Source organism: Stomoxys calcitrans, chromosome 3, assembly GCF_963082655.1.
Source record: "Stomoxys calcitrans chromosome 3, idStoCalc2.1, whole genome shotgun sequence".
NCBI lineage: Eukaryota > Metazoa > Arthropoda > Insecta > Diptera > Muscidae > Stomoxys > Stomoxys calcitrans.
Genome location: NC_081554.1, coordinates 166,151,953 through 166,224,041, shown reverse-complemented (window position 1 = coordinate 166,224,041; position 72,089 = coordinate 166,151,953). Strand labels below are relative to the sequence as shown.

Below are 72,089 nucleotides of genomic sequence, written 5' to 3'. Positions count from 1 at the left end.
AATTTTCTCTAAAGACAAAATTTCAATGAAATTTTCTCTAAAGACAAAATTTCAATGAAATTTTCTCTAAAGACAAAATTTCAATGAAATTTTCTCTAAAGACAAAATTTCAATGAAATTTTCTCTAATGACAAAAAGTCAGGGTTCTTAGGGTTACAAACAAATGCGCAAAGTTATAAAACCCTGTTCCACAGTAGTGGACTACCACTGCCTATGAACATTCCATTAAGGAACAGGGCCAAACATCTCACATATCAATGTGTGCTGCCCTATTCAATTTTTTAGCACAATGAAAAGGTGCCTCCTTTTTATAGCCGAGTCCGAAGGGCGCGCCGCTGTGCGACACTTCTTTGGGAAGAAATTTTTGCATGGCTTGTAACTCAAGGTGGGGATAACCACCGCTAAGAATTTTCCAATTGTTTAGCGTCATAGTTGGACACGCTAACCCTGCGCTACGGAACCTCAAAGGGGACACTTCTTACTTTTCTTTTAGTGGCCACTACAGAAAATTTATTCCTCTTGCCGAATGTTGAATAGATGTGCAAGCGCCTCGATCTTCTGCACTTCTTCTCCAATATCTGACACCTAGTTTCGAGATGTCGCTCTCTATTTCTTCACTCCATTGAAGTTTCGGTTGTTGTTGCTGTAGCAGTGTGTTGCGTTGTATCTTTAGTCTGCTTGATTCTCTTGAGTATCTAGATCCAGAAACTCTGCGGCTAAAAGCACTCCACGCGTTTACAGGGATCTGATCGTGAGATGAGTGCGTCTGACTGGGCAGCTAAACAGGGAAGTGTATCATGTTGTGCCTGATCACGTGTTCGGAGTTTTGGTCCTCTCCTTTTGCGTTTCTTTTATGGTCGTCTTTAAAAGACTTCTTTGTTGGAGCTTCTTCATCCATTCTAACAACATGACCTAGCCGACGCAACCGTTGTATCTTGAAGCGTTTAACAATGATTTCGTTATCATACAGCTAGTGGTTCATACGACGTCTATATTCTCAATTAACGCAGACTGGAACATATATTTTACGAAGGATTTTTCTCGCAAACACTCCAAGTACTGCCTATCTCAAAGTTGTAGTTTTCAAATTTTTCCATTTTCTTTATCAGCTTGGATTTAGAAGGTTTTGTGGGAACTGATATAATCCACTTTGTTATTCTCCACCATAGGATGGGGGTATACTAATTTCGTCATTCCGTTTATCCTACTCGAAATATTCATCTGAGACCCCATAAATCGTCTCGATTTTCTTAGTCAATCTTGTCGTCCGTCCGTCTGTCTGTACAAAGCACGCTAACTTTCGTAGGAGTAAAGCTATGCGCTCGAAATTTTGCATAAATACTTCTTATTAGTGTAGGTCGGTTGGGATGTAAATGGACCTTATGGGTCCAGGTTTTGATATATCTGCCATATAAACTGATCTGGGATCTTGACTTTTTGAGCCACTCGAGGGCGCAATTCTTATCCGATTTGGTTAAAATTTGGCATAAGGCATTTTGTTAAGACTTCCAACAACTGTGTTCAGTATAGCTCAAATCGGTCTATAATCTGATATATAGCTGTCATATAAACCGAGCTTGAATCTTGACTTCTTAAGCCTCCAAAGGGCGCAATTTTTATCCAAATCGGATAAAAATTGCGCCCTCTGGAGGCTGGAATTTTGTCCATTGTCTTCTGCCATCACCATAAACATACGTATCATATATGGTTTGAATCGGTCTATAATCCGATATAACTCCCATATAAACCGACCTCCAGATTTTACCCTTTGAATTCTTAGCGCGTAATTCTAATCCGAATTTGCTCAACTTTTGCACAACGACTTCTACTATGGTCTCCAACATTCAATTTATTTATGGTCCGAATTGGCCATAAGTAAAGCCTTTCTTGTCCATTATCCTTTATTTGACTAATTAGAGATACCGGGCAAAAAACTCGACAAAATCGATCCATGGTGGAGGGTATATAGGATTCGGCCCGGCCGAACTTAGCACAATTTCACTTGTTTTATCTCCATTTACTGCCAAATCCATTTTCATCCCATCCCTTGATGAAGACCTTCACCTTTGCGAGCTGGGGCATGTCCACCTTTCTCACCATGACGAGCTTTGCGCCCATGGGAATGTGGATACCTCTGACGAGCTTTTTGACGATATCAATACATTCTGCTGACGAAAAGGGCAGCGTTAAAATGTCCCCTCTTTACTCGCAGCTCGTCATCTTTGTGCAACCCTCTTCAGAATTCAACACATTTTCAAAAATCCGCTCATTAACCAGATCCTCCACTTGGGACCAATGATCTGCTGGAATCATACCGCACTGCACTGCCAATATCGATGACTGCATAAGTCAGCTCATCTCTACTGTGCTTCCTTGCCAATCTGGCGAAATAGGGTGGCTTTTTACCTTTTCCAGCGACCATCCTACCCTTCCAAGATGGCTGTGGTTTCCTTTTAGAAATCACAGTCCTCCATGAAGACTCAGAGGTCGTGCGCGCTTCCTTCGTTCCTGTTCCGATTTTGTCTGCCTCTGCAGGCCACTTTCTGAAGTCTCCATTGTGGGAAGGCTGGCTGGGTCTTCCCAGAGTACTTGAAAGCGGGCAGCTCTTTTTCTTCTTCCGCGTTTTAGCAGTGTTATGCTCTTCGGAAGATCTGATTCTCTCTCCACGTTGTGCAGAATTTTAATTTCTCGGTCTCTTTGTGAGTTTAGCAAAGCCCTCGCTCACTGCTTTCCTCATCTCTCGATTCAACACTGCCGCTGTCTGAATCTGAATCAGAAACACCACCTTTACTTAAAGTCTGGAATAGGCAGAGACTGAGATTTGTTTTAGACTGCCTGACCATAATACGGTCCTGCAGGCGGAAATCCCGGCGATCATGGAATGCGTGAAGTGGTGTGATGTTAATGCGAGGACGTCGAGTATAACAACCAGGACAATAAGATCACGAGCAGTCTTGGAATGTAAGAAGGAGACAAACGCCTTCTCTGAGGATGGCACGGTCCGCATTGTCTGCATGTCAGGCCATAGCGGAGTAACTGGAAATGAGAAAGCAGACGATTTGACTGTGAAGGCCAGAGGTTTGCGGTCAATAAACTTGGTTAACCCGAATATGAAGATGACGTGGCAATTGCGTTTAGGGAAAAGTTTCCCAACACTCTAAGAGATATACTTCAAGAAACTCTACGTGCAACAGCAAAGTGGGCTACGGAAAGTGGTCTAGGTATAAATCCGTGCAAGACAAAAGTATTGGTCTGTAAAGGAAACGGTTGTTCAATTCATCTTCTTCTAACTCTCTTTGACTACCAATTGTCATAGATTATAATAATTTTCTATTTTAAATGTTGAAAATATAATTTTTTTTTTCATTTTGTTGGCATATTTTTTCTCTATTTTCAAAAGAAATTCATCTCATTGCCATTTGCCGACGGTAAAATGCAAATGAGAGAACGTAAAGGCAACTCAACACAAATGTAGCCCATACAAAATATCAGCATCCACACACATGTAGGCAATGGCAACAACAAAAACAATTATAACCATAAATCACTAATAACCAAAACAATTGAATTTTAAGAATACAGCAACAACAAAACCCAAGACGAAATATTGAATTCTGCAGTTCGCGAACCGACAGAGCCACATCGCCATAACAGGCAGATTTGCATGCACACATTATTAACAAAGGCAACCTCATAATTAAAGGAGAGCAAAAACAAAAACAAAACAACAACAAAAATTAAGGTGTGTAATGCATTTTAACACCTCACACATTAATACTCACTCACCCCGCAAAAAAAAAGTACGCCAATGGCAACAATGCCATTTGAGAAATTTCAAAGAAACGAAAAATCATCATTGCCAAACCAATGGTTTATAGTGGTTGGGGAGGGTTTGGCGAGGATATCAAGCGAACAAAACGAACAAAAACAATAAATTACAAAATGAATGATTACTTTTTGCATGGTGTGTGAAAAAAATGAAGGCAAAAAAACAAACTTGAAAAAAAACGAAGACAAGCCATTGCTAATGACAGACAGAGTTTAAGACTGATGGCGGCAAAACTTACTCATAAAGGGGGTAAGAACCACCACTGAGTGTAGTAAAAAAAAAAAAAGTTAAATGAATTGCAAGAAATGATATTATTTATATGTAACCCCCCTTTAAAATTATCGTCAACAGCAAACTAAATTGCAAAAGTATTAAAGAAAACAACAGCAAAAAGAAAACCATCAACCACCATCTACTCCTACCACCATTTCTACACTACTCAGTGAGAAATAATGACGTTCTAAAGTAGCAACAACAAAACAAACGAACCACTATGAAAAACAACAAAAACTATAACAGCAACAGCCAGCCAGCCAGCAATCCAGTACCACACTGAAAGCAAAACCTCACATTCATGCAAACGCACTCATTCACTCAACACACAACAACAACAGCAGGCAAGCAGCCAGCCAGCCAGCCAAGCACTTGGAAACTCGCTCTCCTTCGTAGAGTGTTTTGTGCTACCCCGATTCAAAGAGAGCGAGAGCCAAACACCAAATGACACAATGATTTATTATGAATGAATGAAAATTTCAACAAAAGCGCCTGAGAAATAAACGTCAAACTAAATAAGACGGACAGCTTTATGTCAGCCAGCCATAAACACAACTCACACACACACAAATAAATAAGCCAAAGCCTTATAAACAAGCCCAAGTTGGAAAGAGAAGGATATACGGTTAATGCAATTAAATAGAAAACTAAAAGAGATAACTATAGTGTTGATTTAATAAATGGAAAGGAGAGTATTTGGTTTGAGAGATGATGGCAATTGTGTGTTGCTGTTCCATATGCCATATCATTTCGTTCGCTTAGTAGTGTATGGCTTGAGGAATAAATGGCAAATTGAATTGAATTGAAAACACGTGAGATATTTTTTTGTGTGAAGACCTGTCATATTTGATGGATATCCATTTTCTTGAATGAGATAATATTTTAAAAGGGGAAATGGAATATGGAACATTCGAAAAGCATAATAAGGAGAGCGAAACAGGGGAAATATTGTGAAAAAGAGAACAACGATTATATGGAAAAATTAAATGAAAAGTAGAAAAAAATTAGACAATATAAATTAAAATGAAAGAAACCAAAAAATATTAATAAGAAATTTATAAAAAAATATATTAATCTTAAACATAATACAAGAAAATTACATATACAATAAAATTAATAATTTGACTGGCATGTTGGATCACGATTTCTGATACGTCATGTATCATCAGGGAATAACTGTTTTTTTATACCCACCACCTATGGATGGGGGTAAATTCATTTTGTCGTTCCGTTTGCAACACATCGAAATATCCATTTCCGACCCTATAAAGTATATATATTCTTGATCAGCGTAAAAATCTAAGACGATCTAGACATGTCCGTCCGTCTTTCCGTCTGTCTGTTGAAATCAAGCTACAGTCTTTAAAAATAGAGATATTGAGCTGAATTTTAAACCGATCAAATTTAAACCGATCTGAACAATATTAAGATCAGATATTGGGCGGGTAAAAAATAAAGCTTTTATGAGCTTCAGACCCTTAATCGACACATCGGTCTATATGACAGGTATATCAAAACACAGTCCGATCTTTATCATATTTCGGTCGGTTATTGGGAGGTCTTAACCTATTCACTGCTTTAAATTTCAGCAAAATCGATTCATAAATAAAACTTTTTTTTTTGGCTTCAGACCCCTTATCGGCAGATCGGTCTATATGGTAGCTATATCTTAATATAGTCCGATCTGAACCATATTTAGGTCGGGTGCCAGGAGGCTAAAAATAGTTCACTTTTTTAAATTTTAACGAAATCGGTTAAAAAATAAAGCTTTTATGGGCTTCAGACCGCTTATCGACAGATCGGTCTATATGGTAGCTATATCTAAATATAGTCCTATCTGAACCATATTTAGGTCGGATATTAGAAGGCTTAAAACTGCGCACATTTCCGAATTTCAGCGAAACCGGATAAAAAGTAAAGCTATTGCGATCTTCAGAGCCTTTATAGGGAGATCGGTCTATATGGCAGCTATATCCAAATATAGTCCGATCTGAACCATATCTACATCCGAGGTTGGGAGGCTTAAAATAACCCACTGTTTTAAATTTCAGCGAAATCGTGTAATAAATAAAGCTTCTATGGGTCTCAGACCCTTTATCGGGAGATCGGTCTATATGGCAGCTATATCCTAATATAGTCCGATCTGAACCATATCTACGTCAGATGTCGGGAGGCTTAAAATAATCCAATGTTTTAAATTTCAGCGAAATCGGGTAATAAATAAAGCTTTTATGGGCTTCAGACCCTTTATCGGGAGATCGGTCTATATGGCAGCTATATCTAAATACGGACTGATCTAAACCATATTTAGGTCAGATATCGGGAGGCTTAAAATAACCCACTGTTTTAAATTTCAGCGAAATCGGATAAAAAGTAAAGCTTTACGGCCTCCAGACCCTTTATCGGGTCTATATGGTCTATATGGCAGCTATATCCAAATATAGTCCGATCTGAACAATGTTTGGATCAGACATCGGGATGCCTTAAACTACTCACTGTTTCAAATTTCAGCAAAATCGGATGAAAAATTAGGTTTTTATGGGCATTAGATCCTTTATCGGCGGATCGATCTATATAGCAGCTATATCCAAATATAGTCCGATCCGAACCATGTTTAGATCAGTCGTCCGGATGCCTTAAACTACTCACTGTTTCAAATGTCAGCAAAATCGGATGAAAAATTAAGTTTTTATGGGCATTAGATCCTTTATCGGAAAATCGGTCTATATAGCAGCTATATCCAAATATGGTCCTATTTGGCCGGTTCAAGAACTTAACCAGCGTGCATCAAAAAGAAGTATCCGTGCCAAATTTCAGCTGAATATCTTAATTTTCGAAGGCTCAAGAGTGATTTCAACAGACGGACGGATAGACGAACAGATAGACGGACAGACACACGGACATCTTTAAATCGTTTTAGAATTTTACGACGATCCGAAATATACATACTTTGTAGGGTCGAAAATTGATATATCGATGTGTTGCAAACGGAAAGACTTTTTGGGTTGCCCAAAAAGTAATTGCGGATTTTTCATATAGTCGGCGTTGACAAATTTTTTTACAGCTTGTGACTCTGTAATTGCATTCTTTCTTCTGTCAGTTATCAGCTGTTAATTTTAGCTTGCTTTAGAAAAAAGTGTAAAAAAGTATATTTGATTAAAGTTCATTCTGTTTTATTAAAAATGAATTAACTTTCTTTTAAAAAAATTTTTGGGCAACCCAATATAATAAACAAAAAGATTAAAAGCATTTTTTTGTTTAAACAACAGAACATTTGAAATTAACTTGCCGAAATGAAGAGTAAGGATTGCCTTTTCCCAGTTCTGCTGCTGCTTAGTTAATTTTATTCTCTTATTATTTATATTTTTCTATGCTCTTCGTATACTGCTATTGGAGTTTGTGTAAATTGTTTTCATAAAACATAGCGGTCTTCAAAGAGCACCACACGAGAAAGCTTCGCTAGTCTATCCAAAAGAAAATAGTAAAGAGTCAATTTTGAGAACAACATTTATATTCCGCATACCATGTTTGTATTGAAGCGCCAGGTATTTGTCATTTTCTCTTTTAAAAGTTTAGAAGCAAGAGAGTAATCTTAAGTTACAAAGAAGAGAGTTTTAACTCTTGGTCATATGCTCTCAAGTTGTACGCTCTTCTTCGTTTAAACGAGTAAGTGGAAGAGAGCAAATGGTTTTTTTTTTGTTTTTGTTGAAGAGTACCATGCATTATGAGATGAATAACCATAAGAGAAAATACTCAATGAGTTGTATTAATCTCTTTAACTAGTTTTGACAGCATGGCCAGTTGCGGCAATTTAAATCTCTTGGAAATTTCAAATGGAAACTCTTATAATTAGGGAAACAACAGAGAGAACAACTGCAAAGGAAAATTCTCTTCGTACTGCAAACTTTGGTTCAAATGATTCAATATTAAGAGTCAACATGCTTACATTATCGTACATTCATATCAAGCACTTAGGAACATTGACTTCTACTCTTTGAAAGCAGCTGTAGTAATGTTTCAGGGTAGTTGAAGGAAATAAATGATTTGAGAAGAGAAAGACACTTGAATGCATTGAAAAGCTGCTAAAACTAAGGGATTACTTAACAAATTAAATAAATTTGATATAAATTTGTATTGTATTTCGTTAAGTATTTATATCAAATAAAATTTTTAAAAAATTACAATAAAATCAATTAAATTAATTTTTTTAACTTAACTTCTGAGAAAAAAATTTTAAGCATAATTTGATTTTACCAAAATGGGAACTGTGATATTAACATGGAAAAAGAAAAATTTAATATAATGAAACAATACAATCACTGATGATATTTGGCATAAAATTTTAATTCACAACAATAAAAAAAAGTGGAAAAATTCATTGGAATAAAAAGCTCTCCTTGAATTATGTGAGACAACAAGATGTTTAAAATTTGATTAAAACAAGTAAAAGCGTGCTAAGTTCGGCCGGGCCGAATCTTATATACCCTCCACCATGGATCGCATTTGCCGAGTTCTTTTCCCGGCATCTCTTCTTAGGCAAAACAGGATATAAGAAAAGATTTGCTCTGCTATTAGAGCGATATCGAGATATGCTCCGGTTTGGACCACAATTAAATTATATGTTGGAGACCTGTGTAAAATGTCAGCCAATTCGAATAAGAATTGCGCTCTTTGTGAGCTCAAAAAGCAAAATAAAGAGATCGATTTATATGGGAGCTGTATCGGACTATGGACCGATTCAGACCATAATAAACACGTATATTGATGGTCATGAAAGAATCCGTCGTACAAAATTTCAGGCAAATCGGATAATAATTGCGACCTCTAGAGGCTCAAGAAGTCAAGATCCCAGATCGGTTTATATGGCAGCTATATCAGGTTATGAAACGACTTGTATTTTATTTGACATAGTGGTTGAAAGTACCAATAAAAAACGTCTTGCGAAATTTCAGCCAAATCGGATAGGAATTGCGCCCTCTAGAGGCTCAAGAAGTCAAGACCCAAGATCGGTTTATATGGCAGCTATATCAGGTTATGGACCGATTTGAACCATACTTGGCACTGTTGTTGGATATAATAACAAAACACGTCGTGCAAAATTTCATTCCAATCGGATAAGAATTGCGCACTCTAGAGGCTCAAGAAGTCAAGACCCAAGATCGGTTTATATGGCAGCTATATCAGGTTATGAACCGATTTGAACCATACTTGGCACTGTTGTTGGATATAATAACAAAACACGTCGTGCAAAATTTCATTCCAATCGGATAAGAATTGCGCACTCTAGAGGCTCAAGAAGTCAAGACCCAAGATCGGTTTATATGGCAGCTATATCAGGTTATGAACCGATGTGAACCATACTTGGCAAAGTTGTTGGATATCATAACAAAACACGTTGTGCAAAATTTCATTCTGATCGGATAAGAATTTCGCACGCCAGAGGCTCAAGAAGTCAAGACCCAAGATCGGTTTATATGGCAGCTATATCAGGTTATGGACCGATTTGAACCATACTTGGCAAAGTTGTTGGATATCATAGCAAAACACGTCATGCAAAATTTCATTCCAATCGGATAAGAATTGCGCACTCTAGAGGCTCAAGAAGTCAAGACCCAAGATCGGTTTATATGGCAGCTATATCAAAACATGGACCGATATGGCCCATTTACAATACCAACCGACCTACACTAATAAGAAGTATTTGTGCAAAATTTCAAGCGGCTAGCTTTACTCCTTCGAAAGTTAGCGTGCTTTCGACAGACAGACGGACGGACGGACGGACGGACGGACGGACGGACAGACGGACGGACATGGCTAGATCGACATAAAATGTCACGACGATCAAGAATATATATACTTTATGGGGTCTCAGACGAATATTTCGAGTAGTTACAAACAGAATGACGAAATTAGTATACCCCCCATCTTATGGTGGAGGGTATAAAAATAGAAATTTAACCTCATTTGGAGGCCACCGTAGCACAGAGGTTACCATGTCCACCTATGACGCTGAACGCCTGGGTTCGAATCTTGGCGAGACCATCAGAAAAAAATTTTCAGCGGTAGTTTTCCCCTCCTAATGCGGGCAATATTTGTGAGGTACTATGCCATGTTAAACTTCTCTTCAAAGAGGTGTCGCACTGCGGTACGCCGTTCGGACTCGGCTATAAAAAGGAGGCTCCTTATCATTGAGCTTAAAACTTGAATCGGACTGCACTCATTGATATGTGAGAAGTTTGCAACTGTTCCTTAGTGGAATGTTCAGCTATTCTAAAATTATGTAGGATTATAAAATGTTTAAAGTTTTCATGAAAAACTTAAAATTAATTTGCAATTTCCATGATAAAATGAGATTGAGACAACAATTGCTACAAAAGCCATGGTTCATAAGAAGTCAAACTATGACAAAAATTTCTCTGAATCAATAATTAATGTTAAAGAATCTGTATAAACAAAATTTTGAAAGAAATTATACAAATAAATACTAAAACTAAATTTCCAATGAACATTCCACTAAGGAACAGGGGACACATCTCTCATATCAATGAGTGCAGTCCGATTAAAGTTTAAGCTCAATGATAAGGGGCCTCATTTTTTATGCCGAGTACGAACGGCGTGCCGCATAGCGACATCACTAAGTAGAGAAGTTTTAACATGGTAGGATATCTCAGAAATGTAGCCAGCATTAGAAAGGGGATAACCACTGACGAAAATTTTTTTCTGATGTTCATGCCGAGATTTGAACCCAGGCGTTCAGCGCCACAGGACAAAAAATAATATGGTTGAAAAGTCTTCTAACCAAAGATGAAACGCGTCCCATAGTGGTTGATGAGTATTGCTATCTCAGGCTTTCCTATTCCATTTGCAAAGAATATCTCCGATCATTGAGTTCGTCTCGAAAGATACAAAAAACAATAAAAATGCGTTAAGTTCGGCCGGGCCGAACTTTGGATACCCACCACCTCGGGTATATATGTAAACCACCTTTCGTCAAAATCCGGTGAAAAATGCATACCTTATGCCCCAAACCAGCTATATCGAAATATTACCATATCAAAACCTTAAATCAAGAGATCGGTCTATATGGCAGCTATATCCAATACTGGACCGATATAGGCCAAATTGCTGAAAGATGTTGAATGGCCAAACACAACTCACTGTCCGACATTTTGGCGACATCAGACAATAAATGCGCCTTTTATGGACCCAAAACTTTAAATCGAGAGATCGGTCTATATGGCAGCTATATTCAAATCTAAAACGATATGGGCCCTATCAAACAAGGATGTTAAATGGCCTAACACAACTCACTTTCTAAAATTTCAGCAAAAGCGGATGATAAATGTGGCGTTTATGGGCCTAAGACCCTAAATCGGGGGATCGGTCTGTATGGCAGCTATATACAAATCTTGACCGACCTGGGGCTAATTGAAGAAGGATGTTCAAGGGCTTAACACAACTCACTGTCACAAATTTCAGCAAAATCGGATAATAAATGTGGCTTTTATGGGCCTAAAACCCTTAATCGGCGGATCAGTCTATATGACAGCTATAACCAAATCTGGACCGATCTGGACCAAATGGAAGAACGATGTCGAAGCGCCTAACACGACTCACTGTCCCAAATTTCTGCAAAATCGGATAATATATATGGCTTTTATGGGCCTAAGACCATAAATCGGAGGATCGGTCTATATGGCAGCTATATCCAAATCTGGACCGATCTGGACCAAATTGACGAAGGATGTTGAAGGGCCTCACGCGACTCACTGTCCCAAATTTCAGCAAAATCAGGTAATAAATGTGGCTTTTATGAACCCAAAACTTTAAATCGAGAGATCGGTCTATATGGCAGCTAGCTACCAAATCTAGACCGATCTGTGCCCTATTGCAGAAGTATGTCGAGGGGCTTAACTTAACTCACTGTTCCAAATTTCGGCGACATCGGACAATAAATGGGCATTTTATGGGCCCAAAACTTTAAGTCGAGAAATCGGCCTATATGGCAGCTATATCCAAATCTAGACCCATATGGGCCAAATTGAAGATAAATGTTGAAGGGCCTAACACAACTCACTATCCCAAATTTCAGCGAAAGCGGATAATAAATGTGGCTTTCATGAGCCTAAGACCCTAAATCGGCGGATCGGTCTATATGGGGGCTATATCCAAATCTGTACCGATCTCGGCCATACTGAAGAAAAATGTCGAAGAGCCTAACACAACTCACTTTCACAAATTTCAGTAAGATCGCATAATAAATGTGGCTTTTATGGGCCTAAGAACCTAAACCGGCGGATCGGTCTATATGGCAGCTATATCCAAATCTGGACCGATTTCGGCCATACTGAATAAAGATGTCGAAGGGCCTAACACGACTCACTCTCCCAAATTTCAGCAAAATCGGATAATAAATGTGGTTTTTAAGGGCCTAAGACCATAAATCGGCGGATCGGTCTATATGGGGGCTATATCAAGATATACTCCGATATAGCCCATCTTCAAACTTAACCTGCTTATGGATAAAAAAAGAATCTGTGCAAAGTTTCAGCTCAATATCTCTATTTTTAAAGACTGCAGCGTGATTTCAACAGACAGACGGACGGACATGTCTAGATCGTCTTAGATTTTTACGCTGATCAAGAATATATATACCTTATAGGACCGGAAATGGATGTTTCGATGTGTTGCTAACGGAATGACAAAATGAATAAACCCCCATTCTTCGGTGGTGGTTATAAAAAAGTATATTTTCAAATATATTTATTTACATACGTCTTCATATATTCGAAAAAACAGATATAAAACCATTTTTTTTAAAAAATATTTATTTTTCAAAGCATCACATTATTAAAGAGAAACAACTGTTCCATTCCCCCTTCATTCTCAAATAAAACTCGCTTTCATGCAATAAATCCAAAGAGAAATAAATGTTGTGTTTTAAAAGGGGAAATATATGGCAATTACTACCTGTCCTAGGAAGAGAGTCTGAAGAGGGGAAATGCGAAACACTCAAATAGAGCATATATCTACAAAGCACTGCAGGAGAAATCTCTTTTTTCATTCTCTTAGTTAATCTACAGGTGGACTGCCTACCCCAAAGTAAGTATGTGGCATACCATATGAGAAAAAGAGAAAGAAAGAGCTACAGCGCTACTTTGACACAGACCATATTGAAGAGAGTAAAAAAGAGTATATTCTTCTTTAACGGAGGAGACAATTCGTTATGTTGACAAGAATTCCGAATGTGAAAATTTTGAGTTTAAATTTAAATTTAAATTTTTCTTATATGAATTTACTTAGCTCATCGAAATTTAAAAAAAAAATATTTACAAAAAACAAGTAAATTCATGCTAAGTTCGGCAGGATAGTACCTGGCACAGTTGTTGGATGTCATAACAAAACACTACATGCAAAATTTCAGCCAAATCATATAAAATTTGTGGCTTCTAAGGGTTCAAGAAGTCAAATTGGGCTGTCGGTTTATATGGCAGCTATATCAGGTTATAGACCGATTTGGACCGTACTTCGCACAGTTGTTGGAAGTCATAACAGAACACTTCGTTCAAAATTTCAGCCAAATTGGATAAAAATTGCGCCTTCCAGGGGCTCAAGAAATAAAATTAGGAAATCGGTTCATATGGGGGCTATATGAGGTTATAAACCGATTTGAACCGTACAAGGCACAGTTGTTGGAAGTCATTTTAGAATACCGCATGCAAAATTTTAAGCCATTCACACCCAAAATTGCAAAAAACAAATAAAAGGCCGTAAAGAAAAGGCAAAAGTCGGGCGGAGCCGACTATATAATACCGTACACCACCGAGTATACGTAATACTTTTAATAGATAGCACTTATATACAAATTTAGTCAGACTTTAATTTTGCATACCTATTAAAATATCGAATAGAACCTTCCTCATACGATTTTCTTACGATGGTATGAAAATTATGGCTTCTACAGTCTTAAAAGTCGAAACGCATAAAAGATATATAGGGGAGTTTTATCTAAATCGATTTTGATGAAATTTTGCACACGTATTGGGATGTTAATTAAACCATCTCATGCCATATTTTGTAAAGATCGGGTCAAAATTGTGCCTGCTACAGCCTTAAAAGGCCATATCGTATGAAAGATATATATGGGAGCTATATCTAAATCTGGACCGATTGTTATGAAACTTTGCACACATATGAGGACGTTGAAAAAAACGCTCCATGCCGAATTTTGTCAAGATCGGACCAAAATTGTGGCTTCTACAGCCTTAAAAGGCCAAATCGGATGAAAAATATATATGGCAGCTATATCTAAATCTGGACCAAAATTGTGGCTTCTATAGCCTTAAAAGTCCATATCGGATGAAAGATATATATGGGAGATATATCTAAATCTGAACCGATTTTTATGAAATTTTGCACACATATGTAGACCTCAAATAAAACACCCAGTGCCAAATTTTGTAAGGATCGGACAAAAATTTTGGCTTCTACAACCTTAAAAGGCCAAATCGGATGCAAGATATATATGGGAGCTATATCTAAACCTAGACCGATTTTTTTCAAAATCTGTAGCATTCGTCTTTGGACAAAGAAGGACATTTATGCAAAGTTTTGTGAAAATCGGAAAACAAATCCGACTTGTACCTTGATTACAAAAATACGTGGACAGACGGACAGACAGACATAACTAAATCGAATCAGGAAGTGATTCTAAGCCGATCCGTATACTTATCGATGGGTCTAGCTCTTCTCTTTCTTAGCGTAGCAAACAAATACACAAATCTATTATACCCTGTACCACAGTGGTGTAGGTGCCATATAAACCGATCTTGGGTCTTGACTTCTTGAGCCTCAAGGGTGCGCAATTCTTATCCGATTGGAACGAAATTTTGCACGACGTGTTTTGTTATGACATCCAACAACTGTGCCAAGTATGGTTTAAATCGGTTCATAATCTGATATAGCTGTCATATAAACCGATTTTGGGTCTTGACTTCTTGAGCACCTAGAGGGCGCAATTCTCATCCGCTTTGACTGAAATTTTGCGTATAGTGTTTTGATATCACTTCCAATAACTATGCGAAGTATGGTTCAAATCGATCCATAACCTGATATAGCTGTCATATAAACCGTTCTGGGGTCTTGACTTCTTCAGCCTCTAGAGGGCGCAATCCTTTTCCGATTGGAATGAAATTTTGCACAACGTGTTTTGTCATGATATCCAATAACTGTGCCAAGTATGGTTCAGTTCGGTCCATAACCTGATATAGCTGTCATATAAACCGATCTGGGGTCTTGACTGCTTGAGCCTCTAGATGGCACAATTCCTATCCGATTTGGCTGAAATTTTGCATGAAGTGTTTTGTTATGATTTCCAACAACTGTGCCCAGTATGGTTTAAATCGGTTTATAACCTGATATAGCTGTCATACAAACAGATCGGGGGACTTGACTTCTTGAGCTTCTAGAGGGCGCAATTCCTATCCGATTTGGCTGAGATTTTGTACAACGGCTTCTCCCATTCAATTCAATTAGCATGTCAATTACTTGCTTTTATCCCTTGTTTGTTTAAAAAGAGATAACGGGAAAGAATTCAACAAATGCGATCCATGGTGGATGGTATATAAGATTCGGCCCAGCCGAACTTAGCACGCTTTACTTGTTTTCTTTCCATACTTCCTTCGCCTAAAGTCTCAAAACCCCAGCGACTGTCTCATACCTTATCTGAATACCTATGTGTCGGATACCTAGAATAGTATCCCATGTCCTGGTAGGTGTGGTTCTCATCGGATTGGTCTATATGGCAGCCATATCTAAATCTGGACCGATCTGGGTCAAATGAACGGTCGAAGTCGAAGGGCCTAACACAACTCTCTGTCCCAAATTTCAGCAAAAGCGGATTATAAATGTGGCTTTTATCGGCCTAAAACCCTAAATCGGCGGATCGGTATTTATGGGGGCTATATGAAAATATAGTCCGATATAGCCCATCTTCGAACTTAACCTGCTTATGGACAAAAAGAAATCTGAGTAAAGTTTCAGCTCAATATCTGTATTTTTAAAGACTGTAGCGTGATTTCAACAGACAGACAGACGGACGGACAGACTCACGGACGGACGGACAGACGGGCGGACAGACAGACGGACGGACATACAGGCGGACAGACGGACGGACGGACAGTATAAAAAATCATAAACTCTCAATAAAAACCAAATTTTGACAAAATATTATCAAAAGAAAAAATTTTTTGCAAAATTTCTCTCAAATTTTTTCCAAATTTCTCCTAAACTAACATTTTGAAAAATTTCTCAAAAATTCCAAATTTTTTTTCAAATTTTAATGACATGTTTTCTTAAAATCCTAAAAATGTTCCATGTTGTCATTAAGCTTGTGGTTCTATTTTATGCCAAACTAGTAGCCCAAAAGAAGTTTCTCTGTCGATGCATGAGTCTGACAAAAAGGATATGACATCTGCATTTTTTCTTAAAGGGATTCCCTTATGTATGACTTAGACAAAAGAGGATATGTACTTTGCTTAAGAGGTCCTTTTGGTCCTTCTTAAGCATGACCAAAGACTCTTGCCATAGAAAAGCTTTTGTCGTCTTGCAGCCAAAATATTAAGAGGACTGCAGTTTCAAAGAGACATTGAAGTCCAGCACGTTGCAACCGGCATTTTAGGCCTTGGGGGTTATGGGGGTCAAACTCATACATAATGCCAAATGTTAAGACTGCAGGTGGGAGTGCAGCAAATGTGGGTGGAAAAATAAGGAAGGACATAACTGGGAGTTATCTAAAACACTTGGGAGGTACTCGCTGCACATATCTCGTTAAAATACTGCTCTTACGTTCCCATGTAACAAAGAGCACCAAATCGAATTATTTCTGTGCAGTTGAGATTCCAAGAAGTTCTATGGCTTCTCGCCGCCACTCAAGTTATAGGTATGATAAGTTTAAGGAAGTTAAAACTGCCAATACATGCAACTAATGTTTGATGATTGAAGACAAGGGGGGCAAAATGGGGAAGCACAAGTAAAACCTGGGATAACAATGAACCATGTCTGTCTGTCTGTCTGTTTGTCTGTCTATCCTTCTTGGGGTCCTTTTGAAAGTTTTAGTTGTTGTAAATCCATACACACACACACACCCATACCCATACATTTATAGTTCTTGGGGAAAATATACATATTTTAACAGCACACACAAAAATTTAATGTGGTCGTTAAGAGTCTGTCTGTGGCGGAGTCAGTTGACTTATGTGTTAGTAAGGTGCAACAGCCATAAAATTTAAAAACCGTCGTTAAGACATCGATAAAAATACGTAGCGCATAATTTCGCATAGTAAGATTAAAAACTCAAAACCGAAAAAAACCGCGCGGTAAAAAAACAAACTAGGAAAACGGAAATGTAAACAAAACAAATGAATGAAGTCTAAAGACAAAGGATATGAATTCTGGTATTTACTCATGCCAACCATATGCGTGTACACTCATTCGTGGAAATAGTGCTTCGACATATAACAGAGTTTGCTATCTAAAAATTATACGAAAAACAAAAACAACAACAGTTTCAAAGGATACATTTAGTGGCTGTCAGTTACAAATATTTCTCTCAGTGCATTTTGTGTCTAGAGTGTTGACGCCTGTCAATCAATCATCTTTTGTTGTGAAATGTCTGTGTCAAAAAATTTAGGTTAGAAATGTCTCAACACAGAAAAATGAAGAGAAAAAGAAATTTTTCACACCAAAAGCGAAGAAGTTATTAAAAATAATGTTAAAGCTTATAAAAATTTATAATTTTTTAGATTTTTTTAAAACTTTTCCTTGGAATTTTCTTTAAAAATGTCTTATTTATTTAAACTCTCTCTATCTCCCCGCTTAATACCTCTTGGTCCTATCACAGTTTTATTTGTTTTAGTTCAGCACCACCCCACTGGCATCAAAAGTTTGAGCACATTTTTGTTTTGTTTTGTTTGCGTGAGAGAGGGTGACATAGAGAGAGAGAGAGATAGAGAGCATACAACCAACATTTCATTGACTGCAACAAATGATAGGAAAATCTCTCGGGCGCATTTAAAACTCTCAGGCATTGTCATGGAAATGTCAAGCGAATACCTTCTAGTCTCACATGTTAAGGATATTGCTCTCATTTGCCCTTACTTTCACTCTCTCTCACTCTCAATCTTTTCGTTTAACATATTTGCGTTTTTAACAGCAATGTTATTTTTCTTAGCTTACTTTACAGTCGATGTTAATTAAAATTCTGCTATTGTAAAATTTTTAACATTAAGTTAACATTTGTTGTTCTTGTCATATCCTTTAGAGTCCTTTGGCATTTATGTTAAGATTTTATTTTCGTTTAATTATATTTCGAAATTTAATTAAACAAGTAAAAGCGTGCTAAGTTCTGCCGGGCCGAATCTTATATACCCTCCACCATGGATCGCATTTGTCGAGTTCTTTTCCTGGCATCTCTTCTTAGGCAACAAAGGATATAAGAATAGATTTGCTCTGCTATTAGAGCGATATCAAGATATGGTCCGAATTGGACCACAATTAAATTATATGTTGGAGACCTGTGTCAGCCAATTCGAATAACAATTGCGCCCTTTGGGGGCTCAAGAAGTAAAATAGAGATATCGATTTATATGGAAGCTGTATCGGGCTATAGACCGATTCAGACCATAATAAACACGTATGTTAATGGTCATGAGAGAATCCGTCGTACAAAATTTCAGGCAAATCGGATAATAATTGCGACCTCTAGGGGCTCAAGAAGTCAAGATCCCAGATCGGTTTATATGGCAGCTACATCAGGTTATGAACCGATTTGAACCTTATTTGACATAGTAGTTGAAATTAAGAATAAAATACGTCTTGCAAAATTTCAGCAAAATCGGATAGGAATTGCGCCCTCTAGAAGATCAAGAAGTCAAGTCTCCAGATCTGTTTATATGACAGCTATATAAGGTTATGAACCGATTTGAATCTAACTAAGCACAGTTGTTGGAAGTCATAACAAAACACGTTGTGCAAAATTTCATTCCAATCGGATAAAATTGCGCACTCTAGAGGCTCAAGAAGTCAAGTCCCCAGATCTGTTTATATGACAGCTATATAAGGTTATTAACCAATTTAAACCATACTTGGCACAGTTGTTGGATATCATAACAAAACACGCCGTGCAAAATTTCATCCAAATCGAATAAGAATTGCGCACTCTAGAGGCTCAAGAAGTCAAGACCCAAGATAGGTTTATATGGAAGCTATATCAGGTTATAGACCGATTTGAACCATACTTGGCACAGTTGTTGGATATCATAACAAAACACGTCGTACCAAATTTCATCCGAATCGGATAAGAATTGCGCACTCTAGAGGCTCAAGAAGTCAAGACCCAAGATCGGTTTATATGGCAGCTATATCAGGTTATGGACCGATTTCAACCATACTTGGCACAGTTGTTGAATATCATAACAAAACACGCTGTGCAAAATTTCATCCCATTCGAATACGAATTGCGCACTTTAGAGGCTCAAGAAGTCAAGACCCAAGATCGGTTTATATGGCAGCTATATCAGGTTATGGACCGATTTCAACCATACTTGGCACAGTTGTTTAATATCATAACAAAACACGCTGTGCAAAATTTCATCCCATTCGAATAAGAATTGCGCACTTTAGAGGCTCAAGAAGTCGAGACCCAAGATCTGTTTATATGGCAGCTATATCAGGTTATGAAACGATTTGAACCATACTGAGCACAGTTGTTGGATATCATAGCTAAACACGTCGTGCAAAATTTCATTCCAATCGGATAAGAATTGCGCACTCTAGAGGCTCAAGAAGTCAAGACCCAAGATCTGTATATATGGCAGCTATATCAGGTTATGAACCGATTTGAACCGTACTGGGCACAGTTGTTGGATATCATAATAAAACACGTCGTGCAAAATTTCATTCCAATCGGATAAAAATTGCGCACTCTAGAGGCTCAAGAAGTCAAGACCCAAGATCGGTTTATATGGCAGCTATATCAAAACATGGACCGATATGGCCCATTTACAATACCAACCGACCTACACCAATAAGAAGTATTTGTGCAAAATTTCAAGCGACTAGCTTTATTCTTTCGGAAGTTAGCATGCTTTCGACAGACAGACGGACGGACGGACAGACGGACGGACATGGCTAGATCGACTTTATATACTTTATGGGGTCTGAGACGAATATTTCGAGTAGTTACAAACAGAACGACGAAATTAGTATACCCCCCATCCTATGGTGGAGGGTATAAAAAGATTTTTTTAGAATTTTAATTATTAATAATTTTATTTATTGTTTTCAACTTGATGATACCCTATGTCCACACTAAACATTTTACTATTCCTCATACTCCAATTGTAAATAAAGGACGTATGTATAATAAACTATCAAAGGGAAATTTTTTCTTGAGATTTTAGGACCATTGTGACTCTTAAAGTGACTTTAAATGGAAATTCGGAAAAAAAATCCAATAAGAAACACCATCACAGGTAAGTAGAGAACACATTTCAATTTAGCAAAGACATAAACCTTTATAACTTATCAACTGACTGGATCTGATTAGTAAATTCCATATTGAAAGCTGGAAATTAGGAAATTATGGGATGTCTGCTACATATGGTTTTGCAATGAGGCAACGAATATGGAAAATGCTTATTAGAATCTTTAACGAATTACTAACAACTAAAAGTGAACACTTGCTTAAGATTTAGTTAGAATCGATGGTAAAATACTGCCACGTGAGGATTAAATTCAGAATCTGACTAAAAGATATTTGCCCATTCAATGTTTTTGTCGCCTTAAGTGCCCTTGTCTTCTTCAATGTCTCGGTCGCTGTGAGCGTTTTTGTTGCCTTCGCCGTCTTCCTTGCCTTCAGCGTCTTTGCAGCCTTCGCTGTGTTTATCTCCTTCACCATCTTCATCACAATCAGCGTCTGCGTCAACGGTTTTTTCACCTTCGGTGTCTTCGATGTCTTAAGCATCTTTGTTGTTTAAGTGTCTTTTTCATCTTCAACGTCTTTTTTGCCTTTAGCGTCTTTGCTGCATTTGCCTTAAGGATCTTCGTTGTTCTAAAGTGCATTTGTCATCATCAGCGTCTCTTTTGCATTTTGCTTGTTTGCGGCATTAATTGTCTTCAGTGAATTTTTCTCCTTCAGTGTCATCGTCTTAGTCGCCTTCGGTGAATTTGTCGTACTCTGCGTTTTTTTCGCCTTCAGCGGCTTTGTCGTCTTCAGCATCCTCATCACAATCAGCATATTCGTCAAAATGTTTTTCACCGTCCGTTGCCTCAAGAATTTTTTGTTGCTTTAAGTATCTTTGTCTTCAGCGTCTTTTTTGACTTTAGCGTATTTTCTTCAGCGATTTTTTCTCCTTCAGTGTCGCCCCCAGAGTCTTTGTTGCCTTCAGCGTTTTAGTCCTCTACAGCCGATTTGTCGCCTTCCGCGTTTTTGTCGCTTTCAGCGTCTTTGTCGCCTTCAGCGTCTTTGTCGCCTTCAGCGTCTTTGTCGCCTTCAGCGTCTTTGTCGCCTTCAGCGTCTTTGTCGCCTTCAGCGTCTTTGTCGCCTCCAGCGTCTTTGTCGCCTTTAGCGTCTTTGTCGCCTTCAGCGACTTTGTCGCCTTCAGCGTCTTTGTCGCCTTCAGCGTCTTTGTCGCCTTCAGCGTCTTTCTTACCTTTAGTGTCTTGTCGCTTTCAGTGTTTTTGTTATGTTCAGTGGCAGTTTCGACATCAACGCCCTTGTCGCGCTCAGTGTCTTTGACGCCTTTAGAGTTGATGTTGCCCTTAGTGTCTTTGTTGTCTTTAGCGTCTTTGTAGTCTTCAGTGCCTTTTCGATGTCGCGTTCAGTGTCTTTTCGACTTCAACGTTTTTATCGCCTCAGAGTTTTTATCGCGTTCAGTGCTTTTTCGGCAAGGTCTTTGTCGCCTCTTTGTTTCTTTCAGCATCTTTGACGCCTTCAATGTCTTTGTTGCCTTCAACATCTTTGCGATTCAACGTCTTTTTCGCCTTCAATGGATTGTCGTCATTAGCGCCTTCAGAGTCTTTGTTGCATTTTGCGTCCTTGTCGCCTGCAGCGTCTTTGTCATCACCAGCAACAAATATGCTTAAGGCAACGAAAACACCGAAGGACGAAAAAAATGTTGACGAAGACGCCGATTGTGATGAAGATGTTGAAGGAGATAAACACAGCGAAGGCGGCGTTTTAGTCATCATCAATATATTTTTTGCTTTCAGCGTCTTTGTTGACTTCAGTGCCTTTGCAGCCTTCACCTTTACCATCTTTATTGCCTTCACCGTTTTCGTCGCCTTCAGCTTCCTTATCTCTTTCAAAGTCTTCATCACTATCAGCGTCTTCGTCACTCGGCATAAAAAAGGGGCTCCTTATCTTTAAGTTTAAACTTTAATTGGACTGCATTCGTTGATATGAGTGAAATATCTCCTGTTCCTCAATGGAATGCTCATGGGAAATTTTTACGGTGTCTTCGTTGCCCTAAGCATATTCAGCGTCTATTTGTCTTGTGCGCCATTGCCGTATTTGTCAGCTTTGGTGGCTTTGTCGTCTTCAGCGAATTTTTCTCTTTCAGTGTCGCCTTAATAGGCTTTGCATACTTCAGCGTCTTTGTCACCTTCAATGTGGCCTTTAGCAATATTGTTTCCTTCAGCGTTCTTGATCCCTACTCTCTTTGTCGACTTTTCGCGTCTTTGTCGCCTTCATTGCATTTTTCACTTTGAGCGTCTTTGTCGCCTTCAGCGTCTTTGTCGCCTTCAGCGTCTTTGTCGCCTTCAGCGTCTTTGTCGCCTTCAGCGTCTTTGTCGCCTTCAGCGTCTTTGTCGCCTTCAGCGTCTTTGTCGCCTTCAGCGTCTTTGTCGCCTTCAGCGTCTTTGTCGCCTCCAGCGTCTTTGTCGCCTTCAGCGTCTTTGTCGCCTCCAGTGTATATGTTCTCTTCTGCGTCTTTGTCGGTTTTAACTTCTTTGTAGCCACAAGCGTCTTTTCACCTTTAGCATCTTTGTCGCCTCCAGTGCTCTTGTTGCTTTCAGTGGCATTTTCGACGTCAGCGTTCAGCGCCTTTTTGACCTTAACGTCTTTGTCGTCTCAGTGTCTTTGCAAACATCAGCATTGTTGTTGTTGTAGCCATTTTGGTATGTGGAGGTAGCAATCCTCATTAAACTCACATAGGTGAACAATATCGTTTCGGTCCATAGGACCATGACCATTGGCTATTTAAAGGGGGCCAATAACCCGCCTTTTCATACAGACCTTTTTCGACGTTAGCGTCCCTGTTACCTTTCAGTGCTTTTTCGAATTCAACGTTTTTGTTGCCTCGGTGTTCAAAGCCTTTTTGGGCTCAACATCTTTGTCGCCTTCATTATCTTAGTACACCTCAGCGTCTTTATTGCCTTCAGCGTCTATGTCAACTTAAGCTTCTCTGACGCCTTCATTGTATTTGTCGCAGTTAGCGATTTTGTTGCCATCGGCGCCCTTTAATGCGTTTGCAGTATTTGTCAACTATAGGGTTTTTGTCGCCTTCAGTGACTTTGTCGCCTCCAGCGTCTTTGTCGCTTTCAGCAGCCTTGTTGTCAGTGTCTTGGTCGTGTTCAGCGCCTTCAGCGTCTTTGTCGCCTTTAACGTATACGTCGTCTTTAGCGTCTTTGTCATTGCCTTCAGCGTCTTTGTCGCCTCCAGTGTATATGTTCTCTTCTGCGTCTTTGTCGGTTTTAACTTCTTTGTAGCCACAAGCGTCTTTTCACCTTTAGCATCTTTGTCGCCACCAGTGCTCTTGTTGCTTTCAGTGGCATTTTCGACGTCAGCGTTCAGCGCCTTTTTGACCTTAACGTCTTTGTCGTCTCAGTGTCTTTGCAAACATCAGCATTGTTGTTGTTGTAGCCATTTTGGTATGTGGAGGTAGCAATCCTCATTAAACTCACATAGGTGAACAATATCGTTTCGGTCCATAGGACCATGACCATTGGCTATTTAAAGGGGGCCAATAACCCGCCTTTTCATACAGACCTTTTTCGACGTTAGCGTCCCTGTTACCTTTCAGTGCTTTTTCGAATTCAACGTTTTTGTTGCCTCGGTGTTCAAAGCCTTTTTGGGCTCAACATCTTTGTCGCCTTCATTATCTTAGTACACCTCAGCGTCTTTATTGCCTTCAGCGTCTATGTCAACTTAAGCTTCTCTGACGCCTTCATTGTATTTGTCGCAGTTAGCGATTTTGTTGCCATCGGCGCCCTTTAATGCGTTTGCAGTATTTGTCAACTATAGGGTTTTTGTCGCCTTCAGTGACTTTGTCGCCTCCAGCGTCTTTGTCGCTTTCAGCAGCCTTGTTGTCAGTGTCTTGGTCGTGTTCAGCGCCTTCAGCGTCTTTGTCGCCTTTAACGTATACGTCGTCTTTAGCGTCTTTGTCATTGCCGTTTAGTGTCTTTGCCACCTTAAGAGATTTTTTAGCCTTTAGTGTCTTTGCCGCCTTTAGTGTCTTTGTCCCCTTATCGTCTTTGTCGATTTCAGCGCAGTTGTTGCTTAAAGACTCTGTGTCGCCATCAGTGTCTTTGTTGCCTTCAACGTCTTTGTCGCTTCAGCATATTCAATGTGTTTGTCGCCATTATCACCTTGAGCGTCTTTGGTGCCGTCAGCGTTTTTGTCGCCTTTAGCGTTTTTTTCATTTGCAGCGTCTTTTTTCTTTCAGTGTCTTTGTTGATTTCAGTGTCTTTGCAATATTTGGCGTCTTTATTACCTTCAGAGTCTTTGTCACCATCAGCGTCTTCAACGCCTGCTGTGTCTTTGTCGCCTTCAGCAGCCTTGTATTCAGCGCCTTGGTCGTGTTCAGTGTCTTTTACGCCTTCAGCGTCTTTGTATATGTATATTCAACGTATATGCCGTCTTTAGCGTCTTTGTCATTATCGTGTATACCAACAGCGTCTTTGTCACCTTCAACCTTTTTGTCGCCGTTAGAATCCTAGTTGCCTTTAGAGTATATATTGCTTTAGCGTTTTAATTGCATTTAGCGTATTCTCTCCATATTGCATACCATTGTCCGATTTTTCATCATTTCAATGTAATTGCAGTGCTCGAATTAGCAGGCTTGAAGAGGTCATAGCCAATATGAATGAAAACAAAATTATGGTCGTGCCGATCCAGTAGTCACATATACAGCATGCCTTGTATGGCTCATAAGGCCTTGTAAGGCTCTTAAGGCCTTACAAGGCACGTTGAGTTGCCTGGTCTCGAATTCCAAATAAAATTTCAGAACTTGCACCGTACCATTTAAAGCATTCTTTGGTTATTCGGATTTCCGCCTGCAAGACTTATTTTGGTTAGTCAGCCGACTGCACTCGAGAACGTCGAGTCTGAACATCCTTTCGACTGTAGCAAGTAAAGTAAAGAAAAGTGTAAGAAGGAGATGGCACTTGGAGTATGGCACCATCCAGATTCCTTTGGTGCCGGACCAAAGCGGAACATGCGAGGAAAGTGAGCATAGACGAACTGTCATTAATAAATGCCAAGCCTTTCAAAGTCACGCTGTCTGAGTTAAGGGCATCGGTGACGAGCGCGCGTCACCAGAGTATGGTGAATGACCACTGCGAAATAGTCGGACGCGTTCGAGGGAGGAAGGAGGTCAGTATGTCCTTCGGTATCATTACGGGACATATAGGATTACGGACGCACTTATGCAGAGTAGGTGCTGTAATTGAGCGAGTTCGTAGGGCATGTCGGAAAATAATGAGACGTTGAAACCTTTCCTATATTAATACCCGAATTTCGCGGTGAAAAGCCTCCTACATAAAGACGAGGTTGCGATATAGGCTTGGACCACATTAGTGACATATAATGGAGATCGTTTAAGGATTTTAGGGTTACCCTTTAAAAATAGAGATATTGAGCCGAAACTTTGCACAGATTCTTTTTTGGTCCGTTTTAGCCGATTTAGTGTCTTAGGTCCATAAAAATCACATTATCCGATTTTGCTGAAATTTGGAACGGTGAGTTGCGATAAGCCACTCAACGTCCTTCTTCAATTTGGCCCAGATCGGTCCAGATTTGGGTCCATAGTTGTTTCAGGCTCTTAGGCCAACAGTTGTTTCAGGCTCTTCGACTTCCTTCTTCAGTTTGGCTCAGATAGGTCCAGATTTGGATATAGCTGCCATATAGACCGATCTCTCGATTTATGGTTTGGGCCTACAAAAGGCGCAATTATTGTTCGATGTCACCGAAATTTGGGACAGTGAGTTACGTAAAGCCCCTCGACATACTTCTGCAAACGGCACAGATTGGTCTAGATTTGGATATAGCTGCCATATAGACCGATCTCACGATGTAAGGTTTTGGGCCCATAAAATATGCATTTGTTGTCCGATTTTGCCAAATTTTGGGACAATGAGTTGTGTTAGGCTCTTCGACTTCCTTCTTCAACTTGGCCCAGACCGGTCCATATTTGGATATAGCTGCCATATAGGTTGTAAGGTTTTGGGCACATAAAAGGCGCATTTATTGTCCGAAGTTGCTGAACTTTGGGATAGTGAGTTAAGTTAAGCCCCTCGATATGTTTCTGCAATGTGGCCTAGATCGATTAAGATTTGCATATAGCTGCTATATGGACCGATCTCTCGATGTAAGGTTTTGGACCCATAAAAGGCGCATTTATTGTCCGATGTCGTCGAAATTTGGGACAGTGAGTTGTGTTTGACCTTACGACATTCATCTTCAATTTGGCCCAGGTTCATCCAGATTTGCATATAGCTGCCATATAGACCGATCTCTTGATTAAGGTTTTGGACACGTAAAAGGCGCATTTATTGTCCGCTGTCGTCGAAATTTGGGACAGTGAGTTGTGTTCGGCCTTTCGACATTCTGTTTTAATTTGGATCAGGTTCATCCAGATTTGGATATAAAGGGTGATTTTTTTGAGGTTAGGATTTTCATGCATTAGTATTTGACAGATCACGTGGGATTTCAGACATGGTGTCAAAGAGAAAGATGCTCAGTATGCTTTGACATTTCATCATGAATAGACTTACTAACGAGCAACGCTTGCAAATCATTGAATTTTATTACCAAAATCAGTGTTCGGTTCGAAATGTGTTCATTCACCGTAACGTTGCGTCCAACAGCATCTTTGAAAAAATACGGTCCAATGATTCCACCAGCGTACAAACCACACCAAACAGTGCATTTTTCGGGATGCATGGGCAGTTCTTGAACGGCTTCTGGTTGCTCTTCACTCCAAATGCGGCAATTTTGCTTATTTACGTAGCCATTCAACCAGAAATGAGCCTCATCGCTGAACGGTGAATGAACACATTTCGAACCGAGCACTGATTTTGGTAATAAAATTCAATGATTTGCAAGCGTTGCTCGTTAGTAAGTCTATTCATAATGAAATGTCAAAGCATACTGAGCATCTTTCTCTTTGACACCATGTCTGAAATCCCACGTGATCTGTCAAATACTAATGCATGAAAATCCAAACCTCAAAAAAATCACCCTTTATTTCTTCTATACGCATGCTAAGTTCTCGAATGGACCACATTGAATTATATTCGGATATAGCTGCCATATAGACCGACCTGGTGATTTAAGGACTTAAGCCTATAGCAGGCGCATTTATTACCCGATTTGAAATTTGGTATAATGAGTTTTATTAGGCCCGCTGTTATCCGGACCAAAAATGGTCCATATCGCAATATATATGGACATAGCTGCTTTATAGAACGATCAGCCGATTTTTTATCTTTGGCCTATAACAGGCGCATTTATTACCCGACTTCGTTATATCAAGATTCCTAACATCGGGATCGTCAGCGTAATGGTCTAAAGACCAGAAAAGGCGCATTTATTCTCCGATTTTGCTGAAATTTGTAACAGTAATTTACACTAGGCGCCTAGAAATCCAAACAGAATATGGGGCATATCAGACCATATTTACATATGGCTTCCATATAGACCGATATGCCATTTTATGGTCTTAAGCCTATAACAAGAGCTTTTACTATCGGATTTTGCTGAAATTTGGAACAGTGAGTTATATCAAGTATCCTAACATCGCTCTTGGATATGGTCCAGATCGGCTGCCATAGAGACCTATCTGCAGCTTTAGGGTCAAAAGACCAGAAAAAGCGCATTTATTCTCGGATTTTGATGTAATTTGAAACAGTGACAATATTTACATATAGCTGCCATATAGACCAATATGCCAATTTGGGGTCTTAAGCCTATAGCAGGAGCATTTATTACCGGATTGTAATAATATAATAGTGAGTTTTTTTAGGCTCGTCGATATTCGAACCAAAAATGGTCCAGATCGGAACATATTTGGATATAGCTGTCATACAGACCGATCTACTGATTGTGGGTTTTAGGCCTATAACAAGCGAATTTATTACCTGACTTTGATGAAATTTGGAACATTTAGTTGTATTACGACTCCCAACATCTTCCCAAAAATGGTTCAGATCGGGGTATATCATCAGCTTTGGGTCCTAAAGACCATAAAAGGCGCATTTATTCTCCGATTTTGCTGAAATTTCGGACAGGGAGTTGTGTTAGGTTCTTCGATATCCTTCGTCAATAAGGCTCATATTTGGATATAGCTGTCATATAGACCGATCTTCCGATTTAGGGTCTTAGGCCCATAAAAGCCACATTTATTATCCGATTTTGCTGAAATTTGTTACAGTGAGTTGTGTTAGGCCCCTCGACATTCTTCGTCAATTTGGCTCAGATCGGTGCAGATTTGGATATAGCTGACATATAGACCGATCCCCAGATTTAGGGTCTTAGGCCCATTAAAGCCGCATTTATTATCCGATTTTGCTAAAATTTTGGACAGTGAGTTGTGTTGAGCCCTTCGACATCCTTCGTCAATTTGGCCCAGATCGGTCCAGATTTGGATATTGCTGCCATATAGACTTATCCTCATATTTAGGGTCTTAGGCCCATTAAAGCCGCATTTATTATCCGATTTTGCTAAAATTTTGGATAGTGAGTTGTCTTAGGCCCTTCCACATCTTTCTTTAATTTGGCTCTGATCGGTTCAGATTTGGATATAGCTGCCATATAGACCGATCTCTCGATGTAAGGTTTTGGACCCATAAAAGGCGCATTTATTGTCCGATGTCGTCGAAATTTGGGACAGTGAGTTGTGTTTGGCCTTTCGACATTCATCTTCAATTTGGCTCAGGTTCATCCAGATTTGCATATAGCTGCCATATAGACCGACCTCTCGATTTAAGCTTTTGGGCCTATAAAAGGCGCATTTATTGTCCGATGTCGCCAAAATTTGGGACAGTGAGTTGTGCTAGGCCCTTCGACATTCTTTTTCAATTTGGCTTAGATCGGTCCATACTTGGATATAGCTGCCTTATGGACCGATCTCTCGATTTAAGGTTTTTGGGCCATAAAAGGTGCATTTATTGTCCTATGTCGCCAAAATTTGGGACAGTGAGTTGTGCTAGGCCCTTCGTAATTTTTCTGCAACTTGGCCCAAATCGGTCCAGATTTGGATATAATTGCCATATAGACCGATATCCCGATTTAAAGTCTGGGCCCCATAAAAGGCGCTTTTATAATCCGATTTCACTGAAATTTGATACATTGAATTATGTTAGGCTTTTCAACTAAATGTTAGGCTACTAAAGCGAGCACTATATTGCTTTACACAATTGAACAATGACTTGTACTTTTAGTATTTGGTCCAAAAAAATTTTAGTATTTGGTTAAAAAATCCGCAATTACTTTTTGGGCAACCTAGCTTGTATAGCTTGTTGCATTTTTCACCGGGTTTTGAAGAAAGGATACCTCGCATACCAAGCATTCCTTAGCCTTTAAAGAGCGTAATATTTATCCGATTTGGCTAAAATAGTTCACGATTTTATCTACTGTGACCATCAATAGATGTTTTAAGCATGGTCGGAATCGTTCCAAAACCTGATATAGCTCGCTTACAAACCGATCTTTTAATTATACATCTTGAGCCTCCAAAGGGCGTGGTTATTATCCGAGTTGAATTAAAATTTGCTAGATGTCTTCTGCCTAGTCCTTCAATTCCTTTACTAGGTACAAATCTTTTCATAACATGATTAAGCTCCTATATAGATCATGGGGTCCTACAGAAAGCAATTCTTATCCAAATGTAAAAAAATTAATGGGCATCCATCCATGGTGATCCTCAGCTGTTTCGTTACCTGCCACGTTCTTGTGACCAGGGTCCTAACAGAGGGTAATTTTGTGATGCCTCTGCAATCGCATTAGACAGTTCCGATAGTCACGTAGTATCTCAGATCTTATGCTCGTGCGAATAAAAGCCTTAATATCACCTGACTAACACTAAATATACAGGTATCCGATCGGTCGCTATTTTTTTGACGACATGATCTCCGCAGTCTTCGCAATCGCAAAGACCTCAGCCCAGTAGTAATTGTCCTTCATGTGACGCCGAACTGTAGTTTCCCGCAGTGGACTTCACATCCAGTTCCTCTATCCATCTTCGTTCCATCTGTACAAATATTTAAATATCTAAACTTTGCAAATTTTTTTCCATGAAAATTACAGCAAGGAACATGGGCAAACTTCTCACTTTGGTTATCTCTTTTGCCAGGTGTCCAAGGAAGATATTAGCACATGCAGCCATTTGTCGCAACATCCACCCTGGTTAGGAAGTCTGTTTGCAAGTTGGCCCAACTACATCGAGTATATTGGTAACCCTATTCTGGGCGGTATTTTCCATAGCTGACCCAGTTGTAACAAACTGAATAGAGTCCCTTTTGTCGATTGTTGTAATACGTTACTGGCTACCAGATATGACATCCATAAGTCAAAACTGGTTGCATCACTACCAAGTACAACCAGTGCTTCTACCTGGGTCGCAAACCCCATCTGCTTTTGTAACAACAAGTCTTTAGCACAAATAGTGAGCTGCAGACAAACTAAGCAACTTCGTAGAGTTCTCATCCCATAGAAAATTTGTTAGACCTAGACGTATGTTTAAATTAAAGTACAAATTTGTGTCAATCATATTGTATTCCATGTTGCATTATGAGTCCCTGAAGCATTACTTGAGCTGCTCTGTTCCCCTTTGAGCCGGGATATGAAAATTTCAGCACAATGTTGGCCAAACGTTATAGTTGAATATTTTTATACCCTCCACCATAAGATGGGGGGTATACTAATTTCGTCATTCTGTTTGTAACTACTCGAAATATTCGTCTGAGACCCCATAAAGTATATATATTCTTGATCCTCGCGACATTTTATGTCGATCTACCCATGTCCGACCGTCTGTCCGTCCGTCCGTCTGTCTGTCGAAAGCACGCTAACTTCCGAAGGAGTAAAGCTAGCCACTTGAAATTTTGCACAAATACTTCTTATTAGTGTAGGTCGGTTGGTATTGTAAATGGGCCATATCGGTCCATGTTTTGATATAGCTGCCATATAAACCGATCTTGGGTCTTGACTTCTTGAGCCTCTAGAGTGCGCAATTCTTATCCGATTGGAATGAAATTTTGCACGACGTGTTTTGGTATGATACCCAACAACTGTGCCAAGTATGGTTTAAATCGGTCCATAACCTGATATAGCTCCCATATAAACCGATCTTGGGTCTTGACTTCTTGAGCCTCTAGAGGGCACAATTCTTATCCGATTTGAATGAATTTTTGCACGAAGTATTTCGTCATGATATCCAACAACTGTGCCAAGTATGGTTCAAATCGGTTCATAACGTGATATAGCTGCCATATAAACCGATCTGGGATCTTGACTTCTTGACCCCTAAAGGTCGCAATTATTATCCGATATGCCTGAAATTTTGTACGACGGATCCTCTCATGACCATCAACAAACGTGTTTATTATGTTCTGAATCGGTCTATAGCCCGATACAGATCCCATATAAATCGTTCTCTCTATTTTACTTCGTGAGCCCCAATGGGCGCAATTCTTATACGGATTGGCTGAAATTTTACACAGGTCTCCAACATATAATTTAATTGTGGTCCGAACCGGACCATATCTTGATATCGTTTTAATAGCAGAGCAACTCTTTTCTTATATCCTTTTTAGCCTAAGAAGAGATGCCGGGAAAAGAACTCGACAATTGCGATCCATGGTGGAGGGTATATAAGATTCGGCCGAACTTAGCACGCTTTTACTTGTTTTTCCCCATTTTGAAACTATTTAAAGAGAAGAGTTTAAACGTGGGTCCATTTAACCAACTGCTCCATATTTATTGATCAAAATTGAATTTCCTGCGCTGCGAGCCACATAACCAATAAACAGAGTATTATTTTTTTATTATTATTTATTAATAGATTGATTAAGAAATACAAAATAATACATGCATGTATATAATATTGATTCTTAAGCATACAATCTATATATGGCTTAGCACATATGCTGCTTGCCATGTTAAAATATTTAATCATTTATATAATTTTCAAACATCAAAACAGTTTATTATTAATTTTCTATATTTGATACAGCTTTCTAAATAAGAGTACAGAGAGGTAAGATTCGTGCCATTTAGTATGTTTAATGTTTCATTTTCTTCGAGACTTATTTTGTTAAAATAAAGTTTCCTAAATTCTTTCAAAATAGGACATTTTCCAATAAAATGTAAACAGAGTATGAGTGACCCTGACGGCTGAGTCACTGTGTGTGTGTGTGTGCGTGAAACTTAAATTAAATCATTTTACCTTTTTTTCAACACAAGTCGCCCACATGCGAATGCGTGTGTAGTAGGTTTCTGTGTGTGTGTGTATGGTGGCATAATGGATTTCACGCACTTGCCACATATCTGTCCAAAAAGGCTGACTGCACTTCGTTTTTGTTTTTTTTTTTTTGCAATTGCTGGCCACGCTTCTGTTTCTCACACACGTTGACATTTTGACTGTCTTTCTCTCAATTTAAATGACATTGTGAGTTTTTATAAACGACTGTCATTGTTTGGTGTATGTTTGTGTGTATGTTGGCTATACAACAAACGCCTTCATGGGAATATGAATACAGTGGTGAGCAAAATTATGTCTAACTAGGGAAGGCGTGCGAAGTTCAGCCGGGCCGAATCTTGGGTAAAAACCTCCATGGATTCTGCTAAAAATGTATAGAAAATTAATTTAGTTGAAGGGCATAGTTTTATTTTCCAAATACCAATACTTTGTCAAACCAGCAAAAATTAAAGCTTCTAGGAAGCGAACAAGGGTGGTCGAGAGAACGGTTAACACGGGAGCTATATCAGGTAATAGACTGATTTGGACCGTATTTGGCCTACAATACCGCATGCGGCTCGTAAGGACTCAAGAAATCAAATCAGGAGATCGGTTTACATGGGAGCTATATCAGGCTACAGACCGATTCGGACCATATTTCGCACCGTTGTCGAAAGTCATAACGCAACATAAAATTTCAGTCAAATCGTACAAAAATTGCGGCTTGTAAGGGGACAAGAAGTCAAATCGGGATATCGGCTTACATGGGAGCTATGTCAGGTTATAGACCGATTTTGACCGTACTTGGCGCTGTAGTTGGAAGTCATAACGGAATACTACATCCTCAATTTCAGCCAAATTGGACAAAATTGGGGCTCGTAAGGACTCAAAAAGTCAAATCGGGAGATCGGCTTACATGGGAGCTATATCAGGTTATAGACCTATTTGGATCGTACTTGGCGCTGTAGTTGGAAGTCATAACGGAATACTACATCCTCAATTTCAGCCAAATCGGACAAAATTGGGGCTTGTAAGGACTCAAAAAGTCAAATCGGGAGATCGGCTTACATGGGAGCTATATCAGGTTATAGACCTATTCGGATCGTACTTGGCACAGTTGTTGAAAATCTTAAGAGGACACTACATGTAAAATTTCAGCCAAAGTGGACAAAAAATGCGGCTTGTCAGGGCACAAGCACTCAAATCGGGAGATCGGTTTATATTGGAGCTATATCAGGTTATTTGACCGATTTGGTGGACCGTACCTGGCGCCGTTGTTGGAAGTCATAACGGAATACTACATCCTCAATTTCAGCCAAAGCGGACGAAAATTTCGGCTTCTAAGGGCTCAAGAAGACAAATCGGTGATCGATTTATATGGGAGCTATATAAGGTTATAGACCGACATGGAACAATTATTGGAAGTCAAATCGAGAGATCGGTTTATATGGGAGCTATATCTAAATCTGAATCGATATTGCCCATATGGGTTCTTAGACATATATTTCGAGGTGTTACACACGGAATGACTAGCAATATTTCTCAGAATCGGACGAACATATATATGGGAGCTATAATACTGAACCGATTTCTAATAAACTTCTCATATATTGTGGTAGTCGTCGAGGAGTGATAATCGGATGATATCTATATGAAAGCTTTAACTTAATCTGATCCGATTTCTATTAAATTCACCAGTAATGTCGAGTCGATTCATGAGACGATCCTTCCTGCCAAATTTCAAGAGAATCGGTTAACAAATGACCATTTTATTGCATTATTACTGCAAATCGGACGAACATTTTTATGGAATATGGCTATATCCAAATCTGAACCGATTTTTTCCAATTTCAACAGGCTTCGTCTATAGGTCGAAAAAGTTGCCTGTACCAAAGTTTAAGTAGATCGGATAAAAACTGCGACTTGCACTTTGTACACAAATTAACATGGACAGACGCACAGACAGACAGACGGACATAGCTAAGTGGAATGAGAAAGCCATTCTGAGTCGATCGGTATACAATCAATGGGTCTATCTCTCTTTCTTCTGGGTATTACAAACAAATACACTAAGTAATAATACCCTCTACCACAGTAGTGGTGTAGGGAATAAAAATTTGGTACCCAAACATCGGAAGGGGAACCTTTGAAGCCCGCCCACCCCCAAAACCTACCAAATATATGTATAAACCAATCAAGACAACATAGGACTCAAATGAAAGGTATTTAAGATTAGAAACGTATCTGATACCCAATTGTCGGACCAAGTATGTGGGGCACCACCCCAAACCCAAAACACCCCAAAATCGGACATATTTACTGACCATGGCAATATAGAACTTAAACGAAAGATATTTGCGAGTAGAATATGAATGTGATATCCAAATGTGGGACGAAGTTTCTGGGGATCCACCCCTTCCCCAAAACACCCCCAAATAAGACTTATTTACTGACCATGGCAAGATAGGGTTCAAATAAAAGTATATGAGCGTAAAATACGAATCAGATATCCAAAAGTGGGAGACCGCCCACCCCCAAACACTTGGTTTGTTTGTTTCTTCCGTATAAACTCAAAAGCGGCTGAACCGATTACCTTGAAATTTTCACAGATTATGTAGGTTGATCTGGAACAAAACATAGGCTATTTAATTTTTTGATATAAGGAGGGGGGCGGACCTTCCCCCTTACCCCAAAAGTACTACCCAAATATAAAAGTGGAACGATCGGGACAATATGGGATTCAAATGAAAGGTTTTCAAGAGTAGAGTACGAATTTGATAATAAAAGTTGAGTCCAAGTACCTGGGGGGGCCGCCCCAGCCCCAAAACCCCTTAAAATAGGTTTATTTGACGATCATGACAATATGGGACACAAATGAAAGGTATTCGGGAGTAGATTGCGAATATGGTCAGAAAGAAGAAATATGCTTTATAATTTGTTGATATCGGAAGGGGGCGCACCCTCCCCATTACCCCGAAAATATCACCCAAAATCACAAGTGGACCAATAAAAACAATATGGATATCAAATGAAAGGTATTGGAGACTAGAAAATTAAAATCATATTAAATTTTGGGTCCAAGTACTCAGCGGGTCACCCCAACCTAATAAATGTGGCTTTTATGGGCCTAAGACCCTAAATCGGCGGATCGGTCTATATGGGGGCTATATCACGATATAGTCCGATCTAGCCCATCTTCAAATTTAACCTGCTTATGAACAAAAAAATGAATCTGTGCAAAGAATCAGCTCAATATCTCTATTTGTAAAGACTGTAGCGTGATTTGAACAGACAGACGGACGGACATGGTTTCTATTGATGGGGACGAGTGCCGCGGGGACAGCCCAAAACCCGCAAAATGGATACATGGACCAATCATGACAGTATAGAGTCATGTGTTTGGGGAGCCGCCCCACCCCAAAATACCTCCCTATTGTATAAAAGCCATTTGGGGTGGATATTTATTGATTTTCGGGCAATTTATATTCATTTTCAGGACAAAGACCCTGGGTGTGGAACCCGCTCACCCCCCCACCCTCAAACACATCTTATTTACCGATCATGACATTATGGGACTCATACGAAATGTGTCTGAAAGTAGAGCACGAATCTTATATTTACTTTGGTGGCCAAGTGACCACCCCCAAAACCCTAAATTTTTACCAATACAGTAATATGGGGCTCAAAAGAAAGACATTTGGCAGTAGAGTAAAAATTTGCCCAGGAACCGAGCGGGGGCAAACTTTTCATACATCAATGAGTGCTTTCCGATTCAAGTTGAGTTTATCAACGATAAGGGACCATTTTTATAGCCGAGTCTGTACGGTGTGCCGCAGTGCGATATCTCTTTGGGGAGAATTTTTCACATGACCATGCATGGTATGGTACCTTGCAAATGTCGCCAGCATTAGGAGGGGATAACCACCGCTTTAAATTTTGTCCGAAGTTCCGTCAGTATTCGAACGAAGGCGTTCATCGTCATAGGTGGACATAGGCTACAGAAGCATGATATCCACATTCAGGGCGAAGTGTCCCCAGCCTAAATAGATATTAGAGAGATAAAGAAGGTGCAGCGGAGCGGGCCCTGCCCAGATAGTGAACCTATAAAAGCAGAATTTTCATCCGATTTTGATGAAATTTGGCACATTGAGTTCTGGTAGACCCCTACACCTTTATGTTGAATGTGGTTCAGATCGGACCATATTTGGATATACACCGATTTGGAATACACCTATTTCCGTACATGGAGGTATTGACCCTATAAAAAAAACATTTTTCATCCGATTTTGATCAAAAATATATATACTTTGTAGGGTCTAAGACGAATATTTCGAGGCGTTACAAACGGAATGACTTGATTAGTATGCCCTCTTCCTATGGTGGTGGGTATAATAAAAACAGGTAAAAACGTTCGGCCGGGCCGAATCGTATATACCCTCCACCATGGATCGCATTTGTGGAGTTCTTTTCCCGGAAAATAATTGATATGCTATTAGATCTATATCAAGATATGGTCCCATTCATACCCCAATTGAATTGAATGTTGGAGACCATAGTAGGAGTAAGATTTCAGCCAATTCAAATAAGAATTTTGCCCTTTTGGGGCTAAAGAAATAAAATAGGGAGATCGGTTTATATGGGAGCTGTATCAGGCTATAGACCAATTCAGACCATATTTAGCACGAATGTTGAAGGTCAAGGGAGATGACGTTGTACTAAATTTCAGCCATATTGGATAATAATTGCGCCCTCTATAGGCTTAAGAAGTCAATATCCCAGATTGCGCCCTCTATAGGCTCAAGAAGTCAAGATCCCAGATCGGTTTATATGGCAGCTATATCAGGTTATGGACCATTTAAATCATATTTGGCACACTTATTGGAAGTCATTACAAAACACGTCATGCAAAATTTCAGCTCAATCGGATAAGAATTGCGCCCTCTAGATGCTCAAGAAGTCAATGTTCAGGATATCAAATTGCCACAATTTTGTCCCACACTGTTAACTGGCACACATTGGCCGCGACCACTCATACTACTCGCATTTGTAGAAAAATAAGTTGTCAAATGGAAAAAATTCCCAATTCAATGCAAATTAAATCCATCGGTTTGTGTCAAACACACTTTACCAATCCATTTTGGTATTTTTGGTCGATTTTGACCTTATTATTTATTTTATATGCGTATTGTATGTAGGATTTGTTACGAGCATGTCCACATTGACAGGGGGTTGGGAGTTGACACTTTTGTGTGTATTTTTCAGCAATTCTGCAATTTAATTGTTTCAAATGAGCAAGAAATGAAATCAATTGATCTGTCCATCTTTTAGGACCCCCTTCCATGGAGTGTGCCCTCACTTAGCCCTTGGGGCATAACAAATGTTAAAGAGTTTAACAATAATAGGTATTTATGGAATATTTAATAAGTGCTTGGGTTAAATAGATTGAAATAACGTGGGGATGTTCATGTGACACAGGTCACGAATGGGAGCAATTTGCAAAGCGGCAAAGGGAAAGAGTCAATAATTAAAACCGAAACAATGATATAACAAACAAATTTGTTATTTTGGATGTCTCGAAACTCTTTTGCCATTCTTTGCCATAATTGATGACAATTTTCTAGTTCTGGGGATATTTGGGTGCCTTCCCGCCTTTTACAATTTTTAAAAGAAGGTTCACTCTGCACGCAAACGGTTTTGACAAAATTTTCATTAGAAATAGTATTTAGTTCACAGACTAAGATATTAGTCCATCGATTTAAATAAATTTTTAAATTTGTACAAACTTTACTTTAATTGGCTATGACAGAACATTTGTCCCATCGATTTACATATGTCATATTCGTATTTCGAGAAATCATTCTGTATAAAAAAAGTATAATGAATATAATTTGGAAAACAAGTAAAAGCGTGCTAAGTTCGGCCGGGCCGAATCTTATATACCCTCCACCATGGATCGCATTTGTCGAGTTCATTTCCCGGCATCTCTTCTTAGGCAAAAAAAGGATACAAGAAAAGATTTGCTCTGCTATTAGAGCGATATCAAGATATGGTCCGGTTTGGACCACAATTAAATTATATGTTGGAGACCTGTGTAAAATTTCAGCCAATTCGAAAAAGAATTGCGCCCTTTGTGGGCTCAAGAAGTAAAATAGAGAGATCGATTTATATGGGAGCTGTATCGGGCTATATACCGATTCAGACCATAATAAACACGTATGTTAATGGTCATGAGAGAATCCGTCGTACAAAATTTCAGGCGAATCGGATAATAATTGCGCACTCTAGAGGCTCAAGAAGTCAAGACCCCAGATCGGTTTATATGGCAGCTATATCAGGTTATGGACCGATTTGAACCATACATGGTACAGTTGTTGGATATCATAACAAAACACGTCGTGCAAAATTTCATCCCAATCGGATAAGAATTGCGCGCTCTAGAGGCTTAAGAAGTCAAGACCCAAGATCGGTTTATATGGCAGCTATATCAGGTTATCGACCGATTTGAACCATACTTGGCGCAGTTATTGGATAGATCCCAAGATCGGTTTATGTGGCAGCTACATCAGGTTTTGGACCGATTTGAACCATACTTGGCACAGTTGTTGGATATCGTAACAAAACACGTCGTGCAAAATTTCATTTCAATCGGATAAGAATTGCACACTCTATAGGCTCAAGAAGTCAAGACCCAAGATCGGTTTATATGGCAGCTATATCAAAACATAGACCGATATGGCCCATTTACAATACCAACCGACCTACACTAATAACAAGTATTTGTGCAAAATTTCAAGCGGCTAGCTTTACTCCTTCGGAAGTTAGCGTGCTTTCGACAGACAGACGGACGGACGGACAGACGGACGGGCATGGCTAGATCGACATAAAATGTCGCGACTATCAAGAATATATATACTTTATGGGGTCTCAGACGAATATTTCGAGTAGTTACAAACATAATGACGAAATTAGTATACCCCCCATCTTATGGTGGAGGGTATAATAATTGATATGCTATTAGATCTTATATCAAGATATGGTCCGATTCATGCCCCAATTGAATTTAATGTTGGAGACCATAGTAGAAGTAAAATTTCAGCCAATTCAAATAAGAATTTCGCCCTTTAGGGGCTAAAGAAATGAAATAGGGAGATTGTTTTATATGGGAGCTGTATCAGGCTATAGACCAATTCAGACCATATTTCACACGTATGTTGAAGGTCATGGGAGATGACGTTGTACTAAATTTCAGCCATATTGGATAATAATTGCGCCCTCTATAGGCTTAAGAAGTCAAGATCCCAGATCGGTTTATATGGCAGCTATATCAGGTTATGGACCTTTTAAACCATATTTGGCACACTTATTGGTCAAGTCATTACAAAACACGTCATGCAAAATTTCAGCTCAATCGGATAAGAATTGCGCCCTCTAGATGCTCAAGAAGTCAATGTTCATGATATAAATTTGCCACAATTTTGTCCCTCACTGTTAACTGGCACACATTGGCCGCGACCACTCATACTACTCGCATTTGTAGAAAAATAAGTTGTCAAATGGAAAAAATTCCCAATTCAATGCAAATTAAATCCATCGGTTTGTGTCAAACACACTTTACCAATCCATTTTGGTATTTTTGGTCGATTTTGACCTTATTATTTATTTTATATGCGTATTGTATGTAGGATTTGTTACGAGCATGTCCACATTGACAGGGGGTTGGGAGTTGACACTTTTGTGTGTATTTTTCAGCAATTCTGCAATTTAATTGTTTCAAATGAGCAAGAAATGAAATCAATTGATCTGTCCATCTTTTAGGACCCCCTTCCATGGAGTGTGCCCTCACTTAGCCCTTGGGGCATAACAAATGTTAAAGAGTTTAACAATAATAGGTATTTATGGAATATTTAATAAGTGCTTGGTTTAATTAGATTGAAATAACGTGGGGATGTTCATGTGACACAGGTCACGAATGGGAGCAATTTGCAAAGCGGCAAAGGGAAAGAGTCAATAATTAAAACCGAAGCAATGATATAACAAACAAATTTGTTATTTTGGATGTCTCGAAACTCTTTTGCCATTCTTTGCCATCATTGATGAAAATTTTCTAGTTCTGGGGATATTTGGGTGCCTTCCCGCCTTTTACAATTTTTAAAAGAAGGTCCACTCTGCACGCAAACGTTTTGACAAAATTTTAATTAGAAATAGTATTTAGTTCACAGACTAAGATATTAGTCCATCGATTTAAATAAATTTTTAAATTTGTACAAACTTTACTTTAATTGGCTATGACAGAACATTTGTCCCATCGATTTATATCAGATTCGTATTTCGAGAAATCATTCTATATTAAAAAAAGTATAATGAAAATAATTTGGAAAAAGATTTGTGCAAAAGAAGCAGCGATCTAAAAGGCATTCCATTCACAAAATATCAAAGACGACCAATATTATTTAGATACTAACAAAAGAGAGAAGGTTGCAAACCTACAAAGATTTGAAGCTTTATTCATAATGGACAATTTCATTATTGCCGGTTTTCTCCTTGATTTCATTATGTTGAAGGACGCTGTGCCGTACAGTCAACAGTTGGTCATAAGCGTGGACGTCATAGGACTATGCGACCTTTCCTACCAGGCTCTAAGCACCAACCAGCCATGTTAGCGCGCCGAAAAATCCAGGAGACAAAGTTGAGTAATAGCTGTAAAGTGCTATGCAAGGATTGCATACAAAGTGTAGATGTTACACATATAGATTTGTCTTCAACCGTCATACATTCTAAGAATGGGTCAGTGTCGTCAAGCGAAGGCGTGATAGATCTCAATGATGTATCACAAAAGCCAAATATACACCATTATGCCATGTCTGGGGTTGACCATACGGGCTCATGCATGGAATGAATAGTGATTGCAGTAAAATCTGGAGCTGCTGATAGAACTATACAACTGCTAGTTGTGTCTCAAGTTTAAAGCCTAAAATCAGTCGTTTATTGTTTGGTTATAGTTTTAGGAATCTTTAATCTTTGATAGGTAATGGCCACAGGGGCATAGCTTTGGCAGAGCAGATTGAGAATTTCTCCACCAGAATTATGGGTGAATCAAGCAGTTGACTAGAAAATTGGCAGACGAAATAGTTTTATAGAACTCAGATGTTCCTTCTATCGAAAGAACATTCCGAGAGATAATTAATGGAGCAGCTGATGATTTTATGCAAACAGATCAAATATCTCAGATCAGGCCCTTATTCTCCATGCAGGCACAGGAAATTGCGGATAAACGTTAAAACATTTCTTTCGTCATTCAAATCTTCATGACCATAAATTCAGGAATGAATCTGGATTAAGTTTTACAACTTGGAGCTGTAACGCGGGAAATATCTCGGGAATTCCCGTATTTCGCGCTTTCCGTGGAAATCGTTAGGATCTGTATATCTCCACCCCAGTGATTCCAGCCATATGAAAAGTAAGTTGAGTGCTTCCTATTCTAAAGCCGGGTAAATCTGTAGACCAAAGAGAGTCAGGTATGCGACTCTGTCTCTTGTCCCTGAAACTTGTGGCGCTGCTCCTTGCTGGCCTGAGTTCGTCTCTGATCCCAGCGGATCATCAACACGGATTCCGTTCACCAGTAGAATTATAATAAGAGTGCTAAATTTGGCCGGGCCGAATATTGGGAACTCATCACCATGAATTATGCTAAAAATTTATGCAAACTTAATTTAGTTGAAGGGTATAATTTTATTGTACCTACTAAACTTCTTCCGATTATCTTCTGAACAAGGATAATCGAGAAACCAGCTTATATGGGATCTATATCAGGTTGTGGACTGATTTGGACCGTATTTGGCACAGTTAATGGAATCATAACAGAACACAGCATCCAAAATTTCAGCCAAATTGGACAAAAATTGCGACTTATAAGGACACAAGAAATAAAATAGGGAGATGGGTTTATATGGGAGCTATATCATGATATAGACCGATTCGGACCGTACATGGCACATTTGTTGGAAGTCATAAAGGAACATCATAACAGAACAGCCAAATCGGACATAAATTGCTCCTTGTAAGGACTCAAGAAATGAAATCGTGAGAGCGGTTTATATGGGATCTATATCAGGTTATAGACTGATTTGGAACTTATTTGGCACTGTTATTGGAATCATAACAGAACACAGCATCCAAAACATCAGCCAAGTCGGACATAAATTGCGGCTTGTTAGGACTGAAGAAATAAAATCAGAATATCAGTTTATATGGGATCTATATCAGGTTATAGATCGATTTAAACCATACTTGACACAGTTGTTGGAAGTAAAATAGAACACTACGTGAACAGTTTCAGCCAAATTCGACAAAAATTGCGGCTTGTAAGGGCTCAAGAAGTCATATCGGCAGATCGGCCTTTTAGGATTTCCGACATCCGACTCAAATATGAATCAGATCCGACTATGCTGACGACATTTGTGATGTACTTTGCCATGTAAAAACTTCTCGCCAAAGAAGTGTCGGTCTGCGGCACGCCGTTCGGACTTGGCTATAAAAATGAGGTCCCTTATCATTGAGCTTAAAATTGAATCGGATAGCACTCATTGATTTGTGAGAAGTTTGCCCCAGTTCCTTAATGGAATGTTCAAGGGCAAATTTGCATTTGCATGTATATAGTAGTAGAGTTATAATTATTTTTGGTGGTGGGTATCCAAAGTTCGACCCGGGCGAACTTAACAAGTTTTTAATTGTTTTTATACCCACCACCGAAGGATGGGGGTATATTCATTTTGTCATTCCGTTTGCAACACATCGAAATATCCATTTCCGACCCTATAAAGTATATATGTTCTTGATCAGCGTAAAAATCTAAGACGATCTAGCCATGTCCGTCCGTCTGTCCGTCTGTCTGTTGAAATCACGCTAAAGTCTTTAAAAATAAAGATATTGAGCTGAAATTTCGCACAGATTCTTGTTTTTTGTCCATAAGCAGGTTAAGTTCGAAGATGGGCTGTACCGGACTATATCTTGATATAGCCCCCATATAGACCGATCCTGCGGTTTAGGGTCTTAGGCCCACAAAAGCCACATTTATAATCCGATTTTGATGTAATTTGGGACAGTGAGTTGTCTTAGGCCCTTTAACATATTTCTGCAATTTGGTCCAGATCGGTTCAGATTTGGATATAGCTGCCATATAGACCGATCCTCCGATTAAGGGTCTAAGGCCCATAAAAGCCACATTTATGGTCCGATTTCGCTGAAATTTAGGACAGTGAGTTGTGTTAGGCCCTTTGACATATTTCTTCAATTTGGTCCAGATCGGTTCAAATTTGGATATAGCTGCCATATAGACCGATTTCTTGATTTATGGTTTTGGGCCCATAAAATGCTCATTTATTGCCCGATGTCGCCGAAATTTGGAACAGTGAGTTAAGTTAAGCCCCTTGACATACTTCTGCAATATCGCACAGATCGGTCCAGATGTGGATAAAGCTGCCATATAGACCGATATCTAGGTTTTAGGTTTTGGGGCCATAAAAGACGCATTTATTGTCCGATGTCGCTGAAATTTTAGACGGTGAGTTTGGTTAGGCTCTTCGATGTCCTTCTTCAATTTTGCCCAGATCGGTCCAGATTTGAATATAGCTGCCATATAGACCGATCTCTGGAATTAAGGTTTAGGGCCCATAAAAGAGGCATTTATTGTCCGATTTCGCCGAAATTTGGGACAGTGCTTAGTGTTAGGCTCTTCGACATGTTTATGCAACTTAGCCCAAATCGGTCCAGATTTGGATATAGCTGCCATGTAGACCGATATCTCGATTTAAAGTCTTGGCCCCATAAAAGACGCATTTAAAATCCGATTTCACTGAAATTTGACACAGTGACTTATGTTCGGCTTTTCGACATCCGTGTCGTATATAGTTCAGATCGGTTTGAGGTATATGAGTATAAGGTATGACATTTTTACCGAATTTTGATGAAAGGTGGTTTACATATATACCCGAGGTGGTGGGTATCCAAAGTTCGGCCCGGCCGAACTTAACGCCTTTTTACTTGTTTTTTTTTTTCATTTTTTGTACGCACTATCGAAGGATGGGAGTATATTCATTTGTCACTCTATTGGCCTATATTGGCCTATCCGCCTATAACGCTGACAGCCTGGGTGCGAATCGTGGAAAGAACATCAAAAAAATTTCAGCGTTGGATATCCCCTCCTAATGCTGGCGACATTTGTTAAGTACCTTGGCATGTAAAGACTTCTAACCATTGCTGCACGCCGTTCGGACTCTGCTACAAAAATTGATATGAATGAGAAGTTTGGCCCTGTTCCTCAATCGAATGTTCATGAGCAAATTTACATTCTTGATCGTTGTAAAAATATAAGACGTCTAGTCATGTCCGTCCTTCTGTCTGTTGAAATCACGCTACAGTCATTAAGAATAGAGACATTGAGCTGGAACTTTGCACAGATTCTGTTTTCATCCATAGGTAAATTAAGTTCGATGATTGGCTATCGGATGATATGATTTTGATAAAGTCCCCATATAACCCAATCTGCTGATTTGAGGTCTTATCTCATTAAAGCCACATTAATTATCCGATTTCAATAAAGTTTGGAACAGTGAGTTATACTGGACTCCTTGACATCCCTATTCAATACGGCCCAGATCGGTGCAGATTTGGTTAAAGCTGCCATATATAGCTATATCTCGATTTAAGGTCTTGGGCCTATAATGGGTGCATTTATTGGTCGATTTCACTGAAATTTATTTCAGTGAGTTGTGTAAGGCCCCTCGACATCCTTGTTAAATACGACTATAATCGGTCCAGATTTGGATATATCTGCCAAATGTACCGATCTTCCGATTCAAGATATTGGGAGGATTAAAAAGCGATTAAAGCTGCTTTTATTATAGCTGCTATGAGTTCATAAATAATGCATTTTCCACCGGGTTGTGACGAAAGGTGGTTATCATATATCCTAGGCCTTGAGTATCTAAAGTTCGGCCGTGGCCGAACTAAACGACTTTTCACTTGTTTGTAATTTTTTCCTTTTTTCTGAACTTTAAAACTAACGTTTAGAAAACTTCCGCCACAAAACTTTGAATTTTAATTCACACGAACAATGCTTCTATTTGAATTGCCATGTAACAGACATTAATTTGGCAAATAATAAAATGCATACAGAAAACAATAACAATTACAAATCATCTACAAAATGCAATTTATTTAACAAATTATCCATTCGAACGCTTTGTTTTGTTTTGTCAAATGAGGTTAATTTGTGTTTAACCTGAACCCTGTTTGGCTGCCCAACTTAGGCTGAGGTTTTGTCTGACTCACTGCTCGTAGTCATGGATGACAAGGCAGGTCATGATGATGATGTGATGGTAGTGTTGATGGTGGCAGTGGCGGTGGAGGCGCTGATGGTGGCCATGATGATGGTATGGTCAGTGCGTCAGACAGACCACCACCATAATTATGTTGATGCTCTAATAGACAAAACATTTGTAACTTTTTGCAAAAAAAAAGATCATGGATAAACATTGAGAGCAAAATGAACCTAAACAATATGCATGAAACAAAAATTTACAAAATTTTGTACAAGAACAAAATTTTAACAAAGTTTTTATCTAAAGTCAAAAATCAGCGAAATTTTGAAAAAAAAAAACAGTAAGGGAAGGCAAACGTCGGGAGGGAGCCGACCACCACCGAGTCATCGTACTATTTTTAAAACATGGAACCTATGTTGAGATCTATTCAGACTTTAATTTTGCATACCTATTGCAATATTGTATAGAACCTCGTAGGATTTTCTTACGATAGAACCTAAATTGTATCTACTACAGCTTTAGAGCGCCATATCGGATGAAAGATATGTATGGGTGCTATATGTAAATCTCATCCGATTTTGATGAAATTTTGCACACGTCTTGTGGCGTCAAATGAAACATCACTTGCTATATTTTGTAGAGACTGTAAAGATCGGACCAAAATTGTGGCTGCTACAGCCTTAAAGGCCAAATGAGCCTTGAGTCCCCAGAGCAGCAATCATTAACAGATTTTGGAAAAATTTTGCCATAATTTTCAACATCCATGTTAAATATTGTCCAAATCGGTCGATAACTTGGTATATCTCAAATATACAACAATATTCCGATCAGCTTTATAAGGCCCCTAGCAGCTTAAATTTTTTATTTTGCAAAAATTGGGTATATAGGCATTTTAAGCAGAATCCATGGTGGTGGGTTCCCAAGATTTGGCCAGACCGAACATAGCACTTTCTATACCCATCACCATTGGGGGTATATTCATTTAACATATTTCTGCAATTTGGTCCAGATCGGTTCAGATTTGGATATAGCTGCCATATAGACCGATCCTCCGATTAAGGGTCTAAGGCCCATAAAAGCCACATTTATGGTCCGATTTCGCTGAAATTTAGGACAGTGAGTTGTGTTAGGCCCTTTGACATATTTCTTCAATTTGGTCCAGATCGGTTCAAATTTGGATATAGCTGCCATATAGACCGATTTCTTGATTTATGGTTTTGGGCCCATAAAATGCTCATTTATTGCCCGATGTCGCCGAAATTTGGAACAGTGAGTTAAGTTAAGCCCCTTGACATACTTCTGCAATATCGCACAGATCGGTCCAGATGTGGATAAAGCTGCCATATAGACCGATATCTAGGTTTTAGGTTTTGGGGCCATAAAAGACGCATTTATTGTCCGATGTCGCTGAAATTTTAGACGGTGAGTTTGGTTAGGCTCTTCGATGTCCTTCTTCAATTTTGCCCAGATCGGTCCAGATTTGAATATAGCTGCCATATAGACCGATCTCTGGAATTAAGGTTTAGGGCCCATAAAAGAGGCATTTATTGTCCGATTTCGCCGAAATTTGGGACAGTGCTTAGTGTTAGGCTCTTCGACATGTTTATGCAACTTAGCCCAAATCGGTCCAGATTTGGATATAGCTGCCATGTAGACCGATATCTCGATTTAAAGTCTTGGCCCCATAAAAGACGCATTTATAATCCGATTTCACTGAAATTTGACACAGTGACTTATGTTCGGCTTTTCGACATCCGTGTCGTATATAGTTCAGATCGGTTTGAGGTATATGAGTATAAGGTATGACATTTTTACCGAATTTTGATGAAAGGTGGTTTACATATATACCCGAGGTGGTGGGTATCCAAAGTTCGGCCCGGCCGAACTTAACGCCTTTTTACTTGTTTTTTTTTTTCATTTTTTGTACGCACTATCGAAGGATGGGAGTATATTCATTTGTCACTCTATTGGCCTATATTGGCCTATCCGCCTATAACGCTGACAGCCTGGGTGCGAATCGTGGAAAGAACATCAAAAAAATTTCAGCGTTGGATATCCCCTCCTAATGCTGGCGACATTTGTTAAGTACCTTGGCATGTAAAGACTTCTAACCATTGCTGCACGCCGTTCGGACTCTGCTACAAAAATTGATATGAATGAGAAGTTTGGCCCTGTTCCTCAATCGAATGTTCATGAGCAAATTTACATTCTTGATCGTTGTAAAAATATAAGACGTCTAGTCATGTCCGTCCTTCTGTCTGTTGAAATCACGCTACAGTCATTAAGAATAGAGACATTGAGCTGGAACTTTGCACAGATTCTGTTTTCATCCATAGGTAAATTAAGTTCGATGATTGGCTATCGGATGATATGATTTTGATAAAGTCCCCATATAACCCAATCTGCTGATTTGAGGTCTTATCTCATTAAAGCCACATTAATTATCCGATTTCAATAAAGTTTGGAACAGTGAGTTATACTGGACTCCTTGACATCCCTATTCAATACGGCCCAGATCGGTGCAGATTTGGTTAAAGCTGCCATATATAGCTATATCTCGATTTAAGGTCTTGGGCCTATAATGGGTGCATTTATTGGTCGATTTCACTGAAATTTATTTCAGTGAGTTGTGTAAGGCCCCTCGACATCCTTGTTAAATACGACTATAATCGGTCCAGATTTGGATATATCTGCCAAATGTACCGATCTTCCGATTCAAGATATTGGGAGGATTAAAAAGCGATTAAAGCTGCTTTTATTATAGCTGCTATGAGTTCATAAATAATGCATTTTCCACCGGGTTGTGACGAAAGGTGGTTATCATATATCCTAGGCCTTGAGTATCTAAAGTTCGGCCGTGGCCGAACTAAACGACTTTTCACTTGTTTGTAATTTTTTCCTTTTTTCTGAACTTTAAAACTAACGTTTAGAAAACTTCCGCCACAAAACTTTGAATTTTAATTCACACGAACAATGCTTCTATTTGAATTGCCATGTAACAGACATTAATTTGGCAAATAATAAAATGCATACAGAAAACAATAACAATTACAAATCATCTACAAAATGCAATTTATTTAACAAATTATCCATTCGAACGCTTTGTTTTGTTTTGTCAAATGAGGTTAATTTGTGTTTAACCTGAACCCTGTTTGGCTGCCCAACTTAGGCTGAGGTTTTGTCTGACTCACTGCTCGTAGTCATGGATGACAAGGCAGGTCATGATGATGATGTGATGGTAGTGTTGATGGTGGCAGTGGCGGTGGAGGCGCTGATGGTGGCCATGATGATGGTATGGTCAGTGCGTCAGACAGACCACCACCATAATTATGTTGATGCTCTAATAGACAAAACATTTGTAACTTTTTGCAAAAAAAAAGATCATGGATAAACATTGAGAGCAAAATGAACCTAAACAATATGCATGAAACAAAAATTTACAAAATTTTGTACAAGAACAAAATTTTAACAAAGTTTTTATCTAAAGTCAAAAATCAGCGAAATTTTGAAAAAAAAAACAGTAAGGGAAGGCAAACGTCGGGAGGGAGCCGACCACCACCGAGTCATCGTACTATTTTTAAAACATGGAACCTATGTTGAGATCTATTCAGACTTTAATTTTGCATACCTATTGCAATATTGTATAGAACCTCGTAGGATTTTCTTACGATAGAACCTAAATTGTATCTACTACAGCTTTAGAGCGCCATATCGGATGAAAGATATGTATGGGTGCTATATGTAAATCTCATCCGATTTTGATGAAATTTTGCACACGTCTTGTGGCGTCAAATGAAACATCACTTGCTATATTTTGTAGAGACTGTAAAGATCGGACCAAAATTGTGGCTGCTACAGCCTTAAAGGCCAAATGAGCCTTGAGTCCCCAGAGCAGCAATCATTAACAGATTTTGGAAAAATTTTGCCATAATTTTCAACATCCATGTTAAATATTGTCCAAATCGGTCGATAACTTGGTATATCTCAAATATACAACAATATTCCGATCAGCTTTATAAGGCCCCTAGCAGCTTAAATTTTTTATTTTGCAAAAATTGGGTATATAGGCATTTTAAGCAGAATCCATGGTGGTGGGTTCCCAAGATTTGGCCAGACCGAACATAGCACTTTCTATACCCATCACCATTGGGGGTATATTCATTTAGTCATTCCGTTTGCAACACATCGAAATATCCATTCCTGACCCTACAAAGTTTGTATATTCCGGATCGTCGCAAAATTCTAGAACGATTCAACTATATCCGTGTCTTTGTCCGTGCGTCTGTTGTTATCACTCCACAGCCTTTAACAAATGAGACCAAAATATGCTAAACAAGTAAAAAGGTGTTAAGTTCGGCCTGGCCGAACCTTGGATGCCCACCACCTCGGGTATATATGTAAACCATCTTTCATCATTATCCGGTGAGAAATGCATAACTTATGGCCCCATAGCGGCTATGTCGAAATATGGTCCGATTTGGGCCAAATTCGACACTGATATTGACTGGTCTAATAAGTAGAAGTCATTGTTCAATTTTGCAGAACAAAATATTGCTGTTTTTGGTAGCCTTATTCAAATATTGACCGATCTAAACCATAAACGTCACGGATGTCGAGAAGCCTAACCTAAGTCACTGTGTCGAATTTCAACGGAATGGGACTATTAATTTGCCTTTTATGGCAGCTATATCCAAATTTAAACCGATCTGGGCCAAAATGAAGTGGGATGTCGATGGGCCTAACACATCGGAAATCGGATAATTAATGCGCCTTTTATTAGCCCAAAACCTTAAATCGAGAGATCGGTCTATGTGCCAGCTATATATAAATCTAGACCGATCTGAGCCAAATTACAGAAAGATGTTGAGGGCCCTGACTTTATTCACTGTCCCCAACTTCGGCTACAGCGGAGAATTAATGCGCCTTTTATGGGCCCAAAACCTTAAATCGAGAGATCGGTATATATGGCAGCTATATCCAAATCGAGACGGATCTGAGCCAAATTGAAGAAAGGTGTCGAAAGGCCTAACCCAACTTACTGTCCCAAATTTCAGCGAAAGCGGATAATAAATGTGGCTTTTATGCGCCTAAGACCCTTAAACGGAGGATCGGTCTATATGACAGCTATATCCAAATCTGGACCGATCTGATCCAAATTACAGAAAGAAATTGAAGGCCCTGACGTTATTCGCTGTCCAATATTTCGACGATAGCGGAGAATTAATGCGCCTTTTATAGGCCCAAAACCTTAAATCGAGAGATCGGTATATATGGCAGCTATATCCAAATCTGGACCGATCTCAACCAAAATGAAGAAGGGTGTCGAAAGGCCTAACCCAACTCACTGTTCCAAATATCAGCAAAATCGGATAATAAATGTGGCTTTTATTGGCATAAGTCCCAAAATCGGGGGATCGGTCTATATGGGGGCTATAACAAGATATAGTCCGAAATATGCCATCTTCGAACCTGCCTATGGACAAAGAAAGAATCTGTGCAAAGTTTCAGCTCAATATTTCTATTTTTAAAGACTGTAGCGTGATTTCAACAGATAGACAGACGGACGGACGGACGGATGGCTCCATCACCATGTCCTTCCGTCTATCCATCATCGTTCGGTGGCGGGTATAAACAAGTAAAAGCGTGCTAAGATCGGCCGGGCCGAATCTTGGGAACCCACCACCACAGATTCTGTTAAAATATGGGAGCTAGTTATTGACCGATTTGAACTGTTCTTGGCACAGTTGTTGAAAGTCATAAGAGTCCTAACACTATGTGCAAAATTTCAGTCAAATCGGACAAAAGTTGCGGTTTCCAGTGTTTAAAATCGTGAAATCGGTTTATATCGGAGCTATATCAGGTTATGAACCGAATTTAGACAGTATTTAGCACAAATCGGAGAAAAATTGTTGCTTCAAGGGGCTCTAGAATTCAAATCTGGAGATCGGTTTATTTGGGAGCTATATCAGGGTATACACCGATTAGGGCCGTACTTGTCACAACGGCTGTGCAAGGCATGAAAGAAAACTATGTGCAATATTTCAGCCTAATCGGAGAAAAAATGCTGCTTGTAAGGGCTCAAGAAGACAAACCAGGGTATCGGTTTATATAGGAGCTATATCAAGTTATAGACCGTTTTTTGCACGGTTGTTGAAAGTTATAACAGAACACAACGTCCACAATTTTAGCCAAGTCGGACAAAAATCGTGGCTTGTTATGGCTCAAGAAGTCAAATCGGGAGATCGGTTTATATGGGAGCTATATCCAAATTTGAATCGATATGGCCTATTTGCAATTCCCAATGACCTACATAAATACTTAATATCTATGCAAAATTTGAAGCGTCTAGCTTTACGCCTTCGACCTCTATCGTCATTTCGACAGACGGACGGACGGACGGACATGGCCAGATCTATTCAGAATGTCAAGGCGATCCATAATATATGTACTTTGTGGGGTCCTAGATCAATATTTCGAGGTGTTATAAACGGAATGAATAGATTAATATGCCCCTATCCTATGGTGGTGGGTATAAAAAATTAAAAGTCGAATATTTCCGAAACAAGACGGGCAGACTTTTTTGTATGGATTTTTGAGCGCATTTTGAAAATCTTACCACAAACGATTTGACGATTTGACAGCACAAATTTCCGAAATAAAGAGGTGACCAACTTTAGAGGCCTGCCAAAATGCGCCCGGACAATCCGGGGACTTGATATTTTGCACACGATATTGTTATCACCGCAGCTGTAACCGCTCCAAATTCCGAAGAGATATTTCTACCCGTTCTCACACGGTATATTATACCCTACACCACTACTGTGGTACAGGGTATTATAACTTAGTGCATTTGTTTGTAACACCCTGAAAGAAGAGAGATAGACCCATTGATAAGTATACCGATCAACTCAAAATCACTTTCTGATTCGATTTAGTTATGTCCGTCTGTCTGTCTGTCTGTCCGTCTGTCTGTCCATGTTAATTTGTGTACAAACTACTGGTCGCAGTTTTCATCCGATCCGGTCTTCAAATTTGGTACGGCTTAGAGTGTTTTTTGGCTTAGAGACAAAGCCTATTGAAATTGGAAAAAAATCGGTTAAAATTTAGATATAGCTCCCATATATATGTTCGTCCGATTTGCAGTTAAATTTCAATAAAATGGTCTTCTGTTAACCGATTCTCTAGAAATTTGGCAGAAAAGGGTTTCTTATGACTTTCGACATTACTGGTGAATTTCATTGAAATCGGTCCAGATTTCGCACGATTTTCACTTCTATGGTGACTGCAAGCGCATTTATTGATCAATCTTCCCAAAACTTTGTTCAGCGCTTTCGTCGACGACTTTTACAATATCATTAAAGTTTGCTCTAAATCGGTTCAGATTTAGATATAGCTCCCACATACATGTTCGTCAGATTTGGCCTAATATTACAGTATAGTGCTAATTTGTTAACCGATTCTCTTGAAATTTGTCTGGAAGGATTTTTATATGAATTCAAATATGACTGGTGAATTTCATAGAAATCGGTCCAGATTTAGATATAGCTGCCATATACATATATCGCTCGATTTTCACTTCTATGGTGACTGCAAGCGTATTTATTAATCAATCTTCCCAAAACTTTGTACAGCGCTTTCGTCGACGACATTTATAATATCATTAGAGTTTGCTCTAAATCGGTTCAGATTTAGATATAGCTCCCATATATATGTTAGTCAGATTTGGACCAATATTAAAGAATATTGCTAATTTGTAAACCGATTCTCTTCAAATTTGCCAGGAAGGATTTTTATATGAATTCTAATATTGCTGGTGAATTTCATAGAAATCGGTCCAGATTTAAGATTTATATAGCTGCCATATATGTATTTCGCCCTATTTTCATTCAAAGGTCACTGCAAGTGCATTACTGACCAATATTGCCAAAATTGTGCACAACTCTTTCCTCGATGTCTACCACAATATCTAAGAAGTTTGGTCAAAATCGGTTCAGATTTAGATGTAGCTCCCATATCTTATATATAAAATTCAATTGGTGTTTGTTTGTTTGTCAGTTTGTTCCGTATAGACACAAAAACGGCTGAACCGAGTACCTTGAAATTTTCACAGACTATGTAGGTTGGTCTGAAAGGAAACATAGGCTATATAATTTTTTGATTTTGGAAAAGTACTGCCCAAAAATAAAAGTGGACCGATCGGAACAGTATGGGATTCAAATGAAAGGTATTCAAGAGTAGAGTACGAATTTCATGATAAAAGTAGGGTCAAGGTACCTGGGGGCCGCCCCAGCCCCCTTTAAATGGGTTTATTTGACGATCATGGCAATATGGGACTCAAATGAAAGGTATTCGGGAGTAGATAATGAATATGGTCAGGAAGTGGGAAAAGGCTTTTAATTTATTGGTAACGAAAGGGGTTGGACCCTCCACCGTTACCCCAAAACACCACGCAAAATCACAAGTGGATCGATAAGGGCAATACGGGTATCAAATGAAAAGTATGCGGGAGTAGGTAACGGATCTGGCATACAAATTCATGTCGAAGTATAGGAGGTCACCCTACCCCCATAAAAACGCCAAAAATGGGCACATTAGCCAATCATGGATTTATGAGACTCGGTTTGTTTGTTCCGTATAGACTGAAAAACGGCAAAACCGGTTTTCTCGAAATTTTCGCATATTGTGTAGGTTGGTCTGGAAGGAAACATAGGCTATTTAATTTTTCGGTGTCGAAGGGGGGACGGACCCTCCCCCTTACGCCACAAACACAACCCAAACCCAAATCAAAAGTAGACCGATCGGGACAATATAGGTATCAAATGAAAGGTATTGGAGAGTAGAATACGAATATGGTGTTAAAATTTGAGTCTAAGTAACCATCGGGCCGCCCCAACCCCAAACCTGCCCCAAACAGACATATTGGACGTTCATGTCAATACGGGGCTCAAATGAAAGGTATTCGGAAGTTGTTTTCAAATCTGGCATACAAAATCAGCACGCCTCAAAAACGCCATTAGACCCATTAAGACTAAATTGTACTTGGCTGAACCTATTTTCTTAACATTTTCACAGATTTTGTACGTTTGCCTGGAATGAAACATAGGCTATATAATTTTTAGATATCGGGTGGAGGCGAACCCTCCCCTTTACCGCAAAAAGGCCATCCATATCCGAAAGTGGTCCGATGACCACAATAAGGCTATCAAATTAAAGGTATTGGAGACCAGAACATGAATATGGTATTACAATTTTGGTTCGAGGTCCTAGCGGGTACCCAGTCTAGGTGGTACTTTTCCTCCTAAAGATACGCCAAATGGGTTATTTGACCCATTATGACAATATGGGACTCAAATGAAAGGTATTTGAGAGTAGAAAACGAATTTGATGTCCAATTTTGGAGCCAAGTGTTTTGGGGTACGCCCTAATGCGCCCCATAAACTGAACTTTATTTCCGTTGGGAATAAAGAACGAATTTGATATCTATTTTCAATAAAAAGTGCCGGAGCCGTCCGAGCCCCAAAACACCCACCAATCGATTCATATTTACCGGCCATGGGCATATGGGGCTCTAATTAAAGGGATTTGGAAGTGAAGCACGATGTTGATATCTATTTTTGAGTCGAAATGTTAGAGATGCCATCCCTTCTCTAATGAGAACGTTACCCTAAGGAAGAACATTACCACCAGGAATCGAGAAAGGGCAATTTCTCTCAATGAGTGCTTTCCGACTCAAGTTTAAACTCAATGATAAGGAACCTTTGTTGGGGGAACATTTTTTAAATGACCATGCATGGCATTGTACCTCGCAAATGTTGCCAACATTAAGAGGGGATAAACACCGCTTTGTACGATGTTCTCGCCAGAATTCGAATGCGTTCAGCGTCATAGGCTACTATGGCACGAATTCGATATCCGCATTCAGAAGATATTGTATTAGAGAGTTATAGAAAGCGCAGCGGAGCGGGCCCGGTTCGGCTAGTAGTATATGTTCGTCAGATTTTGTATAATTTGCAATAATGTTGTCATTTGTCAACCGTATTTATTATACCCACCACCGAAGGAAGGGAGTATATTCATTTTGTCATTCCGTTTGCAATACATCAAAATATCCATTTGCTACCCTATAAAGTATATATATTCTTGATCAGCGTAAAAATCTAAGACGATCTAGACATGTCCGTCCGTCTGTCGGTTGAAATCACGCTACAGTCTTCAAAAAAAGAGATATTGAACTGAAACTGTGCACAGACACTTTTTTTTGTCCATAAGCAGGTTAAGTTTGAAGATGGGCTATATCGGACTATATCTTGATATAGCCCCCACATAGACCGATCCGCCGATTTAGGGTCTTAGGCCAATAAAAGTCACATTTATTATTCGATTTTGCTGAAATTTGGGACAGTGAGTTGCCTTTGGAACTTCAACATCCTTCGTCAATTTGGCTCAGATCGGTCCAGATTTGGATATAGCTGCCATATAGACCGATCCTCCGATTTATGGTCTTAAGCCCATAAAAGCCACATTTATTATTCGATGTTGCTGAAATTTGGGACGGTGAGTTGTGTTAGACTCCTCGATATCCTTCGTCAATTTGGCTCAAATCGGTCCAGATTTGGATATAGCTGCCATATACACCGATCCTCCGATTTATGGTCTGAGGCCCATATAAGCCACATTTATTATCTGATTTCGCTGAAATTTGGAACAGTGAGTTGCCTTAAGCATTTCAACATCCTTCGTCAATTTAGCTCAGATCGGTTCAGATTTGGATATAGCTGTCATATAGACCGATCTTCCGACTTAGGGTCTTGGGTCCATAAACGCCACATTTATTATCCGATTTTGCTGAAATTTGGAACAGTGAGTTGACTTAGGCATTTCAACATCCTTCGTCAATTTAGCTCAGATCGGTTCAGATTTGGATATAGCTGTCATATAGACCGATCTTCCGACTTAGGGTCTTGGGCCCATAAACGCCACATTTATTATCCGATTTTGCTGAAATTTGGAACAGTGAGTTGACTTAGGCATTTCAACATCCTTCGTCAATTTAGCTCAGATCGGTCCAGATTCGGATGTAGCAGCCATATAGACCGATCCTCCGATTTAGGGTCTTGGGCCCATAAACGCCACATTTATTATCCGATTTTGCTGAAATTTGGAACAGTGAGTTGACTTAGGCATTTCAACATCCTTCGTCAATTTAGCTCAGATCGGTTCAGATTTGGATATAGCTGTCATATAGACCGATCTTCCGACTTAGGGTCTTGGGCCCATAAACGCCACATTTATTATCCGATTTTGTTGAAATTTGGGACAGTGAGTTGTGTTAGGCCCTTCAACATCGTTCGTCAATTTGACCCAGATCGGTCCAGATTTGGATATAGCTGACTTATAGACCGATCCTCCGATTTAGGGTCTTAGGCCATAAAAGGTGCATTTATTGTCCGATGTTGCCGAAATTTTGGACAGTGAGTTATTTTAAGCCCCTTGACATACTACTGCATTATGGCACAGATCGGTCCAGATTTGGATATATTGTAGCTGCTATATAGACCGACAGACAGTGAGTTGTGTTAGGCCCTTTGATATCGTTCTTCAATTGCATTCAGATCGGTCCAGATTTGGATATAGCTGCCATATAGACCGATCTCTCGATTTAAGGTTTTGGGCCCATAAGAGGCGCATTTATTGTCCGATGATGCCGAAATTTGGGACAGAGAGTAGAGTTAAGGCCCTCCACGTATTTCTGCAATGTGGTCTAGATCGATCAAGATTTGCTTATAGCTGCCATATAGACCGATATATCAATTTAAAGTCTTGGCCACAAAAAGGGGCATTTATAATCCGGTTTAACTGAAATTTGACTTATGTTTGGGTTTTCGACATCGATGTTGTATATGGTTCAGATCGGTTTATTTTTAGATATAGCTACGAAAAAGACTAATATTTTGTTATACACAATTGAACAATGACTTGTACTTATCAGTATTCGGTCCAAATCGGATCATATTTCAATATAACTGCTATGGGACATAAGGTATGCAATTTTATCCGGATTTTGATAAAAGGTGGTTCATATATATACCCGAGGTTGTGGGTATCCAAAGTAAGCCTTTTTACTTGTTAGAGTTTGAATATATTTTTGCTCGAAATTTTATTCGGATTGTTTAATAAACTATCTGAAAACATTCGCCGAGGTTCATCAAAAATGATTCAAAATTAGATATAACTTCCACTTTGTGAATGTAGTGTAGGTGTAGGATATTATAAAGTCGACACCACCCGACTTTTGCCTTTCCTTACTGCTTGATTTGCCTTCTTGATCCCTTACAAGCCGCAATTTTTCTGCGACCTTTAGCTCCCATATAAACCGAGTTCTCCATGTTTGTCCGAATTAGCTTAATTTTGCAAGTAGTTTCTTGTTAAGACATCCAACAAATGTGTCAAGTACGGTTCGAATCGGTCTATAACCTGATATAGGTCCCATATAAACCGATCTCCCGATTTTTATCCGAATTAGCAGAAAAAATGTCCTGAATCGTTTCATAACCTAATATAGCTTTAATAGCATGACAAATATTATCAGTTATCCTTTGCTTTTTTTTTTAGCAGAATCCATGGAAGTGGGCTCCCAGGGTTCGGCCCGGCCAGTCTTAGCACATTATTGCTTTTCTTCAAAAAAAAAGTACTTTTACGTTCTTTCTCTTCTCATTTAGCCTAGCAATAAGCTCTTGTGTTGTTGGCATTTAGATATGTCGCTTTGTTGTTGATTTCTAACGAATGTTCAGTGTATTTGTTGACGTTGTCATCAAAATAAAAATTAATTATGCATTCTATTGTATTGAGGATTAATGTGCCATTAAACAACCTGCAGGTTTTTTCACCCACACACACACACACACACGCATAAACACTGACACATCCATAGGCTACCATCATATGCATTTTATGCATTCAGTTTAGCATTATAATGTCCATAAATACTCATTTGATATCCTTTGGGCAAATAAATTTAACAAATATTATAATTACATGGCTCACACCAATTTGGATGATTTCCGCTTTTTTCCCCACTTTTTTTTTGTTCTGTTGACAACAAAACAAATCTCATACCTGTCAAACACCGCATTTAAGCATTTATCTATTCATGGTTTTTTTTTCGTTTTGTTCGCCTATCCCGCTCAATGTAATTAATGTGAATTTATAAAAACTAAAATGCATTGCTTTGAGGACGAGTGACATCTAATAAAGGACTAGTCACACACATGCACATGCACAATCACACCTACACTTACACAACCAGACACACTTTCATAAATCTATGGCCATGTATTATACCCATTAATATGCATGCTAAAAATTATGATGATTTTTTGATTAGTATTCTCTTTTATTTGTAAGGGTATTGGGGATGGAAGAGAGGCAATACAAAAGGAATCACTTAGGATTTCGGAAAATTAGAATTGTGAAAATTTGAAATCAGCGTTTATGATTCAAATCAGTGCAAACTCAAATTTGACCATGAACATTCCATTAAGGAACAGGGGCAAACTTTTCCCTTGTCAACTAGTGCTGTCCGATTAAAGTTGAAGCTCAATGATAAGGGACCTTTTTTTATAGCCGAGTGCTAACGGCGTGCCGCAGTGCGACATCTGGAGAAGTTTTTACTTTGCCCGCTTACCAAATGGTACAGCATCTCACAAATGTCGGGAGCATTAGGAGGGGATAACCACCGCTGAAAATTTGTTTCTGATATTCTCATCAGGATTCGAACTCATGCATTCAGCGATATAGGCGGACATGTTAACAAGTAACAAGTAAAAAGGCGTTAAGTTCGGTCGGACCGAACTTTGGATACCCACCACCTCGGGTATATATGTAAAACACCTTTTGTCAAAATCCGGTGAAAAATGCATACCTTTCGCCCCATAGCAGATATATCGAAATATGTTCCGATTTGGACCAAATACTTATAAGTACAAGTCATTTTTCAACTGCGTATAACAAAATATTGGTCTTTTAAGTAGCTATATCTAAAATTAAACCGATTTGAACCATGCACTGTGTAAAATTTAAGTGAAATCAGATTAATATGCAACTTTATGGGACCAAGACTATAAATCGGGATATCGTTCTATATGGCAGATCTGGACGGATCTGGATCAAATTTAAAAAGAATATCGAAGGGGCCTAACACAACTCACCGTCCGAAATTTCAGTGACATCGGACAATAAATGCGTCTTTTATCGCCCCAAAACCTAAAACCTAGATATCGGTCTATATGGCAGCTATATCCAAATCTGGACCGATCTGTGCGATATTGCAGAAGTATGTCAAGGGGCTTAACTTAACTCACTGTTCCAAATTTCGGCGACATCAGACAATAAATGAGCATTTTATGGGCCCAAAACCAGAAATCAAGAAATCGGTCTATATGGCAGCTATATCTTAATTTGAACCTATCTGGACCAAATTGAAGAAATATGTCAAAGGGCCTAACACAACTCACTGTCCCAAATTTCAGCAACATGGGATAATAAATGTGGCTTATATGGGCCTAAGACCCTAAATCGACGGATCGGTACCAATCTGGACCAAATTGAAAAAGGACTTCGAAGGGCCCAACACAGCTCACTGTCTCAAATTTCGACGAAATCCGACAATAATTGCACCTTTTAAGGACCCAAAAAAAAAAAAAAAAAAATCGAGAGATCGGTCTATATGGCAGCAATATTCAAATCTGGACCGATCTGTGTCACAATGCAGAAGTATGTCAAGGGGCTTAACTTAACTCACTGTCCCAAATTTCGGCGACATCGGATAATAATTGCGCCTTTTATGGCCCCAAACCATAAATCCGATAGATCAGTCTATATGGCAGCTGTATCTAAGTCTGAACCGATCAGGGCCAAATTGAACAGAGATGTCGAAGGGCCTGAGACAACCTACTGTCCCAATTTTCAGCAAAATTGGATAATAAATGTGGCTTTTATGGGCCTAAGACTCTAAATCGGAGGACCGGTCTATATGGCGGTTATATCCAAATCTGGACCGATCTAAGCCAAATTGACGAAGGATGTGGAAGGGCCTAACATAACTCAATGTCCCAAATTTCAGCAAAATCGCATAATAAATGTGGCTTTTATGGGCTTAAGACTCTAAATCGTCGGATCGGTACATATGGCAGCTATATTAAAAGCTTGACCAATCTGGACCAAATTGAATAAGGACGTTGAAGAGCCTAACACAACTCACTGTCACAAATTTCAGCGACATCGGACAATAGATTCTCCTTTTATTGCCCCAACACTTAATTCCAATAGACCGGTTTATATGGCAGCTATATCCAAGTCTGGACCGATCGGGGCCAAATTGAAGAGAGATGTCGAAGGGCCCAACGCAATCCACTGTCGCAAATTTCAGCAAAATCGGATAATAAATGTGGCTTTTACGGCCTAAGACCCTAAATCGAGAGATCGGTCTATATGGCAGCTATATCCAATCTGGACTGATCTAGGCCAAATTGACGAAGGATATCGAAGAGCCTAACAAAACTCACTGTCCAAAATTTCAGCATAATCATAATCATAATAATAAATGTGGATTTTATGGGTCTAAGACCCTAAAAAAGAATCTGTGCAAAGTTTCAGCTCAATTTTTAAAGACTGTAGCGTGATTTCAGCAGACAAGCAGACAGATAGAGGGACGGATGGACATGGCTAGATCGACATAAAATGTCACGACGATCAAGAATATATTGGGTTGCCCAAAAAGTAATTGCGGATTTTTCATATAGTCGGCGTTGACAAATTTTTTCACAGCTTGTGACTCTGTAATTGCATTCTTTCTTCTGTCAGTTATCAGCTGTTACTTTTTGCTTGCTTTAGAAAAAAAGTGTAAAAACGTATATTTGATTAAAGTTCATTCTAAGTTTTATTAAAAATGCATTTACTTTCTTTTAAAAAATCCGCAATTACTTTTTGGGCAACCCAATATATACTTTATAGGGTCGGAAATAGATATTTTGATGTGGAAATGGATATATCGAAAACCACCATCCGGATAGTGAGAAGACGGTGATATTACTGAAAAGCGAGTAAGAAGATATTAAACACCTTGTTACTCGCTTTTCGGTAGTAACAGGACATACAGGTCCACGAGCTCATTTATGCACAATTGTGCAGCAATTGATATCATTTTTAGGGCATGTGAAGAATATGACGAGACATTGCAGCACTCCTTATGTCATTGCCCGGCTTTCGCGGCTAAAAGACACCTGTAGTTAGGTGGGGATACAATACTAGACATGAACCAACTTTGGTAGCACGGACTTATATCCGCACCCTCTTGTCAACCTTTCCTTACCTTACCCAAGTCAGTTGGAAGCCATGTTAGAAATGAATATATTGTACAAAATTTTAGCTTAATCGGTTGAAAATTGTGTCCTCTAAGGCGCAAGGTATCCTTTTGCGAACAATCAGTGTCGGCCCGACTTTTGCCTTTCCTTACTGGTTATTTGTTGTTAATGTTCGATTTAAAAAAAAAAAAAGTGACATTATAAACTTTGAAAAACTTTTTTTCATTTCTAAGCACACTTGAATGTTGCCTTCAATAAAACAAGTAAAAGCATGCTAAGTTCGGCCGGACGAATCTTGAGAACACACCACCATGGATTCTGCTAAAATATCTGAGCTATATGTGGTTATTGACCGATTTGGACCGTACTTGGCATAGTTGTTGAGAATCATGACAGAACACTTTATGCAAAGTTTCAGCTAAATCAGATAAAAATCGCGGCTTGTAAGAGCCCAAGAGTCAAATCGGGAGACCGGTTTATATGGGAGCTATATCATGTTCTTGACCGATTTAAAACCGTGCCTTGCATAGTTGTTGGAAGTCATAACAGAAGGACTATATGCCAAAGTTTCAGCCAAATCGATTTTTCGATTTGTTATACCCACCACCATTTACTAATCTAGTCATTCCGTTTGTTACACCCCCGAATAATTGATCTAGAACCCTTAAAGTAAATATATTCTTGATTGTCTCGCCACTCGGTGTCGAACTAGCCATGTCCGTCTGTGCATCTGTCGAAATCAACGATAGCGGTTGAACGCGTAAGGCTAGCCACTTGAAATTTTGCACAGATACCGAATATTGATGTAGGTCGTTGGGGATTGTAAATGGGCCATATCGGTTCAGATTTGGATATAGCTCCCATATAAACCGATCTCCCGATTTGCTTTTTGAGCCCTTGAAAGCCTCAATTTTCATCCGATTTGGATAAAGTTTTGCATATGGTGTTCTGTTAAGACTTCTAACAACTGTATCAAGAAAGGTCCGAATTAATCTATAGCCTGATATAGCTCCCATATAAACTGATCTCCCGATTTGACTTCTTGAGCCCCTGGGAACCTCGATTTGTGTCCGATTTGGCTGAAACTTTGCATATAGTGTTCTGTTATGACTTCCAACAACTGTGAAAAGTACGGTTTAAATCGGTCAAGAACATGATATAGCTCCCATATAAACCGATCGTCCGATTTGACTTCTTGAGCTCTTTTAAGCCGCGATTTTTAGCTGATTTAGCTGAAACTTTGCATATAGTGTTCTGTTATGATTCTCAACAACTATGCCAAGTACGGTCCAAATCGGTCAATAACCACATATAGCTCAGATATTTAACAGAATCCATGTGGTGGTGTGTTCTCAAGATTCGTCCCGGCCGAACTTAGCATGCTTTTACTTGTTTTATTGAAGGCAACATTCAAGTGTGCTTAGAAATTAAAAAAAAGGTTTTTCAAAGTTTATAATGTCACTTTTTTTTTTAAAAAATATTGAATTTGACTGTACAACAATATCGACTACCAAAAGAAAAGAAACTTGGAAATAGTCTCGGATTTAGTTCTTAGAAGAAAAATTCAACAAAAATGGCTTGTTTTCAAAACGATTTAAATGATTTTTTTAAATTAGATGAAAAAGGGGATGCCACTATTTGCAGCAGCCGTTCTACCCCCGGCCGCTCTACCCCCGGCCGCTCTACCCCCGGCCGCTCTACCCCCGGCCGCTCTACCCCCAGCCGCTCTATTGCATTCACTGGCCGTTCTCGAGCCCGTCCCTTGGGATATATGTAAGTGAACTGGAATCTTATCTTTTAATTAAATATTCCTTCAAAGTCTCTTTCTTTATTAAAGATCTCAACGATCTGTTGTAGGCTATAATGGTCACTATGAGGGTGACATTAGCATGTTGGGTAAAAAGTCTGTTTTGAGCCTGTAATCTTTTTTACAGGCTATTGTTGCAAAAAAAATAAAAAAGCGACTATTTAAAGTTTGAATGTACAAAAGCTCCGATATGAACTTCACTTTATTCGACTGCTTCTTTTCTACGAATGATTTAAAAATTCAATGTATGCAAAAATGATCTCGAAAGTAACAGAATGCATTTACCAAAAAAAAAAAAAGGTTTATGTACAAAAAGATTTATTTTAAACATACATACAATAGAATTGACCAGTCTATGTAACTACAAATAGACTGGCAAGTGCTTAGATGTATGAGGGAGTATGTATGTTTATTAGTTGTGTGTATAATTGCACTGCTTGCAGGTACCAAAATATGCACTCGCTTTAAACAACAAAAAACCTGAGTGCAGCGCAAGTGCAAGTGCATTTATGCAATACAGGGCCGGACTTGCGGTTAACATCCTCCCCCCGTTGAAGTACTTGGGGCTTCAACAGAAAAATCAATAGGAAGCAAGGCTAGGTTTGTTACTGCTCGCTTAAAGATGCCACAGCTAGTTCGTATGTTCACCACTCGAGCGACTTCATCTTGACCTTTAATAATTTCAATAACTCGTCCCAATTGCCATTTAAGTGGAGGTAAATTGTCGTCTTTAATGAGCACCAAACTTCCTAAGGAAATGTCTACGCCTTTTGCTTGCCATTTTGTTCGCTCTTGCAAGAGAGAAAGGTAGGAGCTGCTCCATTTTCGCCAGAAAATTTGTTGCAATTCAGAGACCCTTTGCCAGCTATTGAGACGACCGAAGTTGACCCATGTCATATTTGGTTCTGGGATAGAGATTAATGGACCGCCTACTAAAAAATGTCCAGGTGTTAATACATCCAAGTCATCCGGATCTTCTGAAAGAGGACACAATGGGCGAGAATTTAAGACTGCTGATATTTGGCACACTAAAGTCCTCAGTTCATCAAATGTTAATGTGTTGAGTCCAACAACTCTGTAAAAATTAAATTTTGCTGACTTTACAGCTGCTTCCCAGAGCCCTCCGAAGTGAGGCGATCTGGGTGGAATAAATTTCCATTCAATACCATCATCGAGGCACTGTTTATGGACTGCGTTTAAATGTGACTGCCTCAAAAACATTTCTTTCAGTTCATTGAGTTCATTTTTGGCACCGACAAAATTTGTTGCATTATCCGACCATATTGTTCTTGGCTTGCCTCTGATGGAAACAAATCGTCGAAGAGCACATAAAAATGAAGGCGTTGATAGGTCTTGTGCGACCTCAAGATGTGTTGCCTTCGTCGAAAAACAGGTGAAGATGCAAACGTAGCATTTTACTGGCGGGCGACTCTTGACTTCTGATTTGTAGTAGAATGGTCCACAAAAATCCACACCAGTTGTGTGAAAAGCTCTATTCGGTCTAACTCTATCAGAGGGTAAATTGCCCATAACGTGTTGCATTAGCTTTGGCCTCATTCTAAAGCATCTAACACATTTGGATATTATAGAGCTCACCAGTTTCCGTCCACCGATGGGCCAAAATTGCTGCCGAATGGCTGCCAATAAACATTGCGCGCCAGCATGCAGCAATTTGAAATGAAAATGCATCACTATAGATCTTGTAATTGGATGGTTTTTAGGTAATATAATGGGGTGACGTGCATCAAACTCCAAATTTGAGTTTTGAAGGCGCCCTCCAACTCGAATCAACCCATTATCGTCAACCATAGGCATCAAAGATGATAATTTGCTGTATGAAGGAATGGCTTTGTTTGCTTTCAATGTTCTATACTCCTCCGAGAAGCAAACTTGTTGAATATTTTTGATTAAAAGGGTTGTCCCAGTTTTGATGTCATCTGGGGTTAACGCTTCAGAAGAACCTCTCAATTTAAAAAATAGAAATTTAGCAATGTACGCAAATATTCGTTGCATTTTTGGAAATGAGTTGTGATACTTACACTGTATCGACAAATCGGTTAATGTAGTTGTAAGTAATACATTCCTTCTCCGCTCTGGCAAGTCCTTCAAGTATTCTGTACTACCAGGCCAGGCTGCAGATTCGCTCAAAAGGAAATCCGGTCCACTATTCCACAACGGTGATTTGAGCAGCTCTTCAGGGGTTGCGCCTCTTGATAAAATGTCAGCTGGATTGAGCTTCGTTGGAACATAGCGCCAATACATTGTTGTTTCGAGTGACTGAATTCGAGAAACTCTATTCGAGACAAAAATATTGAAGTTTGATGGTAGTTCTCGAAGCCAGGATAATACTACCATTGAATCGGACCAACAAAATACATTGCAGCGAAAAGAAAAAGTTTTAACAACATTATCCACGAGTTCGGATAAAAGACATGCCGCTGAGAGTTCAAGTTTTGGAATTGTCAACGTTTTTATAGGTGAAACTCTAGATTTGGAGCATAATAAAGAAGATCTTACAATGCCATCTATTTCCGACCGTACATACACGCATGCGCCGTAAGCAGCTAAACTGGCATCACAAAAGCCATGAATCTGGGTAGAGGCGGAGATTACCGAAACGTAGCGTGGAAATGTAAATCGATGAACTGAATCGAATTTGCTAATATAATCGATCCACGATGAGTGTAACATTTGAGGCAAACTTTCATCCCAATCCAAATTTTGCTTCCAAAGATGCTGCATGAAGATTTTTGCCTTGGTGATAACTGGTCCAATCAAGCCTAAAGGATCATAAAGCCGGGCAATAGATGACAATATGGTGCGCTTGGTTACCACCTTCCAATCATTGATGGGGTTGAACGAAAAAATAAAATTATCACTTTTGGGATCCCAAATCAGCCCAAGAGTTTTTGTGATGTCTGTACCATCATGAAATTTCAGAAACTGTTCACAATCTGAAACTGGAACACCTTCAAGAACAGCTGGCTCATTTGAACACCATTTACGAATCAAAAAATTGCCTCGTTTGAGTAACGCCGACACTTGTTGTCTTATGGCCAAAGCTTCTTCAACAGAATTGCCCCCAGAAATCATATCGTCAACATAAAAATCTCGCCGAACAATCTTAGCGCCAATAGGAAAACAATTCTCTTCATCGATGGAGAGTTGGTGCATTGCGCGTATGGCTAAGAACGCTGCTGGTTTTGTACCATACGTAACAGTGTTTAATTTGTAGACCTTTACTTCCTTCATTTCACTTTCTCGCCAGAGGATACACTGAAGATAGTCATCAGGATGGGATACACGTACGCACCTGTACATCTTACAAATATCCCCACTCAGCGCCACCTTGAAAAATCTGTATCTGACTAGTGTATTAAACAATTTCGGTTGTATGCTAGGCCCAGCGTATAGAATATCGTTTAATGACATTCCTGATGTGGTTTTGGCCGAACCATCGAAGACAACTCTTAGCTTCGTCGAAGTACTGTCCAACTTATGGACACAATGATGAGGCAAGAAATATTTGGCTTCAGGTACCTGGGGCGATATTAACGACATATGATTTAAATCAGCATACTCACGAATAAAGGCAGTGTATTGGGCTTTTATTTCCGGATGGCGCCTGAATTTCCTTTCTAAACCATACAGACGCTGTAGTGCTTGTTGGTAAGAGCCTCCTAGGGATGAAACATCTTTGCCTTCGACTTTAGGCAATCGAACTGAATATTCACCTGTAGGTAGCCGGACGAAATTGTTGACGAAATGGGTTTCACAATACGTGTCCTCTTCAATAATGGGCTTAAAGTTGGTTTCAATTTCCCAAAATCCTTTAATAATTGTTGAAAGTTGTGCTTCTTCTTCCTTCAAATCGGTATAAATAACGGCAAGCGAACAAGATTGCCGTGAGCGAAAACTTCCTCCAGCAACTACCCATCCTAGTAAGGTTTTTTGCAAGACTGGTAAGTTGGCGGCAATCTTAATTTGCCCAACTGACATCAAATCGAAGAATAGTTCAGCACCAATCAAGATATCTATGCGATCAGGCTTATCAAATGATGGATCTGCAAGCTGAATATTTTTGGGAATATTCCAATTCGAAGTTTCCAAATTTATGCCGGGTTGATAGTCTGTGATTGTGGGTACAACCATGGCAGCGAATGTTGTAGAAAACTCGCCAATTCTAGATTTTACTACCAGATCAACAGATTTGTTTACATCAACACTTCCATCCCCAATGCCAGAAATGGTGGCTGAAACCCGATTGCAGTCTAAGCTAAGACGCTTGACAAGGCGATTGGCAATCAAGTTAAGTTGCGACGCAGAGTCCAAAATCGCTCGGCATGGAATGAATTCACCAAACCTATTTTTGGCAAGGATGATGGCAGTCGCAAGCAAAACGCTACCACTTGAAGATGAGGACGGCCCAGATGAGATGCCGGTGGATGACGTCAGCACCGCTTGAGTGCTCGATGGTTCCACAGGTTGCGATGATGTTGAAGGATGTGGCGTAGATGGTTGCTCCATATGCAACATAGTATGGTGTTTTGATGAACATTGCCGACAGCAGCCTGAGAAACATGTTTTCAAGGAATGCCCCTTACGGAGACAATTCAGACATAATTTGAGCCTTTTTGCTTCTTTGAACCGAAGAGAGGGAGAGAGGTTAGAAAACTGTGGACAATTTACAATAAAATGGTCCACTGAGTCACAAAAAACACAGGATGGCGATTTGGCTCCTGCAGCCACATGCACATGACGATTTTTGGGGTTTTGTTTCTTGGTGTTCTGGTGTGTTGAATCCATGTTTGTGACAGAGTGCTCCAAATTTTCGAGCATACGACACCTTTGGTCTAAAAATGATGACATGGAACTCCAACTGGGCAATTCATTTGCCACCAAGCTCTCTTCCCACTTAATCTGTGCGGCCCTGTCCATTTTTGATGTTGCCAAATATATTAAAAGACCATCCGCTATTTGGCCTTTGGAGGTAATGGTCATCATAGCACGTAAATGCGAATTCATTTTGTCACTAAGATGTCTAAGGCCTACAGCAGAACCATTTTCGACAGGTTTCAGGGAAAATAATTCTTTAATGTGACTCTGAAAATGTAATAATTTATTATCGAATCTATTTTTCAATAATTTTACCGCTTCCGCATAGTTTTTCTCGGTCAGCTCCAATGAAGAAACAGTGTCTAGAGCGATACCAGTAAGGCTAGAACGAAGATGATGAAACTTCTCTAAAACACTGAGATCCGTGCTGCTGTCGACAACCGTGGTAAACAAGGAGAAAAAGTTCGGCCAATCTGCATAACCTCCACTGAATTTGGGCAACTGAATTTCTGGAAGCCTAGTTTTACGCATGGCCGATGAATTTTCACCAAACGAACCACCATCAATAGAAAATTGACGCATCGTTGAAGACCTAGGGTTTGATTCTGACCTTTGAATAACATTCAATCGCCTGGTCAATTTAGCCTTCGCATCCAAGTATAGAGTTGTGAACCTCAGGCGCCCATTATATTCTTGTTCGACGGTTAATATTTCCTCCAATGCTGATTGAGCGTCTTCAAATGATGCGTTTATTTGGTCCACAAAGTCGAGACGGACGGACAAATCGGCCAAATCATATTGGGCCAGCTGCTCGCTTGTTAGGCTTTTGATTAATGTCTCCAACTGCTTCTCCATCGCTGATATTTTAGTTCGGAACGGCAAAACATTTTCAGCAACTTCCCCATTAATGGTATCGGTACCTTGATCAGTTACAGGCATTTTTCACTGTTCCACTTTCCAAACGATATATTTTTAAACGATAAGGTACTATCCGAATTGATATTTTTTTATATTAAAATTTTTGTGATTACAACACTTAATCACGTCGGGGTCACCAATGTTTTGAGCCTGTAATCTTTTTTACAGGCTATTGTTGCAAAAAAAATAAAAAAGCGACTATTTAAAGTTTGAATGTACAAAAGCTCCGATATGAACTTCACTTTATTCGACTGCTTCTTTTCTACGAATGATTTAAAAATTCAATGTATGCAAAAATGATCTCGAAAGTAACAGAATGCATTTACCAAAAAAAAAAAAAGGTTTATGTACAAAAAGATTTATTTTAAACATACATACAATAGAATTGACCAGTCTATGTAACTACAAATAGACTGGCAAGTGCTTAGATGTATGAGGGAGTATGTATGTTTATTAGTTGTGTGTATAATTGCACTGCTTGCAGGTACCAAAATATGCACTCGCTTTAAACAACAAAAAACCTGAGTGCAGCGCAAGTGCAAGTGCATTTATGCAATACAGGGCCGGACTTGCGGTTAACAAAGTCCTTGCTGGCATTGGATACTTCAAATGTGGAGAAAAGCGACAATAACATCTATTATGATGCCGAAATAGATGCCCATAAGACCAATTTAAATGCCAATGAGTGCCCAAGGATGGAGGACAAATCCGCCAGGACTCTTTTGCCAGAAAGTCAATTTTGGAATCTGATGACTGCCTATATGCCAAGATTTTTGCCTCCACAAATGATGGAAAAATTTACCAAATTTACAGATCTAGTTTACGGAAGTCCTCTCAATAGTTTTCTTTGCAAGATTTGCAATTTAATTCGAATTATCATCGTTTGGATATTCCATTTGTTGGCTGTTATTGGTGCAAAAATCGGTGGCGTGTCTTTGTGGATATTTCGTATCCATTATGCCTGCAGACGTCTCTTGTGGTCAATGACTTTGACAAAATATGAAGATTCGTTACTATTTCTTCTGTTTTTGTTGTGTAGCCCATTGGTATTCTTTCTGGCAGCTGTAGGCTTTATTCTATCTCTGTATGCCTCACTTAAGGAGTTACTGGAAGACGCTACAGCCAGACTACGAGCGGCTGCATAAATTGCTAATTTTTGTTTTGTTTTCCCTGTTGTGTTAAAATGAAATTTTGATTTTTTTTTTTTCATACTCAACGCCAAGAGAATGCTTGAACTCTAGAATTAATTAATTTTAACAAGTAAGAGCTTGCTAAGTTCGGCCGGGCCGAATCTTATATACCCTCGACCATGGATCGCATTTGTCGAGTTCTATGCGCGGTATCTCTCTTTAGGCAAACAAAGAATATCGAATAAGAACTGTTATGCTATTGAAGCTATATCAAGTTATAGTGCGATACGGACTATAAATGAATGCTGAACATTGTAAAAGTCATTGTGTAATATTTCAGTTCATTCGGATAATAATAGCGCCTTGTAGGGGGTCAAAAAAATAAAATCAGCAGATCGCTTTATATGGGAACTGTATCAAGATATTGGTCGATTTAGACCTTATTAGACACGTATGTTGAAGGTCATGAGAGAAGCCATTGTACAAATCGGATAAGAATTGCGCCCTCTAGAGGCTCAAGAAGTCAAGACCCAAGATCGGGTTATATGGCAGCTATAGCAAAACATGGACAGATTAAGACCATACTTAGCGCAGTTGTTGGAAGTGATACCGAAACACAATTTGCTAAATTTCAGTCAAATTGGATGAGAATTGCGCCCTCTAGAGGCTCAAGAAGTCAAGACCCAAGATCGGTTTATATGGCAGCTATATCAGGTTATGAACCGATTGAAACCATACTTGACACAGTTGTTGGATATCATAACGAAATACGTCGTGCAAAATTTCATCCCAATCGGATAAGAATTGCGCCCTCTAGAGGCTCAAGAAATCAAGACCCAAGATCGGTTTATATGGCAGCTATATCAAAACATGGACAGAT

At 39.2% G+C, this 72,089-nt stretch overlaps 2 protein-coding genes across 2 annotated transcripts; both read right to left on the bottom strand.

Annotated features, from left to right (window-relative positions):
- Nucleotides 1–24,345: 24,345 nt before the first annotated feature.
- LOC131996208 (putative surface protein SACOL0050) lies at nt 24,346–41,493 on the bottom strand. Its single transcript, XM_059365674.1, has 3 exons — nt 41,469–41,493; nt 24,807–24,987; nt 24,346–24,712 (listed from the first exon to the last, which is right to left on the bottom strand). Exons 1-3 carry the CDS (start codon nt 41,491–41,493, stop codon nt 24,346–24,348), a joined length of 573 nt encoding a protein of 190 aa, XP_059221657.1.
- Nucleotides 41,494–64,859: 23,366 nt separating this feature from the next.
- On the bottom strand, nt 64,860–70,100 carry LOC131996207 (uncharacterized). The gene is made up of 5 exons (XM_059365673.1): nt 69,477–70,100; nt 69,038–69,428; nt 66,843–68,896; nt 66,365–66,602; nt 64,860–65,299 (listed from the first exon to the last, which is right to left on the bottom strand). The coding sequence occupies exons 1-5, from the start codon at nt 70,098–70,100 to the stop codon at nt 64,860–64,862; spliced, it is 3,747 nt and encodes a 1,248-aa protein (XP_059221656.1).
- Nucleotides 70,101–72,089: the final 1,989 nt, after the last annotated feature.

Excerpts from the sequence above, each read along its gene's own strand:
- LOC131996208 (XM_059365674.1), bottom strand. The coding sequence starts at position 41,493 with ATGGCTGGTTGGTGCTTAGAGCCTG. Across the intron at positions 24,988-41,468 it reads TGGTTGGTGCTTAGAGCCTG|ACGCTGAAGGCGTAAAAGAC; the intron begins GTAGGAAAGGTC and ends ACATATACAAAG. Across the intron at positions 24,713-24,806 it reads ACTGAAAGAAAAAAGACGCT|CGACAAAGACGTTGAAGGCA; the intron begins GCAAATGAAAAA and ends AATATGCTGAAG.
- LOC131996207 (XM_059365673.1), bottom strand. The coding sequence starts at position 70,100 with ATGCCTGTAACTGATCAAGGTACCGATACCATTAATGGGGAAGTTGCT. Across the intron at positions 68,897-69,037 it reads ATCGCCATCCTGTGTTTTTT|GCTGCTGTCGGCAATGTTCA; the intron begins GTGACTCAGTGG and ends CATGTTTCTCAG. Across the intron at positions 65,300-66,364 it reads AACCGATTTGTCGATACAGT|ATCCGGATGACTTGGATGTA; the intron begins GTAAGTATCACA and ends CTCTTTCAGAAG.